At 39.5% G+C, this 72,089-nt stretch overlaps 1 long non-coding RNA gene across 1 annotated transcript; it reads right to left on the bottom strand.

Annotated features, from left to right (window-relative positions):
• Window positions 1-39,874: 39,874 nt before the first annotated feature.
• LOC108429775 lies at window positions 39,875-46,668 on the bottom strand. Its single transcript, XR_001858033.2, has 2 exons — window positions 45,359-46,668; window positions 39,875-40,425 (listed from the first exon to the last, which is right to left on the bottom strand). It is a non-coding gene; the product is annotated as an uncharacterized LOC108429775 (long non-coding RNA).
• Window positions 46,669-72,089: the final 25,421 nt, after the last annotated feature.

Here is a 72,089-nt window from a genome sequence, read left to right as displayed (position 1 = left end):
GTCATTCAACATCAAATTTAATTAAAGCATGTCCATGCCTTTAATATCCAAGGACTGGACTGGGCCTACAGAAAAAAGTAATTACTGCTGCTAATATGATGGAGTTGGATCAATATGTCTGAGCACAGAGATGAAACATCAATAATAACTTTGTTCAATAGGTATTCAGCCATGGATTTGATGTGGCAAATATGAAGGCCATACAGTATAATACATTTAGTCTCTGAGTGCTATATGAGGCACCCTCTTCACATAAGTGCAACCAGTCATGTGTCCCTCTCATAGTCATAGACCATTCCAATTATTCCAAGTGTTTGCATGATATGTTATGGGGTGAAGTGTCAGTTGTCCTAAGCCCTTAAAGCAATTCAAGGTGAACATGAGGCAGATACATCACAAGACTGGTTTCCATTTACTGTTTTAAATGACATATAATCTAAAACACACAATCACTTTCCACTTTAAGCCTTGGATGTTGCAGTTATGACAGGTGATAATAGAGGCATGGTGCAATCTGAAGTTACTTGTAACTTGTAGTTCACTGAAACAAGTGGAGAAATTCTGTTTAAAATGCAGATTAAAAACTTTTATATACCACAGTTAGTGACCTTGCGATGTGACTGGCTGAGAGGCATTCTCTAAACACCAGGAACCCCCAATCACTCTGCCTTATTAGACTGTAATGTAGCAACAACAACCAGCCATTAAAAAAGTAACAACTCTGCCAAAAAGAATTACAGTGATAACAAGTGATGCGAGCAAGTGACAACGACAACACTGGCTCCATGTTTGAAAGTCGATCGATTTCTATTTTTGACAGGCCATATTCCACTGACATTCTACCTTAAATAGCGTGATTAGGCCAGCAGTCTTCGGTCAAAACATGTTAAAGCAGATGAGAAACTAATCAATCAGATGGAGAAAGGGAAGCAGTATGCAAACAAGTGAAAATGTCCAAAAATAAGTGAAATAATCTTATAATAAGCTTACAACTATATTTTAAAATGAGAAATATTAGATACTAGATAAAGACAATTTCACTTGCCAAGACTTGCCATTTCCACTGTAGACATCCTGACATTTTTGTAATGAAGAACTTTAGTAGCATTTACATGCAGTAGTGCTAGATCAGAGCTATTGTTCCTAAGGTTCTCAATTTAAAGGTAATGGCTTTAGTTGGAGCTTTGTTTTGTAACACTTTCCAGACATTTCAGCGATATTACTTTATCTCTCTGGGTGGGCAGGATAGCCCTCCTTCTCCGTGCATCACTCAGTATGATGGTAGCCAACAGAGGTGTCTGTTAGCTGACAAAACCAAACAAAAGTGCTGGTTGGCGCTGTCCTCTGAGCATGTTCAGCTGTCCAAAAGTGTTTAATAGGACACGGAAGAAGCTTGTCTTAGCTTTCACCCTCCTAGTGCTGGTGATGTCATATGATTGGGGGAGTCCTAACTAGTGGGTGGAATTGGATATGACAAAAAATGGGGAGAAATTTTTATTTATGTTTATTTACACTAAGGAACACTAGTAATTTACCTACCAAAACTTCACCAAGGGCACAGAGGCAAATCATCCAGAAAGTCACCAAAGGTTCCAGAAAAACATCTAAGAAATTATGGTTTTCTAGCCTCACACAAGCTCAATGTTCATGATTCTTCATAACTCTTTTGTCTAGAAGCTGCTTTTCCTCCTAGGTAATATGGGGAAGCTGGAGCCTATCCCAGTGTTTATTGGGTGAAAGGCAGGAAACACACTGGATAAGCAGGCAGAACACACTGCTAACCACAAAAAACAAACAAACAAACAAAAAAAACATCTGGACTGCACAACAGGAACATCATCCCAACATATGAACATGCTGATGGAAGTGGGAAGGTGTATGGATGTTTTACTGCCTGAGAACCTGGCCAGCTTGCTTTCATCAAAGCTACCATGGATATAGTTCTGTCTTAAGTAGAGTGTTTGTTGATCTTTCCAAATACATAATCATGTATTCAGGAAGACAATGATCCAAATAGGAAAAGCGAATCTACATCTTACTGGCTGAAAAGAAACAACATTGACAGTTTGGAGTGACCTTGTCAAAGTCCTGACTTGAGCTTGGCAGAGATGCTGTGGTAGGACCTAAAACCTGATATGACATAACAATGAGATACCATGTCTAGTAAATGCTCTCTTCTTCTAAGGCATAAAATCCAACAACTGATCTCCTCAAAAGAGCATGTATGTTATGGCAGACCTCCTAGAATAGCGCAAGAATCCATACATAGGCATACAATTTCTCAAAACTGTGTGTGCGCTCAAATCCATACAAACGTATTGATCTGTGAAACAGACCACACAAGGACATTCTCTAGTGGCTAGAATACAATGCTGGATAGACTTGGTGTGGTAATGGAGATGATTTAAAGATATATGAAGAGTTAATACATTCTGCTGTATATCCTTGTGACGTAAATGAACCCCACTGCAGATCTAAGATGATATGTTTTATACGATCAGTGGACTGACTGGATCAGTTTGCAGCCAGTTTGAAAGCACAAGAGCATGGAAAGATATCCCAGAAGGCCTCCTACATTGTGTGGTGTTGTGGTGCGCTTGCTAGAAGTTATCTGGAAGCTGATGATGTGCTGGGGAGAGAGGATTAGCAATGGGGCTGATAACCAAGCTTAAGTACAAAAATCCATTCAGCCATGCCGAGCTCAGATATTAGCCGTGGTACAGACATGCCAAACGCATGTGCCTCTCTAAACAAGAGACAGTACAGAGATCACAGAACAGTGATTACAAAGAAGGTGGCACCCATTCTGATCTGATACTGGGGCTCGTGTGATGGTTCACAGATGTCACGCAAGTCTGGGGAAAGCTAAAAACAGATCAGAACAACTTAAAGTGGTAGTACAGCCACCAGTTAGCATCCCAAACTATTCAAATACTTGCCATGCTTGCATATAAATTCAAATACTTGCATATAAACTATGTTGCCCTGTTAAATAATCTAAATGCATTTGTTTATGTTAATTGTGACACAGTAAAACATACTGTCTGTGTTACTACAGTGCTGAGAATGATACACCACCCCGATAATACCTGCTCTGTGAGGGTCAATGGGGGTCCTGACCACTGAAGAACAGGGTAAAAGGGGGCTAACAAAGTATGCAGAGAAACAGATGGACTACAGTCTGTAATTGTACAACTACAAAGCGCACGTATATAGTAAGTGGAGCTGATAAAATGGACAATGAGTGTAGAAGGAAGTGATAATGATTGGTGTGTGTGTGCATATATATATATAGATATTTACATTACATTTATGGCATTTTGCTGACGCTCTTATCCAGAGCGACTTACAATTTGATCATTTCACACAGGTAGGCCAAGGTGGTGTTAGGAGTCTTGCCCAAGGACCCTTATTGGTATATATGGCGACTTGGGGATTGAACCCCAGTCTACAGCGTAGAAGGCAAAGGTGTTAACCACTACACTAGCCAACCACCACAATAGATGGATGGATGGATGGATGGATGGATGGATGGATGGATGGATGGATGGATGGATGGATGGATGGATGGATGGATGGATGGATGGATGGATGGATTACTAATTTACTAATTTGTCCCTTTCAAACAGATGTAGCTAAATGTAGGCTACCTTTGCTAGATACAGTTAGCTAGCTAACTTAGCCAACTCTAAGGCTTGCATAATAGCATAACTGTTAGTGCCCAAAAGCTTTTTCCTGCAAAAAGAAGACTTCATCTTCATGCACTTCTCATAGCTAATGTTAGCTCTGGGCTGATTACTCCACAGTGAAAGTCAGAATAACTAGCTAATTCAAACTAGCTAATTTAAAACTCTTTACTTACATTACAGCACATTCATAGCTCCCCTTCGGTTTAGACTATTTAGCTACCAAATTTCCCAGCGTTTGCTAAGTGTCATGATTGGCCCCTCCCAGTCCTCCATGTGATTTTGTTTACATCTGGTCTTGTCCATGTGCTTCCTTCTTTTGATTCTTCCCTGTTCTGCCCCCTTGTTTCTAGACTCCACCCTTGACTGTTTTCACCTGTTCCTTGTTAACCCTCGTTCTTGTATTTAAGCCCTGTTTTCCCTTGCTAGTGGCTGGTCTTTGTATGGTGTTCTTTCTTCTGGCCTCTGTTGTGTTTCTAGTCTGAGTTCCTTTACGTTATGTCTGTCTCTCGATCTCTCCGTGTTGGCTCTTTGACCCTGGACTGTTTAGACCCTGATTATGGATTTGCCCCTAATAAATCTCACTTCTCTCAGTGTATGCATCCGCCTCATCATCGCTCCCCCGCGTTACGCTAAGAGTATCATTTTGCTCTGTTAGCTAGCTAACTAGTACTCAGTTGCTCAAAATACATAACTATGTTAACTTGCCTGGACGTGGCTTTTTACATCAAAACTATACACAGCAGGCAAAATGTCTTCAAGTTCAAGTGACAAAGATAACTTTGGCTCCTCACAAAAGGTTACTTTCCATTTAGGAAAGTTGAAAGGAGCATGGACAGTTGTACCATCTCATTTAGCAGCTGGGACTTTATGAGAGTTTTCACATATGTTATAGCTAACTATATCTTGCAAAGGCATCCTACATTTAGCTAAATCTCTTTGGAAGGGACAAATTGGTAAAGTAGTAAGATTTTTATGGATTTGCTTTATTTGTTCTTTTTTTTAATGTATTAGTATATGGTGCTCGCTTGAAAGCATTGGGTGCTCACTAGTATCTAATGCATACCAGATTTTTACCTAAAAAAACACACCATGTCCCTAAAGGGGCCCCGTAGAAATTATGCAACACGGATGTAAATGTTAAAAAGATGTTTGATTCAGCCGGACTTTTGAATCTGTTAGGCCAATTTACTGAAGAGAGTCACTTCAAACCAGTGATTTGTTCATCATTCGGATTCTCTCATGCAAATCAAATAATGTCTATGTTTTGGATAAGGTGAACTGTGTGGAAGTGATCCATCTAAACGGAGAAATAAATTTCAGCACCAACATCAACTATTTCCTTAGAGATAGATAATGAGTTCAACGCTGGGGCATGCTTCACATCTCAAGCTGCTGGCGAATGGAGAGCTTGTGGAGATAAAGGGATGACCGTGGAGCCCAGGTGTGCTTACACACGTCCTCTTCTTGCAGTAATGCTTAAGCTGAAAACACAGGGCATGGACTGAGACAGCGCGCAGAGCTGTTGGGAGACGTAGCCTGAAAAGACGGCAAGCCGTAAAGAAAAAACAGAGTGATGAGAGGATGACTGTCGAAGAAAAAAGAGAGGCATGGGGGAAGATGAGGGTGCGGGTGGCAGGTGACGTTCAGTTATAAATAGATTTGTCTCTGGAGGAAATGTTGGAAACAACAGTACAAGAAAGCACAAAGACGGTTTGATCTGAAACGTCCGCAGACAGCAGGGGTGTAGAAGGGTGGGAGATGTAGAAAAATGCCATGTTTGATAGCACGTCAGCCGTCTCATAAGCACACACAGGATCTGATGCAGATGGCAGGGCAGTGCTGAAGGCATACACTGTTTAGCTGTAGAAACTCTCCAATTACCACTATTTCACAAATGTACAAGTTAGATTGGTAGATTTGTCTATTACGAACTTTTAATTGATCACACTTTTCTTCACCCACTGCTGTTGGGTATCATTTTGTAGTTGACATTTTGTTCAAGTAAGGAACTCTGGGTCTGATTTTCTATATGGGAAAAATGTATGCCGGTTAATTCTGGTCTGTTGCTGGTTAAGCTGGGCAACCAGCATGGCCAGCACACCAGTGGCCAAAACCAACATATCAGTGCTATCGTAACAAAATCTAATTTCTTCCAAATAGTAACTTCACAGCAGGAAGCACATTCTTACCTTGTAACGCAAAGATCAATATTTTCATTTTCTAGTCCATTTTCGAGTCCATCCTTATATCATTCATAACTATCTATTTTGGTTCCTCCACCTCATAAGAGTGAGCCAATCTCCAGCACATAATCAGGACAGAGGAGAGGCTAACCGGATGTAGTTTGCCAACGCCTCAGGACATCTACAACAGCAGGGTGATGAAGTGCACCAGCTGACCCTCTCATTCTGGACATTATCTCTTTCAGCCGCTCCCCTAGAAGATTCATGGCCATCAAAACAGGCACAACCAAACGACTTTTTCCTCAGAGCTGTAGTGCTTATTAACCACACTGGACACCTAACACTTTAAACTTAGACTAAACCATCAAACCTCCATACTGTACTACAGTAACTCCTCTGTAACATAATGCTTATATGCACAACTGTACAGACGTTAAACATCATTCAGAAATAAATCAGAGTCCAAGGAAAGATTATTGTCCTCCATTTTCCTAGGGTGACGCTCCCTCTGCCCCTACTACTCAGCGCAATGCTAACCAAGCTGTTAGCATTAAATTGTCAGGTAGTGTTCTTCTCCAAGTGTGCTGAATTCTCCATTGATGTGCTAGCAGCAGTTTGATGGAGTGGTGCTTCACGTCTCAGAGGAACCCTGTGCTAGCCTTCACTCACCCAGCCTGACAGCATTGTTGTAATCGGAGGATGGATGGGATGGGAATTGGCCAAAATGGGGAGAGGAATAAAACAAATGATCTTAAACTATCAGCTACTCAATGTTTCAGCCTAATAATGCTAAAGCCATTTGACTACCACATTTGATAAAGCCTGCTGGTTTTCACAGGGTATGTAGTGAGGTTGCCAGTTTCGTTAATTCAACGCACAAGGGTGTTAGCTTATTAAAGTCCCACATTTACAGTTCATAATTCATTTGAATTAATAATAATTTTATATCTGCATGAAGGGTCACAGTGTTCGAATAGATTTGGTACAGATTTTTTCCTATGTTAGGACTCTCAATGTTCTTCCAACAAAAGTCACAAAACAATGCAACTGTGGGCAAAGCATGAATAGTTGAACTGAAATCATGCCTTGAATATCAACAGACTGGATATGTATCCATCATGGTTGTACGTGCTACTAGTATGATGGAGATGGAGCAATATATTTGAGCTGTATAAGCTCAGAGATGAAACATCAAAGGTGACTTGGATATGTTTTTAAGCCATGGGTTTAATGTAACAAATATGAAGGGCATATTATGTATCTCATAAGCTGGAATGCACATAAACAAAGCCTACCTTTGTCTTTCTCTATCTCTGTGATGCTCCAGCATCTGAAAGCTAACAGATCAGAGATGTTTAGTCTCCAGCCATGTCTTCCTGCACAGGTCCTTTTTTTCCATGGAAGCTAATGAGCTTAAATCTGTCAGGTGCTTGGGTCTGTCCCCCTGGGTTGGCCCACGGTAATCCTGTCTTTGATGATACACACTGTGCTGAAAGGGAGGCAAGTGAAAGGTCTAGTGAAGGGCCCCAGGAGCTACAGCTCACAGCCCCATAGAAGAACAATGAAAGGAGAGCTGGGCCGAGTTTACTGGAGCTAATGGTTAGCGGTCTGATCCATCTGTCCGTTATCACAAGCACAATTGGCAACCTCAATCTCGTCTGGTAGGCAAAGAACTTTATCATGAACTGAAGTTGTCTCTGTTAAGCTTGTAACCTATTAGTTATCTAACTTAACATTTTGAAAGTTTGAAGTCCTCTACCTTGAAAATTTGCCAGGCGTTTTCAGGTATAACTGTGTTTATAAGAGCCTATTGCTATTGTTTTAAAGCCTACATCATTAATGATTTTAGTGTAAGAAAAATGTCCTACTGGCATGTTGCTTTATTTAGCACTATAGTATTAGCAAGCTATGCTGGCTACAACTATCAGGACAGTTTTTCTAACAGAGCTTACATCCCTTCAAAACATCTGATAAACAGTCAAACACACATGTCTAGTTTAGTCCACTTTAGCTCTTGCAGTCCCCCGTCCAAACAAAACGAAAGAGATACAATATCATAAAGAACAAACAGTGGCGCATCTTTAGATATTGACCTGGGTATGAAAACAGCCTGATGTTCTTAGGAGATGTTAACTAACACATACTGCTATCTGAGGCTGCAGCTACTGAAGCTGTAAAGGTTTTGATACTTGCATACAATAATTACCCAACTAAAAGTATCTTCCTCAAAACAAAATTAGCATAAATACAAAAGAAGCAGGATGAGTAAAGATCATCTTAACTGGTAGCGAGAGAGTGTATAATGTAAGACTCACAGCACTATTTAGTCAAGATATATATATATATAGTTATTAGTTATACTTACATAGTTATAACAGAGATATTACATAAGCAGCAGGTAATGATTATACACTGCTTAATTGCTTAATAAAATCCAAATAAATCTTAATTGTTTTATTAGGTAATGATTAATTGGCACATTACTTGACTATGTAGAAATGCTTTTTACTCTCTTAAGTACCATAAATAGAAGTTCACTCTTATTGTAAACTGTTACCCTGTCTTTGATTGGTTATTCTGCATGTCAGGCAAATGGCTATTTCCTGTCCAAGAACCACCCCATTAAGGGATGAAATGATCTAAACTCCTAAAATGATCTAAAATGATTTAAACTAAGGCTACTTTAGCTAACGAGGCTAACAAGCTAATGCTAAAGCTTCTGCCTCACACTGTATATAAAGGGGTGTGTGCACACTTGCAGATGACTGAACTACAGTATTGCGTAAAACTCTTGGGTCACCTGAGAGAAAAAAAATACATAAAACTACTATGTTGTGAGCACTATGTTGGATGGTTAGAGACACGTAATCTGGATCATGTAATGCAAATACAATAATCAAATATTCTAATCAGAGCAGAACAGCTTTAAAACTGGTCATAACTGGACCACAGTTCACTTTTTGTGGTATTTTTCAGAAATTTGCTTTTCTGAAAAGGCAATATCTACAAGTCTATTCATTCATAATTTACTGAGTAGGCAGAACAGGTCACTATACGTAACAGTTAAGTGTGGTTTTGGGAGGAAGAAAGCGGAGGGAGGGGATATTTGGGCTGTTTCTGAGATGTTTTAAACTTTCTGAAACCAAATGAAGCAGTTCAATCAGAAATAGTGCATAATAAATCCAAGTCTTCAGATTACATTAGACCTGAAAGATCACATTAAAGAGGAATTCCATGCATTCTTTAAAAATTCAGAAAGAAAAAATCAGAAGTCAGGTATTCACTCAGGACTTGCCTGTCTTGACTTTTGGACTTTTGAATCGTAAAAAATGTAAATTATTAATTATTATTATGTTATAGTCTTAGTCCAACTTCTCATTGTAACTTCTGGAAGAAAAAGGTGAGATTATTGGTATCCCTGGTAATCAAGAGCAAAACAAGCCGTTAAAAAACATTCTTTATAGCTTATCCCTTTGATCTTTCATTCAAAATATTATCAAAAATCTATCCTTTATTTGAGGTACAATCATTGAAAGTTCAAGGCTAAATCTTATCATGAAATAAATCATTTTCTTAAATCTATGTGTGCCATAATTGGGGGCACCCCTAGAAATTATTATGAGTGAAATCTAACTGAAGTATATCCATCCATCCATCCATCCATCCATCCATCCATCCATTTTCTAAGCCGCTTCTCCCTCAGGGTCACTGGAGCCTGAGGAAGGACGGAAGGCAGGATACACCCTGGACATGTCTCCAGTCTATCACAGGGCATGGGTGCCAATAATTTATTATTATTCTATTACAATTATTTTAAATATAAGTATATTCCCATTCATATTTTATGTTTCAAAGTTCACCTGAGTGATTAGAAACACTTAAATGGTCAGCCATGACTTTCTGTTTCACTGGGGAATATACACCGATCAGGAACAACATGACCACCTCCTTGTGTCTACACTCCTTTCCATTTTATCAGCTCCACTTACTCTATATGTGCACTTTGTAGTTGTACAATTACTTGTAGTCCATCTGTTTCTCTACATACATTGTAAGCCCCCTTTTACCCTGTTCTTCAGTGGTCAGGACCCCCATGGGCCCTCACAGAGCAGGTACTATTTGGGTGGTGGATCATGCTCAGCACTGTGTGTTAGTGTGTGTTGTGCTGGTACAAGTGGATTAGACACAGCAGTGCTGCAGGAGTTTTTAAACACCTCAGTGTCACTGCTAGACTGGCAACAGTCCACCAACCCAAAGTATCCAGCCAACAGCGTCCTGTGGGCAGCGTCCTGTGACCACTGATGAAAGATGGGATGATTAGCTCATACTGTACAGCAAGAGATGAGCTATCGTCTCTAACTTTACATCTACAGGGTGGACCAACAACGCAGGTGTATCTAATAGAGTGGACAGAGAGTGGACAGTTTTTACAAAGTCCAGCAGCACTGCTGTGTCTGATCCACTCGTACCAGCACAACACACACTAACACACCACCAGGTCTGTGTTACTGCAGTGTTGAGAATGATCCACCATCCAAATAGTACCTGCTCTCTGAGGGTCCATGGGGGTCCTGACCACTGAAGAACAGGGTAAAAGTTTGCTAACAAAGTATGCACACCAGATTCCCTCAGTCATCCATCAATTTGAGAAAGAGAAGAGAAATGACAAAAGGTAGTTGAGCTGCACAAATCAGGAAATTGTTGCAAGAAAATAGCTAAAGAGTTAAACATGCCCCTTTTCACTATTAGGGCAATAATAAAGACGCTTAAAGCAACTGGAGATGTTCAGAATCTGCTAAGAAGAGGATGTACGTCTGATCCCACACACAGTGAGAAGGATGGTTCAAGTGGCAAAAGAATCTCCAAGGACCACAGCTATGGAATTGCAGAAATAAGTTAGGTCTTGTGGTCAGAAAGTCTCACAAACTATGTCAACCTAACTATGTTTTTTTATTAACTATGTTAATGTTGCCACCTACATAACCACAAGTTGTTTGAGAGGGTTGCCAGAAGCAAGGCTCTGCTGTCAAGGACCAACAAACTAAAGCTTCTACAGTTTGTCAAACTTTCAGTGAAACATGTTCTGTTGTCAGATGAGACCAAAGCAGAGATTTCTGGAAACAAACACCAGAAGCAGTATTTTATATAGACACAAAGAAAAGTACCTCATGCCCACTGTGAAGTATGGTGGTGGATCAGTGATTCTGTAGGGCTGTTGTTCTTCCACATGTCCTGGACAACTTATTTGGATACATGGTATCACAGACCCCATTAAATACTGGGAGAAATGAAATCAAAACCTGACTCCCTCAGGTAGGAAGCTTAAACTGGGCCTTGACTGGATCCTCCAGCTGGACAATGATCCAAAGCACGCCTCAAAATCAACACAAAAATAGTAGTTCACTGACCACAGAATCAAGGTTTAGCCACAGTTATCCCAGTCCGTTGCATTAAACCACACAGAAAAACTGTGGATTGAGCTGAAGAGGGTAGTCTGAAGGATCTGGAGAGGTTCTGTATGGAGGAGTGGTCACAGATCCCTTGCCATATGTTCTCCAGTCTCATTAAGCATTAAGATGAAGCACCTTTTGCTCATGTAACCCTCACCTCTCATGTTTGGGGAGTGCCAATATCTGTACAGCAAAATAGTACCCAGGGTACACATTTTTCTGGTTTTTACTATTATCAACATAAAATATAAAACTCAGAAAACAAGTTTTGAACAGCAAACAGAATTGCTCCTGTCACCAGCATTGTAAAGAAATCCTAGTTGCCAAGTTTCTCTCAACCGTTTCACATCAAACCACAGCGAATTATATGATATACATCTCAACATTCAAATTTTTCAGAATATTTGAAGAATCGGAATTGGAATTCTCCAATTCGCTTGTTGTAACCTGGTCAGAAGAAGCCTGAACATCTTTTCTACTCCAGGCATTCCAGCCTCTGCACAGATTTCTTTACTACCAGTACTCCTGAGTAGGCCTGTGCTCAGAGATCTTGGGCTCAAGGGCAACCTGAACATACATTAAATTTAATGTACAATATATGGCATGCACTCTAACCCAGAAAGATGGTCTAATCATGTTTTAGAGGACAGCAAATGTATTATTCGTTGTCTCATCTAAAAACCTAAAATAATACACTTACATGCAATAACTCATATGATATGAGACGTCCTTCAGAGCAGGGCATCTAACCGGCAATCTCCTATTTACAAGGTCGCAATTTTGTCGACTTATTCAATTGATTCCTATAAAAAACAGTGATTTGTGATTTTTCATAATAACAAAAAACTTGGTTTTAGCAAGATAATAACCCCCTTTACTGCTGAGTTTTCTTCAAAACAACAACAATGTGAATTATTACCAGATCTGTATCAGCAGAATTTCCAGTACTGTGGTGCATGCGTGACGGGTTGGGGCTGAGGCAAAATCTCCACAGGCAGTCAGCACTGCACTATAGGGGACGCCCAGGAGCGATAAGACTCATGGAACCTGAACCCACACACTAGTTCCTGGCAAAACAGATACTGAACAACAGATCTCTGAAACTGTGCGTCATTCTGTGGTCAGCGTCATGCCCATACATAGGAATTCCATCTAATGGGTCTGCTGTGTTTTATTGGTGATATTGCATCCTGTAATAAATAGAAAGGTTAAAAGTCGATGTGTTCTGTCCAGTGTACACATCTCCCAAAATGTCACTGGATCCTCTGCAGTCCTATGCAGTTGTTACATTTACAGCATTTAGCAGACGTTCTTATCCAGAGCGACTTACAAAAAGTGCATTGTCTACTCAGAGAACATCTCTTTGCTAGTTACAAATAGGTCAGAGAGAAAACTGGTCCTGAGCTCAGATACTGCTAGTAACAAAAGTTCATGTTGACACCTAGAGAAAAAGGGGCTTGGTGGTCTGCATAGGAAGAGCAGCCAAGAGCGAGTTAGATTAATCAAGTCTTGAGATGAAAAGAGACTTAACTAGTGTCTGAGTGGCCTCTTGAGTGAAAAAGGGTTGCAGACTGTTTATATATATATATATGTATATGTATATGTCTTGACATAAGTCAATGTTCAGCAGAGAAACCTGCACGACCAAGTTAGGTTCACAATATGAGCTGAGAACAATAACTGGCCATCCAGAATCACACCAATATTTCTGGCATCTTCAGATGGAATGATCAGATAGTTCTAGAATGAAATGGCAAGATCGTGATGAGGACCTGTAGTTGCAGGGATACAGGGGAGGGGAATAGCTACTCAGTCTTGCAACTGGAAACCTGGGTATCAGAAGATGAAAAAGAAAGCATTAGTTGAGCGTCTTCAGTATAGCAGTGGTAAAAGAAGCCATGAGAGGATATTACAACACCAAGAAAACGAGTATAAAGTGAAAAGAGAAGAGGACCTAGCACCAAGTCTTGTGGGATGCCAGTGGAGAGCCTGCATGGAGAGGATGTGGACCCTGTCCATGTTACCAGATAAGAAAGCGCCATTAAGGAGTCGAAATATAGATGATTGTTTATGCAAGTTTATGCAAGTCAAACTTGCCTGCAACTACATTGCATGATACTTTACTATAAAACTTCAGCACTGTTATCAACACCAGCTTCTCAAGAAGTTTACACAAGACAAACAATATTAATAGGGCTGTGGTCAAGACCACCTTTCTCAAACCCAAGACTAGTCCAACCCCCTGACTAGTCAAGATAGGACCGAACCCAAACAAAATCTGTAAAATGTCTCAGCACACAAAATTTTACTGCCAAGTGTTCGAAGCCTTCCAATTAGATTTGGAAAATGTTCCGTGAACTACTAAAACTCCATCTTTCCTACTTACCCATCACTAACCAATTTAACTCTGATTAGCACACAATATTAATCTACAAACAGTAGCCACATTTACAGGCAACCTGATAATCCATTAATAATTGGACTAATAACTCAATCGGAACACAATGAGTCCATGTAAACACATCAATAGGAATAGACGGGCCATTCTGGCCTTTCAGAACACAATTTCTATGCGAATAAACAAGGTGGGTAAACCTGTAAATAACCTGTTAAATAGAAGAAAAATAATGTAAACGGCTGTATCTGATTACATTTCCAAAAAAAATTACGCACATTCTGCACGTGCTGTCGCGTCACAGAGAAAGTTTATAATGTTGAAGACGGCGATTCTGGCGAAAGCAGAGTAGACGAAGTTTATGCTTTGAACTTTAAAAGACTGGTGGGACGGGCGTCCAGCTTTTTTGTCTCAGAAACGTCTTCCTCTCGGCCTTCTTTAATACGCACATGTGAAGTATGTTTTCCTGAGTCATAATTTTAAAGTAAGTAACTGAGTTAAAATTTGAAATTAATAAGACAAGCACCAGCTGAAAACATAGGTAACACACTGCTGCTCATCTCACTCTGACTGGACTCATGTGATGCTAATTGTCATGGTAACATCTACACTAAGTGGTTCTCTACGCAGGTGCATAATTTTGGATCGGGTTACATGTCGTTTTCATGTAAACTGAGATTTTCCATCAGATTGTTGAGCAGAGTGAGCATAAACACCTCAATCTTAATCTATAATCGGAATGTATTTAGTCCCATTAACAAAAATCATTGCATGTAAACAGAGCAACTGTTAGCTAGGTGCAAAAATGTGCTTTTGAGTACATTTGGCAACAACCAGCAACACAGTAGACTAAACATATTCATGCATGTTTGTCAAATTTAGCAAAATCCTATTTACAGGCCTACAGTATAAACAGTATATAAACTTTACAGTATAAAGTTCTGATTTATCATGCTCAGTCATGTCAACTTTATCTGGATCTTCAAACTAGATATGAAAAGCTATAAATAAAGGCAAACAATCGAGGTTAAGAGTTTAGGTAATACAAAACTTAAACATATCTATTTACCCAATTAAGCCATCATTAAATAGCAGGAATGGACCCATAACCTACTTACATGACTGTGAAACTCAATAGAACTATACGAAGAGGATGTGCGGAAAAGAGAATGAATAATTGTTTAAAAGTTATTTCTCACTGCGGTTTAAAACATAGATAGTACATTTGTACAAATCTGTATATATTTCCTCCAATTCCAGTTCCAACAGTAACCGTCGTGATATGTGCCACAGTGTTTGATGTCATGACAGCATATGACATCTGGCTTATACTTTATACATTTAGTGTGGACTAATTAATATTAAGACGCATTTGTTAACTTGAACAACACATGAACAAGTGAAAATGCAGTAGTTGAGGTTCTTTCCACATTAACTGTTGACTGACATTTACTAATGTATTTGTAATAGTTTAAACACGAGATACTATGTTATCTAATATGTTAATATTTCTTACTAAGTCATGATTAGTTCTGACTTCACATCACGTATTTTAAATAAACTGAATAAATTCTTAATCCTTAAATCCTTACGTTAGCTACTTAGGTACTTGCTTCTCATTTTCTGTTCCACCTTAAAAAGGTGCGGCAGTTACACTCTGGTGAGGAAAATTTGAATGCATATTTAACTTTGTTTGCCTTGGGTGGTTGAGTAGCCAAGCTGTTTCAAAAGGTGAGCAGAGACAGCAAGCCTGAGCTGGAAGAAACAAAGTTATGGCAGCAAATCCAATTCAAAATTCGCAACCAAGGAAAACCATTCTTGTGCGAGTAAAAACACTTCCACAGAAAGACAAGCGCTCACACGCCAGGAAAATTAGCCCAACACTGCTGTTTTTTCTGCTCGCACAAGAGTTTAATTTTGCCGGATCGGAACATGATTGGTAATTACTGATTTCTGGAACTAGGCCATGATTTCCTGGCTGCCAGTGGTCATCAGTGTTTTTGCTGCATATAAAAAACCAGGAACAGGCCTTTTACTGTAGAGGTGTTAGACAAAACGCTGCCTGTTATTACTGAAGTCTGTCTTTGTGAATTTTCAGAAATCAAGATTAAGTACACTCGCGCACGCCACAGTTGTTTTCCTCATGCGAGAGCGGTCTTCACCACTTGCAAATTTTGATTCACATTTGAATTTTGGATTTGACACCATACAAAGTTCTTCTTTGTTGCACTTATCATTTGTTTGGTTTGTGAGTTGAGTACAACAGTGATGGGTAAACAGTGGTAGATTGAACACTGACCGTGTACTGACAGTGTGAATAGATCAAATAACTGTGCCAAAGGTAACTTATTTGTGAAGATGCTCCTAAATGCCTCATTTACTGTAGAAAACATGAGTCGCGGTGGCCACTGCTTCACACAGGCTTCAAACTGAGACTGTACAGGCAAAAGAAATAACTCGACAGGGATCCGTACAGCTACTCATAGCTATTCGGGTGCAGGAAATGATTTAGCCATGTTAGAAAATCCCCTCACTCATTATAGACAGAAGGTAAGAGTGAGAGTTTATATACAAGATCATTCTTTTTTTTTTTACTTGAGCCATTAAAACACACATTTGCCAAACGCATATGTGTAACATGTGGTACATATCTTGCACTTTTTAAATTAATGTTATTTTTTATTTGATGTCTTCTTGGAAAATAAACCCTTCAACAAGTGTTGTCTTTTTGGGGAGAAAAAAAAATTGCTGCATAATCATTTATAATTATATAATTATGAGTATTAAATGTATGCTTTGTAAAAACAATGTTAATACATACACACTTTTTATTACCTTGTTAGTTCATGTCATTGGCCATATTAAGCACAATCCATTGTATCATATCACTTTCAAAACAAAATTCTTGTTTCTCTGTAATTCTTGATTGAAGTGCAGCAATTTCTGTTTGTTTCTAAACGCCATCTGATGTTGTGACATGTTAGCATGTTTTCCTCCTCCTGCCTCGCCCTGACCTATCATAGAGCAAAAACACCTGTCATTAGCTCTGCCCCTGACTGCAAGCACATGTATGTCAGCAGAGATGACCTCCTTTCTTCTCCTCACTTGCGGCGTTTGGGCCCGATGTAAAATAATCAGTTATTTCAGCCTGTTTACACTGAAAACTTGTGTTCATAACAGGAGTGAGGTGGTTCAAATATCTGGCAATATTTGTGCTCTTTTCTGGTACACTGTGAGGCTGAGAGGAGGGTCAGCTTATGATGGAGTGACGTACACAGACACACAACCACATTCACAGTCCATCTCTTGCTCAAACATTTGGTGATTACACTTGTAAATATTTATTTATCCTGACTTGTTTTTTCCTGAAGTATTTCTCTCTTGAATTTTTACTACATTTCTCTAGATGCAGTAAAAGTGTAAGAAAAGCAAGAGCAATGCAGATGCTAACTAGCCTGCTAACTGGTGTTTAGCCTTGTCTTGATGAGCAAAAATAAATACATTATAAAATTAAGCTTTCAATAATTAATTAATTGTGTTTAAAAACAACAGATAATTACTTTTTTGGCTTTCTGCAAAACAGACGATCCTGCTGGCCGTCAAAGTTTGACATGTTCGTTCCGGAATGTTCCACTTTTTATTGTCCAATCAGATTCTGAAGGATAAAATCATGGCCTGCCCACAATTATTTCCTGACCAACTAGCCTATTTTACTTGAAAATACATCACATTAAGGAAGAATGCATTCTCATTTCCATATTACATTGACTTTAAGTGTTATTACAGCCAATTAAGCTATTATTCAATATGCCTTATTAAATATGAATTTATCCTCACAGTATATAAACAAAGAAGTGATAAAATATTGTTATTTGTTTACATAATATTAGCTAACCATTATTAATGTAGCATCTCACGTGTTTTAATGTTAGAAAATTTATTTCCTCACAGTATACTGGCTTTTACAAGCCAAACATGATACACTGAAACAATAGTAAGTTAAGCATGTACACCAAAAAATCTATTATGTAACTTCCGTCAGTGTCATGAACTCACCGACCAATCACAATCGTCTCTAGCACTTGCAAACAGAACTTTTTCACACATGTTAAAAAGACCTCCAAATGCAGCCCAATAATCCCAAGAATTAGAATCTCCAAACACAGCCCAAATCTGCCTCAAACTTTCACTTTTTCAAAATAGAAAGAAGGCCAATGTTACCATTTACTTGTTCTGTGAGGAGCAAAGATGATGTTCTTTGCACTTGACAATCGGCCTGTTTGGTCTTGTGTGGAGCTGGATCTCCCAAATCAACTCAAACTCAACTTCTAGCTTCTCTGCCTGTAGAGTGGGATTCAATCCCCTGCCTGGGTAAGCACCCTACACTATATCAATAAGAGTTCTTGGGCAAGACTCCTAACACTAGCTTCACCAACCTATGTAGAATGATCAAGTTGTAAGTCACTCTGGATAACAGAGCCTACCAAATGAAATAAATGTAAAATAAAAATAGCTCCAAATACAATTATTATTTACTTCAACCAGAAGGACACTTGTACCACCTGAGGGTAAAAGCCCCCCAGGGGTTTTATGCATGGTTTTATGCACATGTTTGCACCAGATTTAATTCACTGAAGTCTTGATTTGCTGAAGCAGGTATTGGAAGGTAACTGGACTTCTTCAAGGAGAGCTCTGGAAGTGGTTATGCTAACACACTGACAAACATCAAACCACAACGTATTGTATTAATGTTTATGTTTATTCAAATGTGTTTAATAAATAGCTCGAACTATCATTTTTTTTACATGGCCCAAGGCACAGTTCTGCCTAAGCACACACAGTATTCATAAGCTGTAGATATGCTCGCAGTTCATCTTGCACACAAACACAAACATGCACATACCCACTTTAGGTAGAGTGGGGCTAGAGCAGACTCAATCAATACTGTCTCCACAGAGAGCAGCTGTTGGCCAGGATCTTCAGCAGCACTCTGCTGTCGCTATGGTGACACCGCCAGCTCCGACAGCTGGACGGAGACGGTGTATGTGTGCATGTATGTGAGTGTGAGACTGTGTGTGTGTGTGTGTGTGTGTGTGTGTGTGTGTGTGTGTGTGTGTGTGTGTGTGTGTGTGTGCACGTGTGTTGATGATTAATCTGTGTCCACCACTTACTCCACTGTATGTCTGGATCCCCCAGGTAGCATAACTGCTGTACCAGAACAAGGCAGCTACAACAGAAACAACTCTAACTATAAACAGGGACCTCATAGTGAATTGGGGTTCATATTGATCTAATCGGTTGCATCCTTTTAAAGCTAGAGGCAGAAACTGCTAAAGATGCAGGGCTTTCTGAGGGCCAGTGCTGAGTTCACTAAAGCAAAGGACAGTAAACTGTCTTGAATGGAGGATTTGTTGTTAGTTTAAAAGCAAAATTATGACATGCAGGACCAAAAACTGACCTGTGCATTTTAGCAAATGCTGATTTGACACTGTTAATCAGAGACATCAGGGACAGCTTTGAGACTGGAGTGAATTTTAATTCTTCTAACCCTTTGAAATTATTCGGGTTATATACCTGCATAACTTACATAATAGTTTCCCCAAGTAATTTACAACAGTAATGAAATAGTAAATGTTAAGATTAATAACTGAATAAGCATGTCGTTTAAGGAATTAATATTATACATAATAGTATATAACAGCTGTTGCAACAAAAGTTTTTATCTCCTAAATGGCAAAATTCTAGAAGAAAGGGGGGAAAACCTTTATCTTTGATTTAAGTTAATGTAACAAAATTTTCTTCCAAGCAAATTTGAACCATTTCTATTCGTTCATTCATCCTAAAATGACCATGAAACGCATAGTTTGTGCTTTCAAATGCAATTAGATTCTTTTTATTTGTCAAATACAAGATGTATAAATTCCAAAAAGTTGGGACAGTAGGTCAAATGCAAATAAAAACAGAAAGCAGTGATTTGTAAAGACATTTTGATCTTTATATAAATGAAAATAGTTTGTTTTCCCTGTCAAATATCATTATTTTCTGTAAATATAGGTTCATTCCTAAACTAAGGCCTGAAACGTCCCAAAACAGAGGGCAAAGATCTTCCAAAAACATCTTAAAAAGTACCCAAAAATATGGGTAAAAAGGAGTCTCTCTACTTTGCCAAAAAAATGTGGCAATAACATTGAGAAAAACATTCCTCTTTGATTACTGGCAAAGATCTGTGCACCTTGTATGGTGTAGAACATTATCAAAGGTTACCTGAGCATCTGGAGAAATCTCTCCATGTAAAGGGCAAGGTCAAAAACCAATGAATGCCTAGGATGTTCAATACCTCAGACAGCACTGCATTAAAACCTGACATGCTTCTGTGATGAATATAACCACATGAGCTCAGGCATACTTCAGAAAACCCCTGTCAGTAAACATGGTTCATCACTACATTTACAAATGCAGGACAACAAAGTGGAAGGCATATGTCAACAGCATCAGAAACGCTGCCGACTTCTTTGGGCTAAAGCACATCTGAGATGGACTGATGCACAGTGGAAATGTCTGCTGTGGTCTAACGTGTCCACCTTTCAAATTACTTTTGGAAATAATGGACAATGTGTTCTCTGGGCTAAAGAGGAAACAGACCATTGTTATCAACATTAAGTCCAAAAGCCAGCATCCGTCATGGTTTGGAGGTGTGTTGGTGTCAAAGGCATTGCTAACTTGCACTCATGTGAAATGAATGCTGAGGGGTATATGCATTTTGGAGCAACATATACTGCCACCTAGACAAACTCTTTTTCAGGGACGTCCCATGCTGTTCCAGTAAGATGGCAAACCACATTCTGCATGTGCATTAAAATGGCAGTGTTAGTAATATCAATAATTTAATTTAGATTTAATAATAATTCACTGTGTTAACATGTTGACAGCACTCTATTCGATATAATAATCTACAAAATAAATATCAAAGATGCCATGTGTTACAGACAGTTAAGTTATATAGATCATTGTGTACAGTTAGAAAGTACAAATATACATAACTTATACAGGAAGGTGTAATAATGTACAGTGAGGGGAAACAAGTATTTAGACACTTTTGTTTTATATACTTCCAATGTTAGTTCAGTTGTCAGTCATTTCTTTGCATCATTAACACTAGCTTAGTTAGTGAGCCATGGAGATCACAAGTGCCTTTGTAATTCTGGAAACAGTCCTTTATTGCCAGGTAATATGTTACTTTATTGAACTTTTATCAACAGAGGCAAGTGTGTTCCTATTCAAAAATGTGCTCCTTGTTCTTCCCTGTATGACTCATGACGTAACCATTACCTTGGAAACAGTTTCATATGTTCCCTTGATGTATCATATTAAGGTATGATGCATCACAGAGCTGAACACAGGGAAGACTGATAGGCTCCTGAGCCATGTCATAATGCTACACTCTTAGCAGTTTTTACCTCCTGATAGTTGTTCCTTTACTAAATTTTTGCTTATGAAATAAAAGTAATACACAGGACCTGATCATATTTTATACTAAAGTTAGCATATAATGAAATCACATTGGTTTATATCACAATAACTAGTGTTAACACTGCTTTTTGTTAATGTTAGCTTCTAGAGTTAGTGCCTCTTCCCCTCCGCAGGTGGAAGCTGTAAATACTGAATAACCAGTGCAAACAAAATGAAACATGCTTGTTTCGAACAGTTTAATTAAGGCTACAGTTTTAGTCCACTAGGCTAACGTAGTTTAGTAATCTCTAGCTGTGTGTGCTTTGCTTTAATATTCAGTCCCAACCCACTTCGATTGAAACTCTACATTTCCGTCCAGATGTTACAGGTCTAGTTTCTGTTATTTCATTAATTCATGTTTTATCTTCACCTTTTCATTCTTGCTTTTTTCTTAGGTTCTTATCTCAGGTTCAAGTATATATAACAGTGCACCTCTGAAAAGATGAGGTTACTGTTAAACCTCTGAAAAGATGAGATTACTGTTAAATCCTGTTATAATGCCTTACTGCTATTTGATTTATTGTGAAAAACGCATGAAGATTTTTCTAAATTAAAGCTTTTCACACCTAAAATGTACTTACAAAATATTTATTATTGCATTTATGTTTGATGTGTATTACATCCGTCTTAAATATACTCATGAGTGGCCATTCTTTGTGTTAGCCGAAATGTGCAATTTTATTTAAATAACACTTCCACAGGAATAAGGAAGCACTATTAATGACTTAGATTAACCCAGCGAGTGTTCTGCCTGAGAGTGAACCAGCACTTTAAGGTGCAACCATTAACAAAGGTATGTTTACAGAAACAAAGCTGATAAAAATGGAAATAAATGTTCAGACACCACAAATGAATAACATTAGTAATTTATTACAAAGCCGTTATTGCTTCGAGATGCTTAGATGAAGAAGGCAGTTCGATTTTGGTCCAGTCCTGTTGGCAAACCATCTTCAACTTCAACTTCAAAGGTTATGAGGGTCCCTGTGACGGACTCACAATTTAAAAATCCTGGGATTTCAATAGGATTCATAGAAGAAGACTGGAAGGGTCATGCGAGGACTTTCACCTTCTTTTTCCGAAACCGGTTTTGAGTTCTTTTGGCTGTATGTTTGGGATCACTGTCAATGTCTTATTGAAAAGTCCATCTTCTCCTCAGATTCAGTTTTTTGGCCAATGAGATCGGATTCTCCTCTATTATGTCCCAGTGCACCATTCCATTCATGTTTCCTTCGATGATGTGTAGCACATACTGCTTCTGCATGCGTGAGTGACGCGGCAGCTGAGTGCTACAGCTCCCATGTGCTGGCCTATCATACATACAGCGTTTGTGCTGCGGAGCAGAGCAGCGAGAAAGTTATACAGACATTCCTGTTTCCAGACGGATAAACGATCACATCAGCCACTCTGCTCAATAAAAATATAACTGAGAAAAGTACATGGTATATTTGTTTGCTTGTGATTGTCCAAAAGTTTACAGCCTGACAGACCAACCGTGAAATCTGTCTGCGCAGAATGTTTAACTGTATTTCATCAGGAATTAAATTAAATTTTAAAAATAGCGATTTTTAGTTTGTATACAATTTTCTATTTATTTTGCTCAGATTTTTTGTTCCGGCTGCTTTCAGGCCGTCCTGCAACGTTTCTCAACTGCTGGCTTCTCTTTTACCTTCCTTATGATAAGCACGCTGCGAAATCTTGCACAGTGTACATGTTGTGGTTCCATCAACTTCCCGCTTGCATATTATCAAACTAATTGTACAGACAGGGATGTTTAAGGTCTTCTGTAGGGCTCTGCAGCTTTTTCCATTCCATTCTTGTTTAATAATGTCGTCCTTGGCAACTTCAGGAAGCTCTTTCACCTTCATCATGCCTGCTAATTGCTGTGTAAAATCTTTCCATCCAACGGAAATTCTTCTATAATGACACCAGGTGCAATTTGAGGTTCCATATACGTTACTCGTTTATTTTCTGCAGCATTAATGTCTAGAACCTGACGTTTTATGCAACCTTGTGATCTTTACTTATCAGAATAATGTATCTTTTGTAAACATATGAATACTTTTTGATCATATTTATCATATTTATAAGTCCAAAGACATTATGTGTGTAAACTGAAAGTGAACATATTGAATTAGTGTATTAATCAATATATTATTCTGGCTTATTATATACTAAAACTATTATATAGTAACTACAGGGACTTCAGTGCAAACTGGATGCCACTTTTAGGTTACAGAAGTGTGTAATAAAACGTTTGACTCACCAGTTGTTCTGGTCATTGAATGGGCTAAATAACAAAAAACAGAAGTGTCTGAATACTGAAGTGTCTGAAGGTTCCCCCTCACTGTATATCAGGAACATCTGCAGTATGTTGACAGGCATTATAGAACTGCACTGCTGATAGCTGAAGATGTAAGAGAGGCCATTAATTAGGAAGATTCGGATACAATGACCTTTTGATACAATTCCCTTTTGTTAGGAACATTTTTGATATTATTTGCATGCTGCTGCATATTTCTGGTTAATGTTTCTTTCACAGACGCTATTAAAACCATCAAAAGATGTATAATATATATATATATATATATGTATATATATAGTATAATAATAATAAAACAGCTGGGTAACTCTGTAGTAACTTGATGGCACGCAGGTGTGGTATGAAGGGGGAATGACCTGCCAACACCTATGCAAGACCATTAAAAGATTTCGAATGAATAGATGCTGTGCACAGAGCTTTTTGAGTTGGTATATGAAAGATGTTTAAGGTAAGAGCAGGAATCCCTGTAGAGGGGGATACAGTGAAAATCCATTGATGAGTAGTAGAGGCTAAGAACACTGTGAAGCACTGTGGGGCTACTGAGCAGTAAGCAGGACTCAATGCCTACATTTTAAGGGCAACTTAGAATTACATTTTTATTGTAGTACGCTTTCACAGTGCATTTTATATTTACATTTTATTTACATTTTAGGTCAGAAGTGCTGATGTTAGCAAGTCTGCACATATTGTGCTAGCCCAGTGCATCCCTAGCACAGAATAGTAATGCTACATCTTTCAACGTATGCAGTCTTAGTGACATCTCTAAAACATTTTGTACAGTTTGTAGAAAATTAATGTTTTTTTTTTTGCTATCATTAGCTCATTCTCTTCCCCTGGCTGCTTAGACTACAGCAGTAATTTGTACTTATTAGGTAGCTCTTTCTCTACTCATCACTACTCAAAACCTTCTATCTCTGAAATGGTGATATTAATGTAACAAAATTTCTTTCCAATTAATTTTGGACACAGCAAATGTTTTCTGTATACTTCCTAAATGGGAATGATACATTTGGGAGCTAGATCATTAAGCTAACTGGCTAGGACTAATGTGCTAAGTAAAATCAAACTGTTTACCTAATTAACTTGATTCATTATGAATGGTAGATGAAAACCCCGCTGATAAGCGATTAAGGATTCTGATTCATACAGATTTTAATCCCACTGAAAGAAAAACACAGACACATGTTTAGGACCCAGACTCAAACAGGTTGTTTCATAATTGGTGTAAATAATTAATTACATTAGCTTATTCATAATTTATTTTGTGTCAGAATTTCAGAAAAAAGTGAGTGAAGAAAGGAAAAGGAAAAAAAATGACTAAACCCAGAGGCTGAGGCAGGAAAGGAGAAGAGAGGGAGTACAGTGCAACGAGTGCATGGAGTAAGAACGAGGGAGGGAGCGTTTCGCCTCACATTCCACTATCATTTGCCCCCTCAAAAAAAAAAAAAAAAAAAGAGGGAAGAAAAAAAAAGAAAAAAGCTACAGCACACACAGGGCTCCTGTCTGGTTTCTATGGCAACGGTGAGGCTATTATCGTACCTTGCCATTCATTATGAAAGGACTTTGGTTGACAGAGAGAGCTGGATGGAGGGGGGTAAAGGGGGGGAAGACAGAGAGAGAGGGAGAGAGAGAGAGGGAGAGAGAGAGAGAGAGAGAGAGAGGAAGGAGCACACAGCTGGCAATCTGAGTGGGAAAGAAGATGATTGGAAGATCGGCTTGGAGAGATTAGTTAAGAACAGATTTAGAAAAGCGACGGGTATTTAAACACTGTAGAAGCGTTTACACCAGCAAAGATTCCTAGATGTTTCACGAACAAAAAAAAAGAGTAAAAAAATCATATAAAGCTCTGGTATATCCATATACTACCAACTTATCTGGTGACTTATTTAGCAAGCAGGTGGGTTTTGGCCATTTTCTCAATCTCTGGCTGGCCAGCTCTAAACAGCAGAGGCTTGAAGAGCCTCCTGGTATTCTATATAACAAAAACTCAGTGGGACAGAGACATCGAGAGAGAAAGAGAAACAGAGAGCACAGATTACAAACAAAAAATAGGCTGAAAAGAGTTAGAAAAGCACTCCCGTAACACATTAGCTACTTTTGTGTTGCCTCTATGGCGGAAAAGCACATCTCGACACTGGAAAGAGAGAGCGTGTGTATTCGTGCGGCCCCAGGAGCCTTAAAGGAATACTTCTGATCTCGTGCGCTAACTCCATCTGCGATAGTGTTGTTACCATTACCAAGGGTAATATTAGCAACAGCATTACAGTAATGACGGCACTAATAAAAAAGAGATCTGTGAGTGTGTATGCGGCCTGCGGCAGTGAGGGAGCGAGAGAAAAAGAAAGGGGGAGAGAGAGAGAGAGAGAGAGAGGGAGTGTCCATTAAGCAGGTCCAGTCCATCACTTCCTAATGTCCTCCCTCTGGTCCTCCTCTACACCAGAAGCACCGAGACGCCATTTTGAGCAGCTGCTCTCTGCGCAACATCGCCAGCCATGGCTTTCATTTTGAAGCTAATGTTAAGAAAGCAAACGTAGAAACGGCACAGAAAGCTAGAGCCAATGAATTATCGTTACTGTGATAAACGACATCACGGACTGCCTGTTTTGGGTGTCGTGTTGGTGTGGCCAGCACTTCTGCAACAGCAAAACTATCTCAAGTACAGATTTAGGCCTTGTTAAGACAAACCATATCCTGTTTGAGCAGTACTGATTTTCTGCAGTGTGAACAGCAGAAAGCCACATTAGATCAGATTTTTTGACTGGACATCTAGATGTGCGACTCATTGTGAATGGTCAGATTGGATTTGATGTGTTTTTTCCATCTTTCGGGCCATTCATGACGTCAAAATGTGCGATGAGAAAGTTAGCCGTGCACATTTTAATACTACAGCCCAAACATGGAGAGTAGAAACTTTTAAGACATTTACGTTACGTTTTACTTTGCATGCTGTAGTTTACAGCGACAGCATCATTTAAAAAATCGCGTTAGCTTGTTAGCCGTATGGTGAGCAGGTCAGCCTACACACCCGTCACGGTCTGTTCAGGCTGTAGTTAATAAAATCACTAAATGCTGTTGTGAAATATAACAGTCATTTTATTAACTTGTTATCTCCATTTGGTTTGCTAAGTTTTGCCTTACCTGGTCAGTGTACGCATACATGCACTGTTACTATGGCAACCAACAGACATATTCAAGCAAATGAGACTAGTATACCATACAAATCAAACCTGGTCACATGTAGCTTGAAATCAAAACAGATGGTCTTAAACAGTCACTCATATGAAACTAATCTGATTTGTTCTGCAGTGTGAATAAAGTCTTAGATCATTTATAGAGAATCTGTAAACAGCACATAACAGAACAGGCAGCTGAATTGATGTCATCTAATTTCATTCATTTACGTTTACCAGTGAATGTCAACTTGAATGGAAAAAATCATAGCATTTTCCTTCCATACCCTGACATTACAGAACGAAACAGGGGTTTTAGGGTCTTTGGCTGAGCTAGTTGAGCATTTCGCTTGATATGTGGGTAGGAGAAGGAGGTGAAATGTGACATTACTGGTTAATATTATTTTTTTCCACTCACTGGTGCACAGTGACATAATCAAAAATCAAAAGATGTTTTAGAGGCAGGCAAAAGTCACTACACTTCTGTCAAATATTAAAGAAAAACAAGAATTTTGTAAAAAGGTTTAATTTGAGGTCGACTCTAAAGGGATCATGTCATGGAAAATTAGTAGAGTCACTCACTTAGAAAACAGCTTTGAAATAAATTTTTTTTAGTGTCACAAAAATCAATACATATGCTTATAGTGGCCTATTCAACCTAAAACAGTTTAGCCCCACCCATTCATGTTGAAGTTACAATAAGCGTTTCACTCCAAAATGCTTTCTAAATGAGGCCTAATACAAGGCAGCCAATCAGAAAATTAGAAGTCTAACAGGAGCAGTAACAAAAACAGCATTTTAATTCTAAAAAAATACAGAGAGGTTGGAAAATGGCCATGTAAAATGCATCATGAATATTTTTGGCACATAAAACCACACAAACATCATAAGCGGACCTAACATACAACATAAAAGAAAAATGTAGGATGTGTCCTTAGTTCATTTTCTCAAATACTGAATTAAGAAACAAAAATCATACTTATTGGTTTTAAATGTGGCACTGAGGGGATGGTGCATTCTGTCTGTTGCTCAGCAGAAAACAGAATATACTGGAACGGTGTGCATACCAAACATCACCCATTGCAAGGTTTTTACCGCATTGTCCACTTTTATCAGCAATATGGGCAGGAATACATTTTGTGAAAAATACATTTTTACATTTTCGGCCAACCTGACAGAGATAAAAACTGCAATCCCGCATCAGTGGATACAGTTAAAGGACTCTGAAATACTCCCAAGTGTCTATGGAAACGTTTTGATCACCTACAACATTTATTCTGTGCAGATCTATTGTTTGGTTTGCACACACACACATGCGCGCACACTCCATTGCAGTGTTCTGGATGGGGTGTTTCTCTGGCGCTTGTGCCTGCCTCTGGCTGTGGAGGCTGGCTTGTCTCAGCTCTGTTCTAGCAAAGTAGGGCAAAAGCCATGTGAGGACAGGGAGAGAGAGAGACAGAGAGAGAGGGAGAGAGAATGAGCAGGAGTAAAGGACAGGGAGGGAGGGAGGGAGCGAATGAAAAATGAAAAGAATGCGAACGAATGCAAGGATTAAATAGCACAAACTGCAACCACAGCAGTGGATATTTCCAATAGCAGATATTTTCAGTCCACCCACTCAAACATAAGCCTTCATGTACTTTACAAGGACACAAATAAAGCCCACAGGCCTACATGCGTTAACCAAAAGAGTCCACAGCAGGCCTTTTTGTACAGTCAGAGGAGCGCAGAGGCCTCGTATTAATTCAGCCGTGACTGAAACTCGCTGCTCACTGCTGGCCATTGTGTTGCTTTTCTGGACGATCAGCTGGACCGAGCCAAGGCCGAGTATGTCCACTCCAAAAAATCCATATGCCATTCACTCTGTTCTCCGCACTCAAGAATGCAGTACATTTCAGTTTACCTGATTCATATATGTTAACTGTTTCCACATTAATAAATAAAGAGTTTGGGCTTTCAGTTTACTTTTGGCAATAACTGTGTTAGTGTACGTTATTTTATTCATTTGGAAATCACATACATATTTGAATGCTTTACATATTTCAGTGCAGGTCGAGTCTCTGCATCAGAGATGCTCAAAGATTTTAGTGTCTGATGGCTCAAAGTGCAATTACAGGGTGGGCTGAGGCCCAAATAGCCAGTACATGAATGAGGAAGGTGGGTAGGTTTCAAATCAGGCTATTTAAAATGTATTTTATAACATTACACTATATTTTATTACTAAGATACTTCAAAATAAAAATGAGATTTTTACTTAATTTAGACATTATGTAAAATATCTTTGCTCTCTCATTGGATGAGAGGGTTGGCTTAAGGCAAGCCGTATCAAACACCTTACAAACCAAAATTTTGGCCCTCCATCCACAGTGTAGCCCTGCTCTTCATCAACAATATATATACATTAGTGCTGTCAACAATAAATGATCACAATTACTTCCATTATTTTGTGTAGTTAATAATTAACTATTAAATAATTGCATTGGTCTTGACTCTAAGGGAATGTTTTTCTCCCACTCAAAAAGCTTAAGAATGGACAAAATTAGCTTTAACATAATTATCACTTATTGGGTATATTCTAAGTTTTCTATTTTAACTTGTAAAAATAACACTTATATTTTTTTCAATGTAGTTTCTTAAAAGACGTGTTTAATTTATTTTAAAGTGAAGTTTTTAAAGTGAATATTTAGATTTATCAAGAGCTTAATTTATAAGTTCAAAAAATAAAAACTTATTTTAGCTACACCCCTCCTTTTTAGAACAGGAAGTGAGACTGCATCCCTGTCCTTCGCGGCCACATGGTGAGCAGCTAAATCCCACTGTATTGAAGTAAATGTGTTCCAAAGTCTGAAAAGCAGTGTGTAACATTCAGAATTATCAGTACTAAAACAAACATAAGCTGCAACTGACTTTTTTGTTGGTTTTAATGAAAAATATGATTTAATGTGTGTACAACTGCTCAAAGTTGCGTTTGTTAGTCATGTACTAGTTAAGCGTTTTTGAGTTATGCTAAAATTAGCTAAAATTGCCATGAATGAAACTTGATAAAGTTTCAGTAGTGTTGTGAATGTTTTGGTAGTAACAAAACAAATAGTAGAATTTGTTTCAATAAAACGAACATAATTAAGGTAGAGAATCAATCAAAGGAAAAGGATTTCAGTCTGAAGTCCAAGTCAGTTAAAAGTCCGAAATGCGTTTTCAACTCTGACCAAGTCGGTGAAATGGTCCTAAAACCAGAAGCCTTCAACTCTGTACAACAGTTCAGCTAACTATTAGTGATCCTGAAATTTTGGATCTGAAATCTTGTGACATCACAGTAATAATTCATTCAAACCAGCCTGTGTTCACAGGCTAGTTCCCATATGTGGACTACATGGACTGGGAAGTGAATGGTACGTTTTGAAACTTTATTAATGTTAACCGAAAACTTGATTTTTCATGTAATGGGCCCTTTGAGACTTATTATTCAGACCCACTATGAAAGTAATATGTAAGTCCTGTACTTATGAGCGAAGTGTAGGCTCTTACAGTTTGAGGGGTTAATTAAAGGTGAAATGAGAAGGAGTTCCTTATCTGATGAAACGCTGAGACAAAAATTACATTGTTGCAAAAATGTAGGAGGATTTTTCAGATGTAATATCACAAAGTCGTGACAAGCCACATTCCATGTGACTGGCAGTAGGCCAGTATTCGTGACAGTTGCGAAAATATGGAAAAATACTACTTACTACACCTTTAATAATCGATTTAGAGTGCATTTTCACAGACGGACCTTAGAAATGTGCATGGAACTCAGCACCGACTCTGAACATATGGCAGAGGAGGACAGCGTCTGTCAGTGAGGGACGACGGTGTCTTCTTACTGCAATGGCATACACACACACGCTGCAAGATTTGAAGCTGTGCACACCACGCACAAGCAGGAATGCATGTAAACACACATTAGTAAGGTGCTGAAAACATAACAAAACCACTGCACACAGAATTATTAGAATCAACCACATGACTGAAGCGGATATATCAGCACAATATAGTGAGGAACTAAAAAACGAATATCGCACAGAAGCTCAGAGCAAATTACTGAAGGAATATTTGACGCAATAACGACGCACAAACACTGTTTAAAGATCTTCCATGTGCTATAGTGACACATACAGCCTAAGCATGTGCGCATGTCCATGTGTGCATATGTGTGCTGTGTTGTTTTGTGAAACAGGTTTTGTTAATACATGTTCATGTGTGTGTGTGTGTGTAAATTGTGTGTGTAGTGTATTCTGGTGGAGCGCGAGGCAGTTCGGTACTGCGGTAAAAATTTGGGCGTTCCCAGGGTGTGGAGTGGTACTGCAGACCAACTACTACGACTCAAACGGGGAGAGAGAGAGAAAGTGAGAGACATAACGCAGCACCCCAAATTTCTGCTGCTGGAGTACAGCCCATCAACACCAATAAGGAGAGACACATAGACTGGCACAGAGCAAAGTATTAATCTTAATACTCTTATATAAGCATGATTCTACTGAATTCTTTCAAACGGTGGTCCCACAGTAGAAAAAATCGTATTTTTAAAACATATACAGACCTTTACAGATCGAGCTAAATATGCACAAAATCATTATTTGTTGAGTGCTTTCTATTGGGAGGTGGCTGTCCCAAACCCAAACCCCTGATTGGAGCCTTATTTTAGCCACACCCCCAAATTTTAGGTAGCGGGAAGTGAGTCTGCATCCCTGTCCCTCACGGCCACATGCTAAACAGTTAGATCCCATTGTTTTGAAGTAAATGTGTCCTAACGTCTGAAAATCAGTGGTGAACCATAAAACATTTTTCTGCATTTAAGAATTTTTTAGGTTTAATGAACAGTATGTTTTATATGTACTCAAAGTTGTGTTTGCTGGTCAAGCACTGGTTTTTGAGTTCTGCTAAAATGAGCTAAAACTGTCACTATGGGACAGTCACTACTGAAACGTTTGCTAAGGTATGTTTTTGTAGTAACGAGATGGAACATTACTTTTTACTGTAATTTTAATTAAACATAATAGTGATATAAATAAGGTATATGTATACACACATTTATTTGCTCCAAAAACAGTAATATTACAATAAATACAGTTAGTAATTCACCATGTACTGATTTTATATGTCATTTAACCATTTGCAGACCTTTCCATGAGGAAATGTGGTATTGTTTGTAGTTTTCATCAGACAGCTGGTTCAACTAATCGATACTTCATTATGTGTGAAGGAGTTTAATAAGTCTATGTGGTAGTTGGGGACACCCAGAAGAAATCTGGAATTAAACATATCCTCTATAGCGCTGGTCTCCAACTTTGTTTCTAGAGGTTTATCTTCCTGCAACTACATTCAGTTTCCAACTATGTTCAGACACACCTGCTCTTGCTTTTCACTTTGCTTTTGTTTGTTGATTTATCTAGGTCTCCTGCAAGCGCTGTCCAGCATATTCTCCTGAAGGTGCTGAAGGTATTGCTTTAAAGGCCATTAAAGAACTGTATATTAACAAGCACACTATTATAACAATATACAGCATGCAGGATGAGCTTCAGCCTGCACTGCTACAGATGGAAATACATTATTAAGTTAACGGTGTTAACTTCCTTTCATAATTTATCTCTGACGATGTATATACAGACATACATTCTTATTAGTCTTATGAAATCAGGGAAAAAAGTGCCAAAAGGTTTTTCACAGCCTACACTTTGTTTTATTTTTGTATATTTAAGATTCCAATAAATACAAATATCATTAAGCTACATTAATTAATAAGTAATGCTAATGAATAGTGATTCTTTGTAAGTCTGTTACTTTACAAATCCTGGTATTCCTGGTATTATTCATAAACTTCCAATACTTCCTTTGGCTTAATCAATCTTTCATTAAATTAATTCAGGTGTGTTGGTGGAATTTAACTAAGCTATGCAATGGCTGGGGATATCGAGGGGAAGAACTAACTGGAGACAGAGAGTCTTTTTCTAATTATTTGTATTTTTTCTAATGTTCCACAGTATTTTTACAGGCAAAAACACACACACACACACACACATTTTCTAAATCGTTTATCCTTCTGGGTCACACTGGGGGGGTGCTGAATCCTATCCCAGCGGTCACTGGGCGGGTGGCAGGATACACCCTGGAAAGTTTGCCAGCCCAGCACAGGCAAAAACACACTTTAATTTACTTATGAGCCTAAGACAGAACTGCACAGTACTGTATATATTATACACACACACACATATATATATATATATATATATATATATATATATATATATATATAGTACTGTAACTGTATAAACTCTGGACACAAGTGCAGCTTCTTGCCTTGCCACTACTGCAGCAGCTAATGTGTGTGGCAGTACCTAATACTGCCACACACACACACACACACACACACACACACACACACACACACACACCACATCCCCGCTTCACTGTGTGATGGTTCAATGCAGGGCATTGCTGAAGCTGGATCAGACGGCAGAGAAACATACACGTGTGAGTTTAAGGTCAGCATGTGTGCAAATATAAAATAAGTAGAGAACAAAAGAATTAAAACTGTGATGAATGAAAAAAAACATAAGCCCAGTCGCTCTGGAGTAATCTCTCTCTTGCATACTCTCCTTCTCTCATGACCTACTGTACAAGCCTTTCCTGCTAGTAAAGTAGGACAATGAAACCCTGTTGAACTCCAGATACCACAGACATACATATTTAGTCTGCACCAGCAAAAAGCATATACCTATAGTATTATATTCACCATGGCTGATTAAGATACAAATGCAAAAATAAAAAGAATCTTCCATTTCCCTTTACCTTAATGAATGACTCAAAGGGAAATCTCATTATCTCATTTAACTGAATATTTTAATGAGATTTCAATTTGAAGGCTGGACATTTATTGTGCAACTTTAATTAGCACATTAGCAGCTGTAAATTACGGTACTGTCACTACTAGCCCAGCTTGGGCATTAAGAATGGTTATGTCCACTTATTTCAAGAGATGTCTTTTAACGAATGTTTACTGGCCATCGTGCGAAACATACCTAGCAAAAAAATAAAAATAAAAAATACAATATCACGACACATTCCACATGTTTAATAGGCAAATTAATTTGGCAATACTGTGAACTGTCCACTAGATTTAAGGTAAAAAAGTGCAGAATCAGGTATAATCACTTTTCAAAATGAGCTACGTCTCCTTTGTATCCACGTAAGCTTTTCGCGAGTGCGTGGTCCATGTTAACAGTTCAGTGTGTTATTGTGTCAGTTAGAATGCGATCCAGACAGGGCTGTCCTCACGGCTGTGTTTCAAATGACTCATCTCTACTGCCTTTTCTGACAGAGACGAAGAAGGAGCCTCCATTGAGGGGGAGTGCATGACGCAGGGCGCTAGAAGAGGGAGGAGAGCGCAGTTTGGAACACAGCCGATGAGACAGAGCTCCATCTTACGCGCCAGGCCTGCGGAGCACATGCACACGCATGCGCGCACACACACACACACACACACAGACACACACACATAGCAAAAAGCACAGTGGCTGCATCGATACATCAATACACTTCACATCAATAGATATACGCTCACTCCTCTCTCTCTCTGTCCAACACACACCTGACTCTCTCTCTCCTTGGTTCTCTCCATGCCGTTGTTACTATGTTGGACACACATGGACCCTGATTTGGTGTTCATATGCACATCTTGTTCACACAGCTGATGTTTGAGCCACAGAATTGTGATTTTTAAATGCATGCAGACAGACACACACATATTGATGACCGCAACATACAAAAACGGGGGTCGAGAGGGAAAACTCCATCAAAGCACACTCATTGCATGTTATCCATTCCACTGGCGAAAGTTGTTATGAGGTCAAACACAAGTGTACCGAGCTGTCAGTGTTACGCTCAAAACAGTACGTTGTGCTGCTCTCAAGGTGGTGAACATGACACAGGTAAGAACGCTGACACATATGAGAGGGAGAAAAACATTACGGGCTGGCGATATGGTAAAATACACTCTATTCTATATGACTCCTGAAGACATTTTCACAACATGGTTTTTTAGTTTAGTTCTGGGGTTTGCGTTCCTGCAGTGCATTTAAACAATATGATCAGTGCAATGATTTTTATTCAACATTTCACCCACTGATCCAAGTAAATAGGACTAACGTTCTACATTTAAAAAGTAGCTGGTCAGTGTTCTTTAACCCAACAAAGAAAAAGAGAGCAGCTCATTTGAATCTGCAGTCAGAGGAGTCGCGCTGCATGTGTCTGTTGGCAACAGTAAAATTATGTTATCAATTTCAGCACATAGGACCGGAGCTTTCATACTTTCTATCACTTATAAAATACGATCAAAGCTACCTTCCTTGTTCGATGCAGGACTGGGCAATATTTCTACATTTTCCATAAATGTCATGAGATGTGACTGCTGTTAGCATTAATAAAGTTAATGAGCAAACAATATCTTACACAGCTTCAACTGTTTTGTTCTGTTTTCTTTTCGTTACATAAAATTTGCAATGTATTGTAAAAATTAACCAGACAAAAACCAGACGTATAGAAAAGGAAGCTAACCACCTGGTCTTGGATAACAAAAGCAAAATCACAAAAGAGAATTAAAGCTAAAAAAACCTGCTTGGCAACAGGGACTCTGCTATTTTCAAGGGTATTATATCATAGACATAATGCTGTTTATCTGTCAGTTATATCACAAATATTTCACTATAACTTAAACCTCTATGCAGTATGTCAATACCAAGGGACTGGTATAAGCTCTTATTACTGATTTGCTTAACCAGGTAGCAATAAAGCTGATATTCCTATTCATGCATTTTTGTTCAAAAAGGCAGTTCCTGACACAAACGAAATATAAACAAAATAATTGTTCAGAAATAACAGTAAAAGTATAAAAGTAAAAGTGGATTAAACAGAAAAGGCTATTTTTTTTGTATCATCTTAAGGGGTTAAGAACTGACCACATCCACAAAATGCTCATGACAGCATATTGTAACATAGTTTATCACAATAATGATAAACATTGTCATATTGCCCACCTCTAAGGCACATACCCACATATATATATATATACACTGTTCTGGGTGTGGATCTAGGGTGTAACAGATGTCGTTACGCGCACACACACACACACACACACACACACACACACACACGCAGCCATTTCAGTCTCCTGACTCACGTTCTAAACATAAGCTACGCTCGGGCCAATCCCACATTGGCCCTGTATCACCCCAACCTAAAAACACACATCTCTCTCGTCCTCTCTCTCTCCATCACATGACCCTAAGGTCTACATTCCGCCACCTCCGCCTGACTTGCGTGGTCCCTTGCTCTCTATTTTCCCTTCATTATCTTTGTCTTTTACTGCCTGTAGCTTTTCTGTCACTGTTAACTCCTTAATTTCAACAGGCCTGCATGTGCACCCACACTCCAATCCTTCTTTCATAACCACATGACTTGCATATTAGTTTCATAGTAGTGTGCCTTAAAGGAATTATCAACCTAGCATCTGTAGCATGCGGTCGATAACCACAGACGATCATTTCAACGCATTTCCCTGAAAAGAATGACTCAAAACTCAATTAGGATAGGAGCTAATGGGCAACTGCTTCAGTGCCCTGGGGGCCTGAATAACTGCATATCAAGGGGTTAACGTGACTGAATTATTCACCCCTCCAACCCCATCCTCCCACCCTGCTTTCGTCCATCATCCGGTCCGGTCCGGTCCAGTGTGGGGTCAGATGTGTGAGTGCCCCTCACAGCTCCCGAGAACCCAACCCGTGGACATTGAGGCAGAACGTCACAAGTTAGGGTCTCAGGGAAGGAGAGAGGCACGGTCCGCTCCGAAGAAAGAGAGAGAGAAAGAGTGAATAAAGACAGAGAGAGAGAGAGAGAGAGAGAGAGAGAGAGAGCGAGAGCGAGAGAGAGAAACGCCATTCCTCTGCTCACCCATGCCACCGCCATCCGTCCATCCATTCTTCTATCTTTCCTCTCCTCCATACTCCCTCTCTCTTTTTAATTCCCTTCCAGCATCCTTTCTTTCGAGTCCTGGCGAAGCGTGATGCTAAAACTCTGCCTTTCTCTCTCTCTCTCTCTCTCATACAGACGCATGCCGCGCTTCGCACAAAAGACACGCACACACACACACATGCGCACAGCGGACTGGCACATGCGTGGAGGAGCGATGCCACACACACTGCCGCCGCGTGCTGGCCACACACACACACAGACCTGAAAATGAACATGACACACATTGATGTACGCAAACTACAATGAACGAGACGCCTCTGTCGCTCTATTTATCCTGAAATCTTACATGAGCTGAACACTATCCATCTTTAGCTCAGAGTGAAAAAAGAGCGATTCAGCAGTCGTAGTGATGGCTGAGGCTGTCTGAGTCAACACAGTCAGCAAATGGAAAGACAAGCTCGCACTCTTTAGAACCGCATATTTATAGATAAACTAGAACTCATCTCATATTTGTCCCTGTCCCCCTCTCTGAAACCAGAGCAAAAAGATGACACTGTCATACGCTCACAGCTTATGGCAGCTCTAATCACGCACACACACACCCGCTAGACAAAAAAGTAGACTTACTTTGCCGCCAGCGGTGACTGACTGGGTGCCGCAGTCCACTGCATGTCTGAGAGAGAGAAAGAGAGAGAGCGAGAGAGAGAGAGAGTGGAGAGAGAGAGAGAGAGAGAGAGAGAGAGAGAGAGAGAGAGAGAGAGAGAGAGAAAGAGGCATTTCTGTGTCAAGTGGTGGAAAAATGAACGGCTGGAATGAAGGACAGAAAAGAGAAGACCAAAAAAGAAGAGAAAAATAGAAAGGCAAGGAGAGTGCACGGTCAGACAACTAATGTCTGACCACTGTCTGGAGCCTAGAGCTGCAGAGAAAAGAGAGAGAGAGAGAGAGAGAGAGAGAGGCACTTCTGTGTCAAGTGGTGGAAAAATGAATAGAGCCGGCTGGAGTGAAGGACAGAAAAGAGAAGACCAAAAAAGAAGAGAGAAATAGAAAGGCAAGGAGAGTGCACGGTCAGACAACTGATGTCTGACCACTGTCTGGAGCCTACAGCTGCAGAGAAAAGAGAGAGAGAGAAGGGAGAGAGACAGAGAGAGAGAGAGAGAGAGAGAGAGAGAGAGAGAGAGAGAGAGAGAGAGCGGGAGTAATGTGAAGGAGGGAAAAAAGGAGGGAAATTCAAACCTATTCCACACCTGTGTCAGGCAGGAAAAAAAACATAAAGAAAGGTTGAATTAAAACAGAGGGAACAATATAGACAAGGTGAAAAGGGTGTGAGAGAGACAGAAGCAGACAGAAACAGCACAGGATACAGAAAGACAGAACGAGGAGAGGGCGATAGACAGAGACGGAAAGAACTGCATGAGAGAGAGAAAAAAGAGACTGAGAGAGAGGGGAAGAAAGAGAGAAAGAGAGAGAGATGAGGCAGTACTAGCAATGCACAGCAGACTATTACCGAGCAGACTGAGTGTACAAGACTGATAGCAGCTACGTTTGTCTTTCTGCCATCATTTTTATCAACTAAACAGATGCATTCATGCAAACACACATAAACACACAGACACTCTCACCACAGGTCACGTGTGCCGCCGCTGCAGATTCACTCCGAGCAAAGCGAAAAATGGCCCAAACACAAGAGCATAAAGACAGAGTGAGGAATAAATAAATGCAAAAGATGGAAAGAGCATGTGGTCGCCTGCCTCGGTCATCCTCTCTCTCTCCGTCCTTCTCTCCCTCCGTCCCATTCATTAATCCTGCTGCTCCCTCACTCTGCCCGTCTCCCTCTGCACATTCTCTCTCGCTCTCTGCGGACAAAGCCTAACGAAACATCCAGCGGAGAGATAACCAGAGCAAGACGAATAGAGACAGAGAAAGAGAGGGAGGGAGAGAGAATGGATGGAAGAATAGAAATCATCCCTCCATTTCCTCCCACAGCTGATACCAGTTAGTGCAGGAGGCCCCAGAGAGAAAGAGAAAGAAAGGACAGAAAGGGAGAGAGAGAGAGAGAGAGAGAGAGAGAGAGAGAAGAGAGAGAGAGAGAGAGAGAGAGAGAGAGAGAGAGAGCGAGAGAGAGAAGAGAGAGAGAGTGAGAGAGAGAAGAGTGAGAGAAAGAATGAAAAAGTGAGAGTAGGAGAGGAGGGAGCAAAGAAGGACAGAGAGAAAAAGAGAGGCACACAAAGTGAAAGAGGTGGTTTTCGTCTTACAGCCGCCCTCGCGGGTGATCCTTTCTCTCTTTCAAGTTTTCCGGAGAAGAAAAAAAAGTTCGGAATTTCCCCTGTTGTTCGACATTATTCCACTCATTATTCTCTCTCTCTCTCTCTCTCTCACTCACCCTACTGGAGTGATTGGAACAGGGAGAGGGAAAGAAGGAGGGACCCAAAGACAGAATGGTGAGAGAGGGAGGGCACAAATGGGTGAGTCTGTGAGAGAGAGAGAGAGAGGGAGAGAGGGGGGAGAGAAAGAGAGAGAGAGAGAGAGAGAGAGAGAGGCAGCAGATAAAAGGAGAAACTGAGGCAGAAGCCATATGATGTGTTTTTGGCTTTATGTTTAATCTCGCCTGGCTTCAGTCGCTACCGCGATGGATAGAGGGAAGAGAGAGAGGGGAAAATGGAGAGAGGGAGGCAACGGCAGGAGAAAGGAAGACAGCAGAGGAGAAAAGAGGAGAGAAGAGAGGAGGGACGAAAAAGGGGGGATGGAGGGAGATTACATTGGAGAAGGAGGCTTCCCGACGGCCAACTCATACTAGGCTCTAATCATTGACGGGGTGAACATCTCACCAGACTCTCTCTCTCTGTCTCGCTCTCTCTCCCTCCCTCCCTCTATCCTTCTTTCTCCAGCTCTTCCTTTCTAACTATTTGGGGACAATTTTAGAATGAAATATTTTAAACAAACACACACATTTGTATTTCTATCTTTGTGGGTTTTTTCCATTGACCTTTGAATGACTGCAGCTAAATGCTAGCCGCCACATCTAACCTTCAGCTCTTGGCCCTAAAGACTTACTATTTAGTAACTACAATACATTATTTGGTTACTACTATGAAACAAATGTATAAGTTACATAGGACGGTGATGGATATATATGAAAAACTTCATTTTTAAGGTGAGGAACCCAAAGGAAATTGTTCGGCTTTTATTTTCTCAAATTGGTAGTAAGAATAATCACAGTCTTCACAATGTCAATATGTCCTTGCTTTCCATCATTTCCAGGACATTAAGTCTTCACAAAGAGCTAAAAACATGACTGTGCGGACATGTATATGTTCTAAATCCATGCTGTCTTCATGCTTCTATACAGCTGCAGCAGCTGACTCCCCTCTCCTGGACATGTTCAGCCCTCGCACTTGCTCCACCCAGCCATATGGGAGAGGTTTTTAGGGACACCAACTGTCCTTTTGTTATTACTGTAGGTGAATATTTTGGGAGGCGGTGGGGTTGGTGGTGGTGGAGGTGGAGGGGATGCTATGAAGTTGGAGTGTGACCATAAGAGATGACAAGTTACAACTTCATTGTCCAGTACAGTTACTGATACTGAAACCCTAAAGCTGGGCTTACGGCAGATGATTTTTCTCCTGATTTGCCTCTTCTGACAAATTTTCACAATCGAAAATGGGAATTTCCAGGTTGGGAGCTTGACCTGAAGGCACAGTCCAGATGATCTGGTAGTGTGAAAGAAAAAAACGAATCAGTCAGAATGGAGGCCTTATCATACCTTCAATCACTGTTGATTTCGACTGAAAACCTTCACGAATCCAGAAGTGTGAGATGTTACTGAATGAATGATACAGGCAATAACCTGAGATAGAGGAGCTGGTTGCTGAATACTGTTTATAATATCTGGACCCACTTTACAACTTCAAATCAGCTAGGAGCTGGTAGTAAAATCATAGAACATGTGTCTCGATCCCCTGTTCATTCAGAACTTGCGTATTGACTGTTTCTTGAGCGTGCATTAAAGTACAAACAGGTCTGGTGTAGTTTCAGTTTGGGATTCGCAGTCTTGTTTTATAGGAGAAACTCATGTGTGTTAACCTCTTTTATACAACAGTTAGTTCCAGCTACACAAGCTGATTGGTTGAAAAGCATTCCAACCGTACTGAAATTTCGCCATAACATCAAAAGTTTTTCACAAACATTGTACCACTCTGCTAAGACGCCTTTGCTAAGCTACGAGTTTGTACTTCTTACTTTGCACACGAACAGAAAATGGATACTTCTAAATCTGACACACAGCTGAAGATGAGACTACACTAAATTCCCCAACTGTCATCAACACTGAGCAGCTTTTCAGTCGGCAGCTGTGACAGAACAACAGCTAAACAACCTGGAATCAGCCAGAATGAACCCAATACCTTTTGCCATCTAGTCTGATCTTCAGAATCTGACCAAATCGGACTGAGCCATAAAACTGCCGCAATAAAAAACAAAAAAGCTGCTCAGCGGTGATGACAGTTTGGGAAGTTAGTGTAAGGACCTGGAGAATGAACTGCCGGCTATGCAGTGAGTGAGCGAGCAGAGGTCCTTATTCTCATGTAGCAACAAGCTGCTTGTTAAGGAACTATTATTTGGCGGAAGGAACTGCAAACATTAAAACATACTAAATGCTGCATTCACGGACCAATTTATTAATATTTTCCTTTATTTATTTAACTGTTGTATAAACGCAATAGAACAGTCAAGGTTGTGTGTTATACACTGCACTGCTAGACTTAAATATATACAAAGGAACTAAAAAGAGTTAAACAGACTTACTATTAGACTAGAATAAAGGAATTGTAATGACTTGAGTGACTTTGATTTACATTATGCTATATCTGTTACACAACTTAATCAAATTTGTTCTTTTATTCCTTCAATATCCGATCTGGCTGGCATTTTCTGCTGGTACTGGCCCACACTGATGTTGGGCTGGTATCAGACTGGTTCCAACAAAATGAATGTAGCCTGCTGATCACTGATCAGCTGCATAATTCAAGTTAAATGGATCTTTATTATTGCTATAATTCTATTTCAATCATTAGGATGAACACAGCCGGCCAGCAAGAGTAGACCTGCCCTGCTCTGCGACTTCCTCCATAAACCTACAGCTAAATTGGAAAATCAAGGGGACAGAACTGGATTTTGAAAGGTGTACACGGCAAATGACTCCACAAACATGCAAAGTTCTCTCAGTTTTAAAGATTTTCCCAGTATTCCATGCAAATGCACCTCAGCTGTGCTCGAGTACAGGAAGGGCTAAGGACACACTAAAGACCACTGCTTTAAACCAGACACATGCAGCCATGAGGATACTGCAGGCACCAAATGCAGTCAACAGGGGGCCCCCAACTGCACCTTAACTGCTACTGCAGGTGAGATGGAGCGCATTCATGCTGACAAGAGACATGCTGTATAAGAAAACTGAACAAATAAAAATAAAATAGAAATAAAACAGTAAACAGCACGTAACAACGAACAAATCGAGATTCACCATCTCAATATTTTCAGCAAATGAGCACAATAAACCACCAAAAATGGATGCACACTCAAGTGAATGCCACAGATGCCACATAACTCCACACTGCACCACAAAGACCAAACAAGGTGACCCTGTCTGCCCCTGAAACACGGTACTACAGTCAGTAGGTTAGAAAGAATCCACTGCTTTTGAGCTGGACGTGGTGATGTCATGTCTAAAGCTTGCTCTCATGGACCCGTCTCCTCCCACAATAGCAGTATTGTTGGCCGACAGGACAGACAACTGCTACCCAGCAAATAAGCCTGGCCTGGGATGGGTAGAGGACATCAACGACATAAGGAATGGGAAAATACTGTTTTATTTCTCAAATAAAAATGTATTATACTGCAGCACTGAATTGTTTGTATGTGTAAAGCCCACTCTCAACAATGTATATCATAAGGAAAAGAAACAGAAATGTATATTACATATAAGATTCCAAACCTAGAGAAAATGGGACTCCTAACAACCATGCAACACCTGGTAGACCAGGGGTGTCCAATCTTATTCACAAAGGGCATGTGTGGCTGCAGGTTTTCACCCCAACAAAGAAGAAGCACACATGAATAGTCATTTGAAGAACTGATCAAACAAGCAGAATCAGGTGAGCTCCTGCTTGTCCTACGGTGAGACTGGATAGTCTTGTGGTAGACCAACACTTTCATCTTGGGAAGATAGGACAAAATCCAGCCTAACTCTGCAAATCAAACCAAGAAGCTGCTGGGGTTCTCAGAATCTCTGGCCAAACCCAGAGTCCAGACCTCACCATTATTAAGTGCTTTTGAGGTTAACTGCATTGTGATAAAACAGAAAATACAACCAACTTCTAAGTTGGTTCTTTGGAAGTGTGGAAAAATATTCATGCTGATTTCTTTAAAAACTGAAATAAAGTCTCCCGTAAAAAATCGAAGCTGTAATAAATCAAAGGGTGGACACATTGACTGCTGAAAACCTGATATCACGCTTAGTTATTGACGCTTCTGTGCACTTTCCTTGTTAACATGTTTTTCTTTTTCTTAATTTTTAAACACAGCTTGTACTTAATGGCTTTAAATACAATGGAAATTAAATAAATCATGAGAGGTCTCTTGACTTTTGCACTAAACTGTATACATGCATAACATTTTCCTAAATGGGTAACAGCAATACAAAGTGCGATGCATTACCTATTTTCACTCTAATTCGTTTAGCTTTCTAAGTGCATTTAAAGGCTTTGGCAATATTATATCTAAATAAGGTTATGCCAATGAAGCTTCCTGAATTGAACTGGCTTGGAGAAGTGCTGGTTTCACTAGTGGTATTGAAACACAAGTCTTGGCATTGTAGAAATTGGACTGTAGAAAAAGAAATCAGAGGTGTTGGCCATTCCAGCAGACACTGCTGTGCTTCCCGCTTTGTTTCGTCCACCCCAGATACAGCAGCATTCAAAATCAGCCTTTCAGTATTACTACTGCAGTACGATTCTCAATAAAAAAGCTTTCATTTTCATCAGGACTCACACTTTTTCACAATCAAGAAACAACATCTTGTATAAGCCCATTCATGCTGGTCGGAACAGTGGGCCAAACAGCGGACTCAGGCAACCCGTGCTAGCATTAGCATGCTAGCTTGAGGCTAGGGTCTCTAGCTCTCTGTTGGCTCAGCTTCTTCCGTCTCGACTTGCATTTCTCAAAGCTATTTTTTGTCACAACGTTGGAGCAGCAGAGGCTGCGATTTGGTGAGGAGGACTGAACTCTGTACACATTTGGCTACTGGGCAAATGCCCCGGAGCATTGTGGGTATTTTTTTCTTTTAAGGAGACAGGAGGCGTTTATGATTTTTTTAAGCGTTTATTTCAGCATGCCTTGTAATCTTCCTTCTCACAGAGGCGCATGACGAAGATATTCCCAAAAGCATGAATCAGTGAGATTACGTACGCTTTAGAGAAGCTCTTTCCTAGCTGGTGGGACACAAACCCTGCAGGCTAACAGCTAAAAAATGCTTTTTTGATTTTTTTGGACCACATGGCTTAAATAAACAAGAAATTCGCGGCTTCTTTCTTTTCGGTGCCACCTTGATGAAGGTGCCATGGTGGCAGAGATGTGTGACGTGCGGACACATGCATCAGAAAATTACACAGAAGCCTCAACAGCTAAATATAATATCATTTGTTCAGTATTTTGTGAGTTCAGGCTTAATCTTAAATACAGCTACCTTTCTTTTTGGGAGAGTCTTTTAAAATAAAAACAAACAATCCAAATAATCCCAAACACATACAATGATGTAAAGGTCTGGACTCTGGGGAGCTGGGTGTATTGTTCTAAGGTTCTTTGTTTGACTTGCAAATGTTCTTCTTTTTGTACCCATTTCCTTTTCCCAGGAAGGGCTTCTTGAAATCTACACATCCTTTCAGAACCATAGTGTTGTGCTGTCTTCTCATAGAAACACAAGTGGATTTTTCTAGATCTGAAGCAAGAATGGAACTTGACTGTCTCTCAAAATTTCAAGTTTTAAATACTTTCTATCTGTTAGTGACAGGTCTTGCATGGTTGTTGGAAGTTCCATTTTCTCTATTATATTTTACTTGTTTTCCAATGACTTCTCAAAAATAGCTTCGAAATTTGTACTTAATAGCCGTTTTGACTGGCACTGTATATGCCATCACTGTAAAAACCTTGTATCTCCACATTTGGCATTTTTCACACTTTTTTTTGCACAATTTGAAAACTCCAGTTACCCCCTGCATTTTGTTCAAACTTTATGATGAACAGAAAAATAGAAACTACTTGCATCTTCCATTACATCCCATATTTTAACTTCTTTACATTTTTTCCTTTTCCTGTAAAGTTTTGACTTTGTTCCTACAGCAATGATGTAGGAAGCTACATGTAATAGGCAGTAACCATAAACCAAACTCTAATCTTAACCACATTACGTTTTGGCCCTTTAATAAACAATAATATGCAACCTGTAGCATTTGCAAAAAAGCGCTTCACAAAGGCAAGTTTCTCTTGATTTTTACACAGTTTCTGAATTTCTGGGATAGGTGTGCCTGGCATAGGTGTGCCAATCAGCGTTGCATTATTCTGAAGAGCAAAAATGGGCTTGGTGCTCACCTCTTTTGTTTGACGCATTAGACTGCAGCTTTGAGGAGTGGCAATGGAGCGGACACTGCAGTCCTGATCTCACACTAGTGCCCTTGCTGAATAGAAATCACTCCATCAACTACTGAGTACCAGCATCAAAATGATGAAACGCATTTCCATACGTGTATCCATGTTATGTTTGAAGGTTAAGAAAAACGAATTCAGGTGTGTTCACTTTCATTGCACCAAATTTAGCAAACAACAGTATGTGGCAAGTACATCAACATGTAAAATACATTTGTAAAACTGGATCGGAGTATAAGATCTATGAAGAAATACATATTGAAAAAACTCAAAAGAAAATGACAATGTTTGGGTAAAAAGAGTGAAACAGAAGAGCCATGTGCTATCAAAGACAGCACTGTTTAGTTTCAGCTACGCAACGTGTGATAGCAAGTCTCATATTGATCCGAGTAAATCATTAAACAGGAGCTAGTGCTGCAGAAACTTTGGAAAAAGCAGGTGTACTGCTAAAAAGTCCTGTGTAGACTTAAAGTTAAATCTGACAACAGAAAACTAAATGCAGCCCTAGAAATGAACAAAAGGAAGGCAACGATTTCATTGTTCCCATGTTTGCCTTAAGAAATGGGGAACGCAGATCAAAGTTGAACACCATATAAAAACGTGTTGTACAGTGATCGGGTGGCCCTCTGAAGGAAACAATACATTTCTAGCAGTTTTTTGAAATAAAAGTAAGCTTCAAACTTTTACACTGAGCTAAAAGAAACAGTGCTTTAGCCCTCAGAAGTCATGATTGACAACAAACAGCGGTGTAATTCAATAGTATTCATTTCTTACTCTAGCAGAGAGATTCTGCCCAAAGAACAGGTTCTGAAGTCTCAAATGAGACAATGTTTGTGTTTGTGAGTGGAAGAAAATCTTCAAAATTAATGAATTTAATTAGGGGTGACTCTCATTTGCAAAAAGAAGAACGTCCTTTACGTTTTGGCAACAAAAAGCAGAAAGTTGACATTAACCTGTCCCTGTAGATGCTGAACATTAAATTCTTTGCAGAACTTGCTATTTAACTGAATGTGTCATATTTGAAAAGTACAGACAAAGAGAAGCAACTCTTGACTTCTTAGGGTTAAATTAAAAAAAAAAAAAAAAAAAAATCCCCAAATGAATCAGCAGTACACTCAGTCTCTATACTCAGTCACTCCGTCAGTATACAAACATATTGCTGAGATTCATGATGGAAAAGATACATATGTGCCATGGTGGTGGTTATTGGTTCAAGGTCATTTCTAGGGCAGCACATGCCCTGTTGAGCATAAAGCAGGGCGTCTACTCAGGGAAAGCTAGGAGGCTGTACAGTTATCTTCCACGGTGTAACTCTAAACTATACAACCTACTACCTCATCCCGAGACAACGTCATCACCACGCTCCAGCAAGGGTGCGGTAGGAACCTGACAGGAACTCTTCTTGAAAGGAACAGAAGCAACAAAACGAGTGAACACCCTAACAGAGAATGTACACCTATCATCGCCATCATAGGAAAACCCTGTCATTTTTCATTGCAGCCCACACTTTAACTCCTCATTCTCTTACATACCTTACTTTTATTATGTTACTGAGTTATTCTTAACTAATTAATGAATCTTAAAATTAATACCTGATCAACAAGCTTAGGGTTCAAGCTAGAGTTAAAACAGCAATTGTTACACTGTATGAACATTCCAACGACGAATTGTCAATTAAAAATGGTCTAAAATGATTTTGAATCAAATCTCACTACGTTAATGTACATTATACTAAGTTTCAAGACTAATAACTGAATAATAAGATTCATGGAGTTAAATGGCTGGTCTTTACTTTGTATAAGCACTCATATATATGCTTTGTCATTCCCTGGTAAAATTCCAAGGTTTTCTTACGGCAGGAAGCTTCTGTCGATGCACCATCAAATTAGTAGGCCTAACACATTCAGTATCTTCAGGATAGCCAAGAGTGTAGGTGATCTTGGAACTTTCCAGAACGTGATGAACATTTCAGACGAGAGGAAGGGCGTCACAGTGACCTCGCAGACACATACCTGTAGACGCGAGCTTGTGCTCAGAGTCACCACAAGTTCGGATCTACGGGTTTGTGGCAGCTGGCAGTATCGCTCTGACCGAGAAGAAGCCTTCTCCTTTTCCGTACTTTTTACCTGATCGCACCACAATTCAATACAATACACAGGTATATGCAGTGCTGGAGGTGATGCAGCTGTAACACAAGCTAACAAAACTTGTGCCACGTTAAGGCGTGGTTAGGGTATGCTAGTTCAAAAGGGAAAAGGGCATAAATAAAATCTGTTGACCTGGTTTACAGAAGTTAATATAAGACGATACAGTAATGTGACTAAGAAAGAGATCGTTCTCAATTCCATTTATGAAAAGACCTGGAAAGTCTCAAAAAAAAGACAGATCAATGAGAACAAGTTCAGGGATACAACTGTAAAATAGGTGTCTCTTTGTTGTCTAGAATTAATACTGAAAACGATATTCACCACAATGCTGAATGTCTCATATAAAACGGCAGATATTATTATTAATGTTGTGTGAGTCAAATACCCTCGATCTGTCAAAACAATTAGCCAAAACATAAATATAAATCAAATAACCTAGATCCGTCAAAGTGTTTAACCTGAGGTAGGAAGAGTACCCTGAACCCACCCTCAAGTAAAAGTACCGTTATTGCAGCCTAATAATAACTCAAATACTAAAAAAAAACAACAAATTTGAGTAGGAGTGCAAAAGTACTTTCAAAAACTACGCAGGTACCTAGTTAATATTACATAGCTCTTGCAGCATATTTTAATAACTGAATCAAAGGTTTGAGTACTTTTCTCGTCATTCGACTTTTGCTCTAAAGTGAAATGATAATACTTTAAAATGAACTGCAGAGCTGCGTGGGAGCAGCCAGCGGTAAAGTGTAAAGAAACTGAAAATACACAATGAGATATGTTGAGTGGCAAAACCTAATTGAGTTAAAAGTACATTCCTTTCCACAAAAAAAGAAAAGTCCAACTAAAAATCCGCCAACTGAGAATGCGCCATCCAAATCGTACTTAAGCAAATGCAGTGAAGTAAACGGAACTGGTTAACTAGTTATTACCCACCTCTGTTCCAAAGGGTCATGAAAGCAGACCAAACAAGATGAAAACCCTAACATAATGAGAAGCTAGGTCGTTGCCCCAACTCATTACAAACTACCATTGCAATGTTTTCAATAAAGAAAAGTTGGACATGGAGTGCTTGGGTGTGTCCCCGCAAATGAAAAGGCATGTGACTGAGAGATTCATGAGCTCAGTAAAAAATTCTGAAAGCACCTCGAGAGCTCTCATCAACACTGTCTGCCATTAATTCTGGAAATGCTGAATTCCTGTCTCCTCTCTCGGCAGATACAGTGTAAAGACGAAGGTCACTATGAAAGGACACAGCCACATGTTAGCATGGTGTTAGCAGGCTGTTGCTAGCCTCAAAGCACTGCAGTGTGGCTAACGCTTCACAACCATGCCACACCAAAAAAACGCACCTATCCCTTTCTGAAAACTGAAAATTCACAGTCGAAAATGTTCGTCAGCAGAGTCCGTACAAAGTTTGGACGATAAAACATCTTTTCAAGAAGCAACGCTAGTGCAGCGTCTTTGTCAATTAGCATGCTTAGCTGTTTACTGCCAGTCGTTTGACCTTTATTTTACTATTGATTTTCGATATTTCGTTTAAGGGGCTGCAGTGTTGAGGCAGAAGTTTCTTATTATTACCGGTGTTATGCTGGCATCATAAACTCTGCACCAAAGACTTGCCTGGTTGGGACGAAGGCAAGTAAGTACAGCAAGCTGTGTTTAGCTATGCCATGATTCATGGCGTGCTGCCACTCCCTTAGAGAAATCAGATGAAATGATAACCCTAATGGTGAGTTTTGCAATGTGGGCAGCAGGTATGTAGGAAATATTTGTCCAATGTCAAATATCCTGGAAAGAAAATGGAGCGAAGTATTAGCCAAGTGCTTTGCAAATCAAATCAAACTAGATTTCACATTCGAAATGCTTCACCATGGAGAATGCTGTCGAAGGATTAACCCTTAGTCAGTAGTGTTGTATTATTTGGCAATAAGAAAAGCACAGGTCAAGACGGACAGCTGACAAGCAAAACTACCACAAAATGAGTGTAATAAACTGTTTCATGTATTCTACGGAAACCAAGGTGAAACGTTTGAGAAGTGTCATTTTGCATCGGGCCACTTATGAGTACTTCAGTTATAAAAAGTAATATTTCTGGAGATGAGAAAGAATATTTGAACAGTATATGTTGCAGAGATGCAAATGTTTGGACAAACATTTTATTTTGATTTGTGTTTTTTTTTTTTATTATTTCGATCTTGCCAGTGGTGGCGGCTTTCGGACAAACAAGCGAAACAGCAAAACACTGGACCAAATCGTAAACATGACACGACTGAAAAACAGGGTTATGTTGGAACGAAAAAGGACAACGAAAGGATGGAGAAGAAAAAAAAAAGAAAAAAGGATAAGAAAAAGGAGCGTACCGGAGGAGGACGGCGGCGTGAGGCGGCGGGCACAGCGCTGACCAGTGCGTGGTCCGAATAGGAGCAGCCACAGTCTTCTCTTGGCGGTAACATGGAGGCCGGCTCGGGGTGCAGGCTAGGCCGATTCCGTCATCAAAAAAAAATTAAAAATAATAATAATAATAAATGAACTAAATAAGGAGATCTGGAAGAGGAAAGGAGAAAGAGCATATTAGAACAAAGCGAAAGAAAGGATTTTACTCACAAAATCAAATCGTTTAATACTCAGACAGGTCCAGGCATGAATGGGGAGCGTACAGAGAAAGCTATGACCGCAAAGTCCCGGCGCTAGATCAACAACAAAATATGGCCAACTCATTGTCAGAAAAAAAGCTGGAAAAAAACAAACAAAAAAAAAAAAAACACCCCTGTCCCTTCGGTCGCCCTCCTGTGCAGCCGTTCTCATCCACGTTTTTACCGGCCAAGGCGAAAAAGCCCCGAAAAAATGGGTTTGTGAAAAAAGGTTCCGTGGAAGAGAGAAGGCGGAAAAAAGAAAAGGTCGAACGCGGTGAGATGTGGTCGAGGAGGAGTTTCACCACTGCCCAGGCTACAGGGAAAGTGGAATTTGTGACCAAGCAAAGGAAAGGGTGGTGTTTTCTTTTTTTTCTTTTTTTTTTTTTTTGGCGCTTCGCTGTGCTCGAGTTTTTTGGATCACAGCAGGGTCCTTGGCTGCGGTTCTGACTCGCCTCAACGGTGCCAAAATGTGCACGGTCTCCCCTTTTGTCTTTAACTCCCATGCATAAAACTTAACGGGGGGATAACAACAAGAAAAAAAAGATAGAGCGAGGAATGCTTCGGACGGAGAGGGAAAAATAAAGCACAGAGGGGAAAGTTTGTGACGGTGGAGGAGAGCGAGAGATACCGAGAGAGAAGGGGAGAGAGAGCGTGCCACACAAAATAATAGAAGCTTAACAGAAGATTCTGACTAGGAAAAAAAAGAACGAAGCAGAATGCTGAAGAGAAAAGAAAAAGTGAAGGACTGAAAAAAGGACTGCTTTCACACCGGATTTCTTTTTCGGCAAATATGCCAATGTCTCTCCCTCTCAGACGAGCTGCACCGTCTCTCTCTCCCTCTCTCTCCTCCTCCTTCCCTTCCAGCTTGCATCCAATCCAAGCCACGTAGGGAGAGAGAGAGAGAGAGAGGTGTACTTCTTCAGCCTCATCAAAATGGCTGAGGCCGAAGATGATTTTTGGGAGAGAGACAGAGAGAGAGAGCAATGCTCACTGTCCTGTTCCGGAAAAAAAGACAGGGGATCTGTCAAATCTCTCTCTTTCTCTACGTCTCTCAACCCAAAACACCCCCAGATCCACACAGCAAAGAAATCTATTTTTTTGCGTTCCCCACAGAAAGCCACGCTAAACGCCCGCAATTAACCATGTTTTGTCTCTGTCCCCTCTGTCTCTCTCTGTCCATCTGTCTGCTCATCTGTCCGTCTGTCTGTCACGGTCTCAATATCTATTTGCTTGTTTACATGGCCATCTAAATCCAGGCGCTGGCACAGGCTGCCCAACCCTCCCTCTGTCTGTCGACTGTGTGTGTGTGTGTCAGTCGGTCACAGTCTGGCTGCCCGTCCACCTCCCCTCAGACACCGAAACATATTCGACTGCCTCTACTGCTCCATCTTAGGGTCCTTTTCACCTTTCTCTTCATGTATTATTCAGTTCGCATAAACTTGCTTTGCGCTCGGGTATGTTTTTTGCTTTATTGGTCAGTCTGCATGTGTTTTGCAGTTGATTGTAGGTTTGCATTTGTTTCTCAATCTCAATATGGCTTCCACATTCGTGACTTAACATGGCTGGGGGACTCTTTTCAGTGCAACACATGGTGTAGACATCACGTGGTGTGACAACATATACACTCCCCCAGCGCCTTCTTGACATTACTGCAAATGCACCTGGATTGCTAGACATTTATGAGCGCTTTCAACCACATATAGTCTGAAATGGTCCCTTCTCATTGGTGTTCCTTACAAAACCATCCACCCTCTTCAGTACTTTCAAAACGCAGCAGCTAGAATTCTCTCCAACTCTAAAAAGTCAGCTCACATCACACCAATGCTATACCAGTTACACTGGTTACCTGTCCCGCTTCGTATCCAGTTTAAAGTCTTCTTTTTAACTTACAAGTCACTACATGGTCTGATACCAGCGTAATTAGCCGGGCTCCTACACCTGTACTGCCCTACCAGTACACTTAGGTCCTCTGACTCGGGTCGTCTAGTTGTCCCTAAATTCAGAGTCACAGTCCCCAAACCACTCGTCACCACAATCTCTCCGTGACCATCCCTCACTTTCCTCCATTAAAGCTCAGCTTAAAACCTACCTCTTGAAAAAAAGGTTCTTCTACAGCATCAACTGCTTAAACAAAATGAAGACATCGACTACCTGCCATAATACTACCTGCCAAATTGTTGTCAATGCAAAGAGTAGTCTAGCAAACTAATTGTGCCAGTTGTTTTTCATGAGTGTAATCATTGCTGTCATAAACACTCTGTTATATTCTACATTCATACATTTATTTCAGACCTCTAGTCTATAGCGTTACCTACCTGTACATCTTGACAAAAAGTCAAAGTAGTAGTAGCTTGGCAATAGATAATCATAGAGGCCAGTAAGTCTATAGGCAAAGCACCGCTGCTGTGAGGTCAGCAGTCTCAGAATGCCTGCTTTCAACTGTCAATTAAAGTCAACTGCAACTGCCACATTTTGAAGCGACTGTAAAACTATCATCGATTACACCTTACTACAAACACGTGACTCAATCATGTCCAGGTAAGTTACACAAGTTCAATTCACTCATTGATATTACCATGCAAAACTTACTTACATATTAACAGTGATATATTATTACACTTCACAATGTCATGAATATGAACTACAATTTAAATGCCTTTAACTTTCCAAATTGCCTGAAAACTGAAAACTAGTTTTTTTACCACAGTTGTGCAGAGTGGTGATGCAGAATGATCAGTTACATAATTCAGAATCAGAATCAGAACCAGAATCCTTTATTGATCCCAGAGAGAAATTGCAGTTGTTACAGTTGCAACCATTTATATAAAAGAAAAAAACACTTAAAATATAATAATTTAAAACAAAGTAATTAACTTTGTAAATGAGTAATTGCATATAAACAGTTACGTAATCATATTCAATATATAGGGTTGGTTTAATACAGAGGTCTACAAATCTGGACCTTCAAGTAATCACTGGTGGTTGACTGAACTGTTGTTGTAACTAACTGACACCTTACACCTTGCGACAGCAACCACTGATTACAAAATCCAGGTTGGAAAATTCTGGATTCAAGGATCTGGACTTGAAGGCCGCTGGTTTATTGTATCCAGGTCCATGCAGGTTGGCTGCATTTTTGTGCTGGACTTGGCCTTTAAACCAGCTATCCTATAAGCACATTTCTGTGCTTGTCAAAAACGTCAAAAATGTCAAACGGGACAAAAGCAAGGATGTGAGACCAGAAGCATGATGGGATCTTTTGGAAACCTCCCCAACTGCACCAGCTTCACTTGAATGTGAATAAACAGATTTAGCTGCTGAGCCCCAATGTCTGCCCCTCACCTGCCCTGCCTGTGCCAATGCCAAGCTGCAAAAAGCCCCTGCAGAAGGGTGAACAAAGAGGGAACCAGGACAGAGGGCAAACCCCCAGCAAACAAGAAACAAAGGCTGAGGCAATACATCATGCTATTACTGCTTGGGTCCAGGAGTAATTATTAATTCATAGTTTGTTAATTGATGGGGAAATGTAACTGTTATCGTTAAAAATGCTGTGGTTTGGTTTGGTTTACAACATAAAATAAGAAGTTGAGAGCCCTCTTATATTGCTTGGGTACTTCAAATGATGTCATGTTCATTACAGATGGCATAAGCAGACAGAAACTGATCTCCTGTCCAAGCAACACCAAGAAGCATCAGTTAAAAACATCCTCTATTAACAATCAAATGATAAAAAAAAACCCTCATAAACGTCCCCAATTGAGATCCAGATCAAAAGAGACAACTCTCTGAAATAACCCAGGAACACAGCGCCTCACAGGCAGGTCAGCTTGAGTTCAAGATAAACAAAGCTGGGAGCTCAAACCAGATTGAGGACGGACTGCAATAAGAGAAGCTGCTCAGTACAACAAGATCAGGCGATAATAAAACCTACTATATTTTGAGAGTATTAATAGTTATTTTTGTAGCATAATAATAATAGTACTAGTACTACTACTGTCCCTAATAATTATACTCTTCATAATTATTATTATTAATTACCTAGCTAATTAAGTGCAACATTTCTAATAACTCTACAAATAGCAAAACTTTGCAACACAGTAAAACACTGTGTTCTACAGTCGCTACCACTTCTGTAAATAATGGCAATAAGAACACATTAACTACTGTTTATTTACTGGATTTAATGTATTGGGAAAAAATAAAATATAAAATGTTCTGGAACATTTCATATGTTATGTTTTTCTAATATGTTAAACTTAGCAAATAAACAGAATCTGTGCACTAAAATTGGCCAAAACATGCCATATTTAAGTACCCTATAATAATGTGTATTTTCTTCAATTAGGAAATCAACAAAACATGTCATTTATCACACAATGTAAACAGAAGCTGGTGTTTTCAAATTGTGGTGAAAAAAAAACCCTTTTTTCCCCATTTTACTAAAGACTTTTGAGGTAACATCTACATATTGGTTTTGCTTTCATCTGGAAGCTCTGCCAGTTCTTTACAAATGAAAGGCAAGGGTAGTAAAAATGCACCAATGTGGCTGACAAATGCAGGGTCACTTTCACCCTTTCGCTCTCCTTTCATATGCTTGGTCTGTATGAACCAGTTATTGAAGAGATAAAGACAGATTTATTACTAATAATGCATAAATGTAATAATACATAAGGTTTTAAGCACACAAACGTTCTCAAACCTCCACTCAATCTAAACACACACTTTCAGTTTCGGTTGAGGAGTTTTCTTGGTACTGTGTCCATCCAGGATTTACCCTGCATGCGTATAATAGCATTCATTACGATATGAAAGAGAGAGATTGATAGCCCACCACTGTTCCATATGAGTCGAGGTTTCAGATGGTTTCAGAAAGCACTCCCGCTACGCTCCTTCACAGCGGCCCTTAATCACTCACTAATGCACAATCAACTCAAATGGCAGGAGAACAATAGTGTCTTGTGTTCTGTGGTTGAGGATCTGTTTATGGTGACTTATCGATTGGATCTTGTTCCTTTGAAAAGGCAAAGATTTGAAGGAGAGTCTCTTCAATCGAATCATCTAAGGCCAAGGATGAGACAATAAGTGACTACAGATGGCACCATTTTTTCATGTCTGATACCATCGGGATGCATCAATACTGACATTAGTATTGGGTATTTGTCCAATACCGTGCTTGTAAGAAAAGCACCACAACTGACATCAAATACCACCTGATACTGTGTCATGTAAGCCTAGTGTATGGTGCTATGCTAATGAACAAACGACTCAAGCTGGCACTGAATGAGATCAGCTCACACAGTGAATTGTGGCTGAAGCCATGGCAGTCGCATATAAAGCAAAAGGTCATTTTAAACGTTCCGCTTTGGCATTTTCCATTTTTGGACACACACACACACACACACACACACACACACACGCAATCACAACCACCTCTCTGACACATGTGAGCACATATAGGCTAACAAACCAGTGGCAAAAAAACTCCATACATGCTGAATTTACTTGTTAATGAATTCAAATTGTGAAGTATAAACGTTATTTTTTAACAGTCTTTGTCAAACAAGCTGCACAGAGACCATATTGTCCATCCATGTACATCCTGGTTATACTTAGCTAGCAGTGCTGCTGCAGCACACTTTCTCAACATTTTTGCTCGGTAGTTGGCTGTAGAGAGCATTGTTTTGAATTAAACAGGTTAAATGGAAGTTGTTTATCTGGAATACATACCCGAATGTATGTCCAGCTTCAGAGGACATTCTACTACAGCTCAGCCAGCCAATCAAAAGACACACACAAACAAGACGTAAAGTTCAAGAAGTGAGTTCTTTAGATGCATTAGCCTTGGATGTGATGCCTGCTGTTACTATGCTACAGAGACCGTTGTTAAAAGAGGCAGAAGCCAAGTGGGGATCAAAACTATGAAACATACTGTACAGAAGTGCTTTTCTGACCTGAATCAAAACTCACTCTTTCACACTGCAGCTCTACTCAATCCCAAGTAACTAATGCAGCTAGCTAACATAGCATTTAAAATAAAAGGTCATCTGAAAAAAAATTAAGTGATGCATTCAGAGGTGTCACGATACAGTGTATCACAAAAGTGAGTACACCCCTCACATTTCTGCAGATATTTAAGTATATCTTTTTATGGGACAACACTGACAATATGACACTTTGACACAATGAAAAGTCATCTGTGTGCAGCTTATATAACAGTGTAAATTTATTCTTCCCTCAAAATAACTCAATATACAGCCATTAATGTCTAAACCACCGGTAACAAAAGTGAGTACACCCCTAAGAGACAGTTCCTGAAGTGTCAATATTTTGTGTGGCCACCATTATTTTCCAGAACTGCCTTAACTCTCCTGGGCATGGAGTTTACCAAAGATTCAAAGGTTGCCACTGGAATGCTTTTCCACTCATCCATGACGACATCACGGAGCTGGTGGATATTCGAGACTTGGCCGCTCCTCCACCTTCCACTTGAGGTTGCGCCAAAGATGTTCTATTGGGTTTAGGTCTAGAGACATGCTTGGCCAGTCCATCACCTTTACCCTCAGCCTCTTCAATAAAGCAGTGGTCATCTTAGATGTGTGTTTGGGGTCATTATCATGCTGAAACACTGCCCTGCGACCCAGTTTCCGGAGGGAGGAGATCATGCTCTGCTTCAGTATTTCACAGTACATATTGGAGTTCATGTGTCCCTCAATGAAATGTAACTCCCCAACACCTGCTGCACTCATGCAGCCCCAGACCATGACATTCCCACCACCATGCTTGACTGTAGGCATGACACACTTATCTTTGTACACCTTACCTGATTGTCGCCACACATGCTTGAGACCATCTGAACCAAATAAATTAATCTTGGTCTCATCAGACCATAGGACATGGTTCCAGTAATCCATACAGACTTCAGAAGAGGCTTCCTTCTGGGGTGACAGCCATGCAGACCAATTTGATGTAGTGTGCAGCGTATGGTCTGAGCACTGACAGGCTGACCTCCCCCCACCTCTTCAATCTCTGCAGCAATGCTGACAGCACTCCTGCGCCGATCTATCAAAGACAGCATTTGGATGTGATGCTGAGCACGTGCACTCAGCTTCTTTGGACGACCAACATGAGGTCTGTTCTGAGTGGACCCTTCTCTTTTAAAACGCTGGATAATCTTGTCCACAGTGTTGCAGCTCAGTTTCAGGGTGTTGGCAATCTTCTTGTAGCCTTGGCCATCTTCATGTAGCGCAACAATTCGTCTTTTAAGATCCTCAGAGAGTTCTGCCATGAGGTGCCATGTTGGAACTTTCAGTGACCAGTATGAGAGAGTGTGAGAGCTGTACTACAAATTTGAACACACCTTCTCCCTATGCACACCTGAGACCTAGTAACACTAGCGAGTCACATGACATTTTGGAGGGAAAATGACAAGCAGTGCTCAACTTAGACATTTAGGGGTGTAGTCTCTTAGGGGTGCACTCACTTTTGCTGCCGGTGGTTTAGACATTAATGGCTGTATATTGAGTTATTTTGAGGGAAGAATAAATTTACACTGTTATATAAGCTGCACACAGACGACTTTTCATCGTGTCAAAGTGTCATTTTCTCAGTGTTGTCCCATGAAAAGATATACTTAAATATCTGCAGAAATGTGAGGGGTGTACTCACTTTTGTGATATACTGTAAGTTTTTCAGACCACACAATACATCTTTACATAAGGTCTAGCTCGAAAAAAAAAAAAACCCAAAAAAGCCATCATCAATAATATCAATCCCACATCCCCACCCCAAAACATATACAGGCAGTTCGCAGCGGCTTTGAACTACTTTCTATTGTATTTCATTTTATATGCCTTATGTTAACATTAACTGTTTTAATGAAAATCTTCAATAAAACTCACATATTAAATAATATGATACTGAGCAGCCCAACATCTTTTGAGAACTACTTCACCTGATGTTATAATAAATGTTATTGTAAACGTGCATTCAGGAGCTTCTTCCGCTGCAGATTCACGGTGACTTTTGTTCTAATAGTGATTCCTGCTAGAGAAACTTCAGACTGCAAGTGATTTCCAAAGTCATGCCTACACGCTGGAAACATTGAAAACAAAGGGGTTTCTGTTGTTACAGCGGTACTTCCACTGAGACACGCAACCTCTACAGAAAATACTACACATTTTACTCAGTATATAACACGCAGCGGTCAGTGGCGAGTTTACTCTACCAGAGCTTTTAAAGGCTCCGTTATCACTCATTGTTTTAACACTCGTTTTAAAATTTTTAATATTGTTTATCATTTTCTGAGAACACCGACAACTTAGCTGCTCTGCAGTAACATCAAGTCATTTATCTTGCTTTTTCTTATACAGTGCGTCACTTTGCAGGTTGGCAATCATTTTCAATTCTATTCACGTAAAGTAAATTAAGGGGAACCTGTTTTATAAAGCTAGCATTACAGTGCTTAGCAGCGAGAAATAACACAGGCAGTTACTTAACAAACTTCTCTCTCCCAGAAACTGACTACTGCTGCATGAGCCGGCAAACCTTGCATTTTGTAGGTGCTCAATGGTAATTAGTGCTCTCTAATATGGTAATTAGTACTCTGTGTTTTTTTTGTTTTTTGTTTTTAATCAAAACAGCAACTTTTGCCTTTTCCACATCACCATCTGGTTACTTGTCCATTATCGGCAATCTCCGCGATCGCCCAGGCCTACATTATACTGATGAAGATACATATGATGACAATAGTGGATAACTTACATCCTCAGAAGACGCTTCCTTCGCCAAGTTCTGACTGAGATCTCTTTGAATATCTTTCAATGTGCTCACAATCAACAGATTCATCCGTTCGGCGAAGGGATCCTAAACAGCACCATAGCTACAAAATATTCTTCCATGTGTTGTGTGCCACGCATTTCCACCAGTGAGGTCACCAAATCCCCAAAATGCTCACACTGTAATTTTAATAATACATAGTCTAATAATAGTCTCATGACAAAGAATTTGCAGTCCTAGCATAATATTTCTGTTGTTCCTTGTTGTCATTGTTAGGAGTAACATGGTACAAAGTAAAATATTACAGTAATGTACTTTTTCCTGTCATAAAGCAGTAAAGATGAAGATCACCACCATCGAGTTTAATTCAGAAACAGATTTTATTCTTGAAGTCATATATTCTAATAAATATCCTCAGGGAATGGCTAGTTTCTTGGTTTTCAAACAGCATTATTTTATTATTATAATCAAGCATAAACAGCTGCGTGTTCTTTAAAAGCAGGGATACTGTCAGGCTAGCTAGTATGGGCCCAATACTGATACTGGGTATTGGACCAATGTCATCTCTATGAGGGACCCTCACACAAAACCCACAAGCAAAAACAGAGAAAAGAAGGAAACAGGAAATTGAAAAGAGCAAACCTACCAAAGAAAAGCAACTGCACTGATAGCTCAGTCTCTGAAGTCACCAAATCTGTCTGGGTTTTGTCAACCAGCTGCCTGTTCAATAAGCAAATGACAAGCAACATCTGTTTGTTACTGTGCTGGTGAGCCAAGGACCAGTCCCACGGTTGCCTTGACTCTGTCAACTCTCTCTCCCACTCTCTCTCTCATGCATGTCCAGCTGTTGAACAGCTCCTCCATTCTTTGGGCCACTGAGAGAGAGAGGAAACTTACAGATGTAGGTATAATGGAGCCTACCTAACCATTTCACATCAGATGTGGACGGCCATAAACCTGAGTAACTGACTGAGTAAAGCTGACTAAACCTGAGTAACTAATTGAGTAAACATGACTAAACCTGAGTAACTAAGTAAACCTGATTAAACTTGAGAAACTGAGAACACCTCAGTAACTGAGTAAACTTGACTAAATCTGATTAACTGAGTAAACCTTACTAAACCTGAGTAACTGAGTAAACCTGACTAATCCTGAGTAACTGAGTAAACCTGAATAACTAACTGGGTAAAGATGACTAAACCGAGTAACTGAGTGAACCTGAATAACTAACTGAGTAAAGATGACTAAACCTGAGCAACTGAGTAAAGCTGACTAAACCTGAGAAACTAACTGCGTAAAGTTAACTAAACCAGACATTCCAAAAAAGTTGGGACAGGGTCGTGTTTACCACTGTGTTACATCACCTTTCCTTTTAACAACACTAGATAAGCATTTGGGAACTGAGGACACTAATTGTTGAAGAGTTGAAGGTGGAATTCTATTGTATTGGAATAATAATGCGCCACACATTTTCAATGGAAGACAGGTCTGGACTGCAGGCAGGCCAGTCTAGTACCCACACTCTTTTACTACGAAGCCACGCTGTTGTAACACGTGCAGAATGTGGCTTGGCGTTGACTTTCTGAAATAAGCAGGACGTCCCTGAAAAAGACGTTGCTTGGATGGCAGCATATGTTGCTCCAAACCCTGTATGTACCTTTCAGCATTAATGGTGCCTTCACAGATGTGCAAGTTACCCATGCCATGGGCACTAAAACACCCCCACACCATCAGAGATGCTGGCTTTTGAACTTTGCGCTGATAACAATCCAGACAGTCCTTTTCCTCTTTGGCCCGGAGGACATGTTAATGGTAAAATGGTGATAAATCAGAACAAAAGTTTTCTTTAGGTACTATTTTGCCTCACACGGCCTGCATATACCTTTCTGTCATGAACAGCTCAATGTTGTAAGTCAAAACCTAAAAACAAGGCATCCGGCATCAGGCAAAGACACCCACAACTAACAGCTTCTTGTGATTTAGCTCTTAAAGACATTAAACATATCAGAAGTCAGGTTCTTGTCACCACCACTGTGGACAATTCCGTCTGTAAGATTCTCTCAAATGACGCACGTCACATTAAACTCACTTTGTTTACACAAAACTCACTTTGGTTGTCTGGCTGAACTTACTTAATTAGCACATCTCGCTCTATCTCTAAATAAACACAGTAACCAAACCTATGTTCTGTATTAAAAGGAAACCAAGTAGTTTTCTAACCTTCTTAACAAAGCCCTGTTTGATTATTCTTTCATATAATTAATATAATTTATTTGCCATTGCAGGGTATAATAAATAAGTATTTGGTTTTATAAGGCCCATACATGAATTAACTTATGTTTGTAGTTCTGTGATTTGCACCTGTACAAGACCATCTGTACAAGGCCATTATAACAACCACGATTAATGATTTATTGGTATCTGTGGTCATTTTATGTCACTCTAAAGCATCTAATTTGGCTAACTGGCTAATGTGCTTACCAGTTAGTTTACTGGGTAACTACTGCAATATTCTGAGCAGGCACTCACACAAATGTCCACAGAATTGTGTAGAATCAGAAAAGGCTTTTATTTTTCTCTGTGACGAATGAAGATAAGTAAAAACACTCATTCTGTGGCTAGTAGCATGAATGTCAGCTTCTCAATTAGCTTACGGTGTTTCATGCTGAACTCTCTACAAAGCAATATCTCAAAAAATAGCATCAACATGCAGTCCTAGTTTACATTCTGGTGCACTTATTAGTGATGTAGCTGCTGGGCATCTTCATCTAGAAGAGTAAAGAATTTGCTCGGTTTTCGTTTGCTTCTGCTGTGTGTGTTGCCAAAATGGGATAGCAGTTTTTAAAAGCTAGGAAAAAAAAGAAGTAAAATCCTTTGCATATTTGGGTACAAGATTTTACTCTTATTGACAATATTACGTCTGTTAGGCTTGAAATTACTGTCAATTGTGAAGTAAACTGAGCTGTTGGATGTGAGTTATCCACCCGGAAGTATAGCCAACCTTTATGTTTACAAACATTCTGATTTGGTCTGATTTGGTAAACAGATTTATTCAATATGATATTTGAAATATTTTCAAAACTTAAATGTCAATATATTCTATAGTAGTACACACATAATACATTTCCCAGACTGTGATTAAACCCAAGTCCAGGACTAGGCTCATTCCATGAATGAGACACTGACCCTTAATTCTGAAATGAAGTGTAGACAGTAGGTGAGACAAGTATATAATACACACAATTAAGAATATGCTCCAGCTAAAGCTTCTAGCTTGCTTACATTAGAAAGCTAACATTAGATTAGGTAGAAATATTATATAGATAATTGTTCACTAAATGTAGTTATAAGTAAAGGTTTGGGGACCCCTGGTCAAATTACATGCATTCCTACATGTCCTAGGATTGTCTACATGAAAAAAGCTGATTTGCTTAATTTAACATATTAAAAGATGACATAAAATTCCACTGATGTGCACAAGTTTACAGCATATGTTTATTTTATTAAAACAGGTGTGCAAACCCAGCCAAGCTGCAGATATGTTTGGAGCTCTACTCAAGGCAGCTTCTTCCACGACACACATTATCACTTCAAGCATTTATGAGAACGCCGTCTGATGGAAGCTCTTGCAGCTTCTATTGTTGCGACCCTTCTTTCTTTCTGCCATCATGTGTGACTGAGGTACCCCGGCTACAGTTCTTCATTAATCTAACCCTTGATACCTTGTGACGGCACCCCTGGGGCCACTGACTGTGTACCCCTAAGTGGATCTTAGACTAGGAGGTTATAAAATGGTCAGCAGTAGGTCAGCGGTGACCCGCAGCTACAACACACTAATTAAACCTGGTTCTCAACTCTAGGCCTGCAAAGACAAACACTCTGTTTGAGTAACATACACCATAGATATATATTACTTGCAAGTGTGAGTGGGGAGGATCAATAGATAATGGCCACACTGTTATGAACTAGAGTCTGCCTAATAAGAAAATTGGCACCGATGCAACAACAATTTTAAGGAGCTATAAATGTTCATGAATGATAATTGCCCAATATATTACTTGCATTGTTGCACAAAAGTCAAAGACCACAAAATTTTGTACAAATTCTTCATTTCTCAGAGTTAGAAAAAAGCAAAGAACATATATTCAACCAAAAATTACACAAAAGCCACCAACACTTTGGATAATATTCAATTTATCAATATGTAATCTCCCAACAAAGCTGCTTTTACTAGTAAATTAGGGGTATTATGTTCCCCTTCAGAGACGCTAACATTCACTCAAGTAACTGCTCAGAAACAACTGTGAAAGACCTGGTAGACCACCAAAACCGTTAACAGCAGGTAAACCACAGAGGAGAAAATCAAGCTCCACTCTTGCTTCAGATCTGAAATAAACAAGTGGTTCTGTCCATCCTTCCACTGTGAGAAGACAACTCAGCATCAACTATGAGTCTGAAAGGATGTGTAGCTGCCAAGAAGCTGTTACTGAGACAAGGACGAAAAAGATGAAACACTGCAATTCCAACACTGGAAATCTGAGATGTGCATGAAGGTTTTATGCACTGGTCCCAATTTGTAACTGAGATTACTCGATTGTGAGAAGCAGTAAACGCAACCAACATCTAAGATTGAAGTTTGGGTGTTCCTGAGGTGTGGAAAAATATACCTGCAGATCACTTTGAGAAACTAAAAGGAAGCAAGTACTGCAATTTGACTGAGGGTTCAGCTGCGCTGTCGTTTCACAGCAAGTAGGGCCTGGGTTCGATTCCAGGCTGGGCGTCCAGGGTCCTTTCTGTGTGGAGAGAGGGGGCTGTGTGGGTTTCCTCCCACAGTCCAAAGACATGCAGTCAGGCCAATGAGACACTCTCAATCGCCCTCAAGTGTGAGTGAATGTGTATGCCTGTGTCTCTGTAATATAAATGTTGTAGCACTGGAAATGGAGCTTCCCAGAAATCTCAATTCATCATTTGATTCTAGTCACAGAAAGTTGTTTTTGTGTGTGAAGTCGTATGTGTGTGAGTAATTTTATTACAACATAAAACAAGCACTCCTGATGCATTACTGGAGTGAAAACACTGATAAAGCTGTAGAACCATTCCAATGAAATGTCGGCCGGCTTCTGGTCAGGCCCTAGTATGAACATGAGTGGCCGTGCAAATATCTGACCAAAAACGGTTTAGCAACACATTATTCAAAGAGAAAAGAATGAACATTTTTTCAAGCATGAACTGAAGGCCTGAAGTGAAGATACGATACTAAGAGGCCACTGGTCTTTTCCACAGGCTGCATCTTTCTGAAGAATCTAAAGATTCCTGAATGATATGAATGCTATTGTAGATTCAGTATGAATTTGTTTGTATTGTACTACACTCCTCACCTTGTGCTTTCATTACAGCCAGATGATTTGCCAGCAAAGAGCTGTTAACACCTCTTGACATGCCTTCTTGGCCATAAAAGATTATATAGATGAAAAGGAAAACAGAAGGACACTTTTCACATACAGCCCTTTTCAAGCAAGAGTGCCAGCTGGACTTGAGGAATGATAAATCATAAAATGGAGCGTGTGCTGGCGTGTCATGCCACTTTCTCCAGCACTGAATTTCAGTGCATTTGATCATATTATTTATCAACACACACACATATTGTTTCAACACACACACACACACTCACACACACACACACACACACACACACACACACACACACACACACACACACAAAAACGTTTCTATGAAGGTAACTGATTATTATTAGACACTATACTACAGTATTTATATTACATAAGACTAGCATTGGGCAATATGACAAAAATATAATACATATCAAATAAATAAATAAATATTTTCCAATACTTCAAGTAATGTTCACCATACATAATATGTCACAATATTTAATCTTTGTGACATCTGATCTGTTGGAACAGGTGAAAAAAAGTACCAACTGAGTCACATTTTAAACAATAATATAAAAAACTCAAGTACATAAGGTAGTTACATTGTTCTAGACTGTTATCTTGAGATAAACAGTTAATTATCTTGATATCTCAAGATAACAGAGTTATTATCTGGAAATAACAAGCTAGCTATCTTGTAATCTCGAGATAACAAAAGTTGTTATCTTGAGATAACGCGTTATCTTGTTTTCTCAGGATAGTTGTGTTTAAATAACGAGTTAGTTATCTTGCTATTTCGAGAAACAAAAGTTGTTATCTTGAAATAATGAGTTAATTATCTTGTGATCTCACAAGTTCTCACAAGATAATTAACTCGTTATCTCAAGATAACAAGCCAGAAAATTATAGGAACAGCTAACAGCCTCTGTGGACCATAAAAAAAAACAAACGATTCTAATGGTATATTTTAGTTCTGCTTATCATGCTGCACTAAATCCAACTTAACAGGGCAATTGTGCTCTTTTTTACAATCAAACATGCAGCTGGGCTGTGCTCTTGAAGTACTGACGACATTCACAAAATGCCCAGTAACATGCTGTTTGTGTGTGTTTAAGAAACACTGAACATAGAGAAACAGTCATATTTCACATGTCACATTTCAGAACTGACATATTAGTCAAAAAAGCACTGTTTAACCAAAACAACAAAGTAAAATCTAAAATATTGATAAGATTACATTAGCTGAATTTTGTGGGCCTCTCAAATGGTATCATGCCTGCCTTCAATCTAGCTATATCCACTGTGATCATACAGCTGCACTTAGACTATATAAAACACACACACACACACACACCCCTATTTGTATAAACAAGAGTGTGCATGTATTTTATATAGTCTGTATGTATGTATATATATATATATATATATATATATATATATATATACACACACACACATCATTTGACCAGGGATGTTCAAGCTTTTGCATTTGACTGTACATATTCACATACAGTATAAACATATAACTATTATTTATTACATATTACTGTATCAGACAAACACACACATCAATATATTTATTATGAAAATATATAATTGTTAAATTATAAATTAAATATTACTACATATTTTGTAGAAAAATGGGCTCCTCTACAGACAATCCTCATAATACATAAACACAAACAGATATTTCAGCGAACAGCATAAATGGCTAAATCCCCTCTAGACAAGAGTAGGAGTAGTGTGGAAACGCAGGCAGTCAGCCAAAAACACAAAGAAAAGAGACAGAAAGAAAGAGAGAGACTGACAGAGGGAGTGAGAGAGAGAGAGAGAGAGAGAGAGAGAGAGGAGCTTGCTGAGAAGGGGCTGAGTATTGAAAGAGGGTGGGGGGTACCTAATTACGATATTAATCACGCTTTAATTTCAATTCATCTCCAGCAACCGTCACACACACACGCTAATCAGTGGAGGAAGACTGCCAAGCTAACAGTATTAACACATCTCAGCTCTGAAGAGAGGGAAAGCGAGGGGGGGGGGAGACAGAGAAAGAGTAAGAGAAAGAGAGAGAGAGAGAGAGAGAGAGAGAGAGAGAGAGAGAGGCTGATGAAGAAGTGCAGGAGGCTACAGTGAAATCAAACTGACTGATGCCTTTCATCCAGCCAGTAAATCCACACAGCACCAGCGGAGTGAGGGAATGGTAAAGAGGGGAAAGGGATGACAAAGGAAAGGAAATGACAGACGTCTGAGGGAGTGACGAATTATTAGTGCTGAAAGACGAATTCGGAGCAGTTAGTAAGCTGGTACTGAGACTGTAAGATGGTTGGTTGAAGTGAGCCCTGTAATAACATCACTGTGGGTGGGACAGAGGCTCTCTCTCTCTCTCTCTCTCTCTCTCTCTCTCTTTTACCTCAGCCACAGACTTTGGGTTATACTGTACATCAATATAAATACCTGAATTCCTGAAAATGTAATGACAAAAACATCTAAAAACACCTTTTATATAGTTATAAGCATATATTATCACTTTCAGAACAAAAAATTTGTTCAGATTTTTCCTGTTTTCATTTCGCTGTTTTTCTTTACTTTGTGTTAAATTTTCTCTATAAATGAAAGAAAAAAAAATCTTGTTCCATTAGCTTCCATCCAAATTAAAGGAGGTTTTCCCTCCCTTGTAAAATTCCCATTTTTAACAGACAAAGTTTGATTGCGATAAAAATATATACACTATTTGGCCAAAAGTATGTGGACACTCTTCCTAATTGCTGAGTTTAGGTGTTTCGGTCACTTGTACTGCTAAAAAGTGTATAATATCAAGCACACAACCATGCAAAAAACAATGCTAACAATAGAACAGGTAGTGTTGAAGACCTCTACGACTTTAAATGTCATAGCACTGTCACAGGATGCCATCTTTTCCACAAGTCAGCCTGCAGAATGTCTAACCTGCTACATCTGCCTCGGTCAACTGTAGGTGCTTTTATTCTAAAATGGAAGGAACAACAGTTCATTCACAAAGCAACAGACCTTGCAAATTCACAAGGCTTCTGAATGTGTAACATGTAAAAACCACCTATTCTCTGTTGAATCACTCACTAAAGAGCTCCTGCCTCTGAAAGCAATGTCAGCACAAGAACTGTGCATCAGGAGCTTAATGAGATGGGTTTTCAGGGTCAAGCAGCTGTACACATGCCTAACATCTCTATGCACTATGAAACATCAGAGTGGAGTGGTGTAAACCACACCGGCACAGGATTGTGGAGAAGTAGAAACGGGAAGTGATGAATCACGCATTAATATCAAGCAGTCTGATGGATGAATCTCAAATCTGTGTGTGCCGGATGCCAGGGCACTACCTACTAGAATGAACAGTGCCAACAGTAAAGTTTGGTGGAGAAGGAATAATGGTCTGGAGCTGTTTTTCAGGGTTTAGGCTTGGCCCTTTAATTCCTATAAGGGTTATGTTAATGCTACAGCATACAAAGACATTTTAGACAATGATATGCTTTCAATAGTTCCAACTACTTTGTACCAACAGTTTGAGGAAGGCATTGTCCTGTTTCAGAATGACTATGACCCTGTGCACAAGGTCCATAAAGCTTCGGGAAGGCTTAATAAGTTGGAGGAGCTGTAGCAGCCTGCACAGAACCCTGACCACAACCCACTGAAAAACTTTGGAATTATTTGAACATCGACTGAGTTTAAAGGCCTTCTCATTCAACATCAGTGCCTGACCTCACAAACACTCCTTTGACTGAATGGCAACAAATTTCCCAGAAAAATGGAGGCTGTTATAGTTACAAAGTTCGGGACAACTTCATATTAATATCCATGATTTTGGATGTCAAACAAGCTCATATAGGCATGATGGTCAGGTGCCCACATACTTTAGGCCATGTAGTGTATGTTTGAGTGTGTTAATACTGTGAAAATTAGTACTCATCCTTGATGGAGAACACACTTGTAAACATTTTAATGCACAATAACTGCATAATACATTTAGCTTATTGGGAAAAATGTTTTTCTTTAAAATTTGTATTTCTTTATACATTTTATTTTTTCCCCAATATGTTAAACTTAATAAATAATTGCAATAAAAATAATCATTAATCAAAAAATAGTCATATTAAAGTAAAGTTGCGCCCAGTATGTGGGTGCAGATGAGGACACATTAGCTTATATATATATATATATATATATATATATATATATATATATATATACAACCCCAATTCCAATGAAGTTGTGACATTGTGTAAAACATAAATAAAAACAGAATACAATGATTTGCAAATCCTCTTCAAACTATATTCAATTGAATACACTACAAAGACAAGATATTTAATGTTCAAACAGATAAACTTTGTTTTTTGCAAATATTCACTCATTTTGAATTTGATGCCTGCAACACGTTCCAAAGAAGTTGGGACAGGGGCAACAAAAGACTGGGAATGTTGAGGAATGATCAAAAAACACCTGTTTGGAACATTCCACAGGTGAACAGGTTAATTGGAAACGTGAGTGTCATGATTGGGTATAAAGGGAGCATCCCTGAAAGGCTCAGTCGTTCACAAGCAAGGATGGGGCGAGGTTCACCACTTTGTGAAGAACTGCGTGAGCAAATAGTCCAACAGTTTAAGAACAACGTTTCTCAACATGCAACTGCAAGGAATTTAGGGATTTCATCATCTACAGTCCATAATATCATCAAAAGATTCAGAGAATCTGGAGAAATCTCTGAAAGTAAGCGGCAAGTCAGAAAACCATCATTGAATGCCTGTGACCTTCGATCCCTCAGGCGGCACTGCATTAAAAACTGACATCATTCTGTAACGGATATTACCACATGGGCTCAGGAACACTTCAGAAAACCACTGTCAGTAAACACAGTTCGTCGCTCCATCTACAAGTGCAAGTTAAAACTCTGCCATGCAAAGCGAAAGCCATATATCAACAACACCCAGAAACGCCGCCGGCTTCTCTGGGCCCGAGCTCATCTGAGATGAACTGATGCAAAGGAAAGTGTTCTGTGGTCTGACGAGTCCACATTTCACACACATCTCAGTATTCTGTTGATAATGATTCATCATATATCTTATTTGCTCATATTTTCACAAAAGACATTATTTTCATGATATAAACTGTACATTTGTTATAACTATAAGAATGTGTTTATAATTTTTTAATGATTCTATAATATCATTTGCATCATGTGAACGCAGGCTTCACATCAACCTAGAAAACCGCATAATTTTGATCAGACGCCCTCAGGCGCTAATGTTACTAACACTGCCACCAAAATCAGTGTGTTTTGCTTACTTAAAGCTCAGTGTCCTTCAGTGATGAACAAACTCACCATGGCAGCAGCAGAAAATAACTTCAGCAAGAGGGCTACAGCAGTAAAGACATTTCAGGCTGGTGCTTAAAAGTCCAAACTTACGTTAAAAAAATAAGTTAACAGTGACTACAAAAATCATTGTGGCATTAATTGTTTATTACACTGATGTTTGCAGAGAAACAGATGGACTAAAGCCTATAAATGCAGAGCTGCAAAGTGCACCTGAGTGGACCTAGTAAATTCAAGCTTTTCTGAAGACCCAGAATTTTTTTTATGTTTATAAGTTGAGTGACCTATTCAATTTGAAATTAAACATTTATGATGTTATATTTCTGAGTAGAAGTATACTCTCTTAAAACAGCAATGTCATAATTATTCAACTCCTGTTTAATAATGCTGGTTTTTAATTCACTGCTACTTTGTAAGGCTAGAAAATTGTGCTACAAAACAATTAAGCCTTTGGAAACTTTGTAATAATACTTAATTAGTTTCAGCTGTGACACACGTATAAAACCTACCCATGCATGTGTTCAAGTTCAGCAGCAAATATAGCAAAAAAAAAAAATAAAGCTCTCAGAAAAGCTAAGAGAAGAAATGTTTTCATTGGGCCAAAAAGGTAATGGCTAAAAGCAGATATGCCAGACATTTAAAGTTCCAAGAGACACAGCTGGAAGTGTCATACGTACGTTTAAAACTTTTGATACAGCAGCACGTCTACTTGAATGTAGAAATAATAGTACAATTTCAAAAAGAGGAATCAGACATTTGAACAGAACAGCTGTTGCAGTATGACCTGATGAAGGCATGAAAAAAAGGTATAGTGAACACTGCAAAAGCAAGGATGTCATACTCCCGACACCTTGTCACACACCACTTATGATCAAAACTCACATACACGACAAAAGTTTGGGATATGCATGAAGGAATTTGGACAGGCCTGTGGGACATTCTGGGAGACAGCTTCATGGAGTGATGATGCTAAATTAGAACTGTTTTGACCCATGTATCAGTGGTATGTCTGGCCTAAAAAAGGAACATCTCTTTGGTCAAGCATAGAGGTAGGTCAGTCCTGTTGTGGGGGTGTGTTGCTGTTGGAGGAAGTGGCAGTCTTGATCGTGTGACTGGCATCATGAATTCTTTAAAAGGCCAGGCCATTTCTGAGAAGAATGTGATGACTTCAGTGTGAAAATTGAAGCTTGGTGATCACTGGGCTTTTCAGCAAGGCAAAAAACCAAGCATACATGTAAGTCAACCAAAGCCTGGTTCAGGGATCATCCTAGAATGTCCTTGATTGGCCATCTTAGTCCCCTGTTTAATCCTGCTAAAATCTTTGGTGGGATTTAAAGAAAGCTATGGCGGCACACAAATCAAGGAACATTGATGAGCTGGAAGCTTCTGAATATGAGCAATGGGCAAAGATTCCAATAGAGAGATTTCAGACGCTTGTGAGCACCTACTGGAAATAGTAACTGCAGATTATAAAGATTAAAGGATATCCCACAAAGTACTGACTTGGGGTTGAATAATTTTGCACGTGGATATTTGTGGAGAAAGTGATTTTTCGTTTGAACTTTCATTTCAACTTTATGTTCTCAGAATGACTTGATAATGTAGTAATAAACCTTCTTTGGCTGTTTACTTAAACCTCTGTTTATATTTTTAATTGAATTTGATTTATACTACCAAACTGCCTTGTAGGGGGCATATGGGGCCAAACTGGGGCAGAACTGTACACAAAAGCAGAATCATATAAAATGTTATTTATATTTTAAAATGCAGCTGTCCTACTGCATAATTATATAGTAAAATAAATCAATATAAATATATAGAGCTTTCATATGATAACATACAATAAAAAATAATGTTACATAATGATAATGATGATGAAAAAATAATGTTTTTGTCCATCATATTTTCCAAAAATTAAAAAATGCATTTCAGAGAATGCCATTAATGGCTAAATCCCCTCTAGACAAGAGCGTGGATCATAAACACTGGGGTGTGTGCGCTGGGACACACTTCAGAACGTGGGTGGCGACGGATGAGACTTAAACCAGACTAGAGTTTTAACGTATTTCAGATATGGGCGGCCTGCTGATGTGACTGATTGGTTCTGTATATTATATTTAGAGTCAAAGTAGAGAGAGACAGAGAAAGAAAGAGAAAGAAAGAGAGTGAGGGAGAGGGAGGGGCTGAGGGGACTCTAAAGGCCACAATCTTTTGATTCATCTCCTGCCAGGTTCCCAGTAAAAAGATGTCTTAGGACATTATAATAACAATATAGGACCTCATTTGCCCTCCAGCTAAGCCTCCATTCCCTTTTCTCTCTACAAACTGTGAACTCCAGTCCATTTGAGAGAGAGAGAGAGAGAGAGAGAGAGAGAGAGAGAGAGA

This window comes from Pygocentrus nattereri, chromosome 23 (assembly GCF_015220715.1).
Source record: "Pygocentrus nattereri isolate fPygNat1 chromosome 23, fPygNat1.pri, whole genome shotgun sequence".
Lineage (NCBI taxonomy): Eukaryota > Metazoa > Chordata > Actinopteri > Characiformes > Serrasalmidae > Pygocentrus > Pygocentrus nattereri.
This window is presented reverse-complemented; position numbering and strand designations above follow the sequence as displayed.